At 43.7% G+C, this 69,121-nt stretch overlaps 3 protein-coding genes and 2 non-coding genes across 6 annotated transcripts in view; all 5 read left to right on the top strand.

Annotated features, from left to right (window-relative positions):
* The window catches only part of SLC25A38 (solute carrier family 25 member 38), a 12,297-nt gene extending 6,929 nt beyond the window's left edge, over positions 1-5,368 (top strand). The window contains exons 4-7 of the mRNA XM_046645119.1: positions 299-478; positions 744-912; positions 3,004-3,170; positions 4,519-5,368. Of these exons, the coding sequence (XP_046501075.1) occupies positions 299-478; positions 744-912; positions 3,004-3,170; positions 4,519-4,641 (639 nt within the window). The 3' untranslated portion in view covers positions 4,642-5,368. The remainder of the gene's footprint in view (positions 1-298; positions 479-743; positions 913-3,003; positions 3,171-4,518) is intronic.
* A 3,782-nt stretch (positions 5,369-9,150) lies between these two features.
* Positions 9,151-32,244, top strand: LOC124247149 (caspase-14-like). The gene is made up of 7 exons (XM_046676213.1): positions 9,151-9,590; positions 11,013-11,065; positions 12,718-12,867; positions 16,382-16,607; positions 17,074-17,190; positions 29,332-29,441; positions 31,332-32,244. The coding sequence occupies exons 1-7, from the start codon at positions 9,227-9,229 to the stop codon at positions 31,431-31,433; spliced, it is 1,122 nt and encodes a 373-aa protein (XP_046532169.1). The 5' UTR covers positions 9,151-9,226; the 3' UTR covers positions 31,434-32,244.
* Positions 32,245-37,139: 4,895 nt separating this feature from the next.
* RPSA (ribosomal protein SA) lies at positions 37,140-42,353 on the top strand. Of its 2 annotated transcripts, none has more exons than XM_046643809.1 (7): positions 37,140-37,214; positions 38,088-38,254; positions 39,154-39,272; positions 40,535-40,780; positions 41,513-41,641; positions 41,750-41,915; positions 42,195-42,353. In XM_046643809.1, exons 2-7 carry the CDS (start codon positions 38,122-38,124, stop codon positions 42,287-42,289), a joined length of 888 nt encoding a protein of 295 aa, XP_046499765.1. In that variant the 5' UTR covers positions 37,140-37,214; positions 38,088-38,121; the 3' UTR covers positions 42,290-42,353. The 2 variants fall into 2 exon arrangements, with proteins under 2 accessions (XP_046499765.1, XP_046499773.1); XM_046643817.1 differs by having other exon boundaries at positions 37,206-37,280.
* LOC124231650 (small nucleolar RNA SNORA62/SNORA6 family) lies at positions 38,931-39,081 on the top strand. Its single transcript, XR_006886634.1, has one exon. It is a non-coding gene; the product is annotated as a small nucleolar RNA SNORA62/SNORA6 family (small nucleolar RNA).
* LOC124231648 (small nucleolar RNA SNORA62/SNORA6 family) lies at positions 40,847-41,000 on the top strand. The gene has a single exon (XR_006886633.1). It is a non-coding gene; the product is annotated as a small nucleolar RNA SNORA62/SNORA6 family (small nucleolar RNA).
* Positions 42,354-69,121: the final 26,768 nt, after the last annotated feature.

Genomic DNA, 69,121 nt, shown 5'->3' with positions numbered 1-69,121 from the left:
TGGGTCTTCTTTTGGGAAAACCCAGCTAAGACAGTACTTACAGTGTTGGTCTTTTTTTGTTTTTCCTGCGGGGGAGAAAGATTGTCGCTGAGCTAACATCTGTGCCAGTCTTCCTCCATTTTGTATGTGGGATGCCACCACAGCATGGCTTGATGAGCAGTGTGTAGGTCTGCGTCCAGGATCCAAACCTGTGAACCCCAGGCCACTAAACTGGAGCGCTTGAACTTAACCACTACACCACCGGGCCAGCCCCAGTGTCAGTCTTTGATTTCTTTCCTTCCTCCAACTTTTTCTGCAGTCCATTGTGAGGTGTGTCCCTGGCGTTGGAATCTACTTTGGCACTCTCTACTCTTTGAAGCAGTATTTCCTGCGAGGCCATCCCCCCACTGCCCTGGAGTCGGTCATACTGGGGGTGGGCTCTCGCTCAGTTGCAGGGGTCTGCATGTCACCCATCACTGTGATCAAGACACGTTACGAGGTGAGTTTGACTGCTTTAGGCCCTCAGGGTGGGTAAACAGAGGCACTGGGCCCTTGAGTCAAGTGACCACTGGTGTCAACTCCTGATTTATAACCTAACGTAGAGGTGGATGTGGTCAGAGAACCCATTTGTGTAGGCAGGCCAAGCCACATGTGAACCAGAGCTCGCAGTGCCCTGGTAATGCCACATACCCTGAAGTTTGCTTGGTTCATTGCTCAAACCCAGGGCCGCTGTGCCAGTCACTGGTTCTATGCTTCCTTTGCAGAGTGGGAGGTACGGCTATGAGAGCATCTATGCAGCCCTGAGGAGCATCTATCGCAACGAGGGACACCGGGGCCTCTTCAGTGGCCTGACAGCAACACTCCTTCGTGACGCACCCTTTTCTGGAATCTACCTGATGTTTTACAACCAGACCAAAAACATCATGCTCCATGGTATGGATAAAGGAAGGTGTGGTGGGGAAGAGATATCCCTAAGACATCACCTCCTCACCACTTTCTTTTGATATGAGACTATTTGTTGTTCTTAGCAGCGCCAGATTCTTAGCAGAGTTAAGGAGCTGAGTCATATCAGCTTTATGTCAGGATGGGGCTGGGTGCAACGGTTGACATGACAGACGTGGTCCCTGGCCTTTCGAGTTGATAGCCTGTTGAGGCAGAGTACTGATAGTACTGTAATTCTTGAGTGGGGAGGGGGTGGAATAAAGCACGTTTTGCATAGGTCTTGCAACCATACTTCCCCAATTTGCCTGATCTTAAGATTGCTGGGTCCCACCCAAGGACTCCTCAATCAGATGCTTTAGGGTAAGACCTAGGAGTCTGTATTTTTGAGGAAGCACTTGAAGGTATTCTTATCAGACGAGTTTGGGAAACTGCAATGGGTTAGGAGCTGGAAGAAAAATATTATTTTCACCTCCCTTGCTGTGTTCCCAGTTAATGTGGTTTTGAGCCCTTCATTTGGCTGAAGAGAAAGGTGCCAAACCTCAGGCATTCTGGCAGGCCCACTACCTGTAAGATCATGTTGGGCAAGACATGGGCAGAGTCAGTGGGCAGTAAACATCCACCCAAGCAGAGCCAGGTATTGATAGAAACACATCCTGTAAAATGAATCTTTGTTCAATAAGGTTCCTATGGATAATTTGAGCAAAGAATTGCAACCAAGGTCATTTAATTGGGGAAGCTAGAATGCCACCATCAGGTGATCAGTGATGATCAGCTGCAATTGGGGTGTTTGGGAGATTTGCTGCTTCTCCCTAGGCACCAGGAGGTATGACGCTGTAGATCACAGCCTTATTTTGCAGTAGAAAATTAAGGCACTATCAGAGCTTGGATGTACCTTTTTAACTGCTCAATCCGTCTTAAAATTTTTTTTATTTGGTATTTAGAAATCATTTTAAACTTACAAAAAAGCCACGAGAATAGTACAAATAACTCCATAGCCCTTATTATTCTCTTTTTATATGTATAATTGCTTTTTCCAAACCATTTAAAAGTAAGTTACAGGGGCCGGCCCAGTGGCGCAGCAGTTAAGTTCTCATGTTCCCCTTCGAGGGCTGGGGGTTCGCTGGTTGGGATCCCGGGTGTGGACATGCACTGCTTGTCAAGCCATGCTGTGGTAGGCATCCCACATATAAACTAGAGGAAGTTGGGCATGGATGTTAGCTGAGGGCCAGTCTTTCTCAGCAAAAAGAGGAGGATTGGCGGCAGATGTTAGCTCGGGGCTAATCTTCCTCAAAATAAAAAAATTAAAATTAAAATTAAAAAAAAGTGAGTTGCAGACATGATGCCCCTTTCTCGTGAAATACCTCAGTGTGTATTTCCTGAGAACAAAAACATTCTCATATAACCATCCTACCAAATTCAGGAAATTTAACATAGTTATAATTCTTTAATCTATAGTCTGATCTATAGTCTTAATTTCACCAATTGTCCCAATAATATACTTTGTAGCAATTTTTATTTTTTATTTTTAAGAGTATAGGCCAGTTACATAACTTCAGCATGGGTTTATCTGATGTTTCCACGTGACTAGATTCAGTTATACATTTTTAGCAAGAGGACCACATATGTGATGTTGTGTCCCCCAGTGCCTTATGTCAGGAAACTCATGGCATCAGTTTGGCCCATTGTGGGGAATATTAACTTTTTATCACTTGCATAAGATAGTGTGTCCACTGAAAACTCAATTATTTTTTCTTTTGTAATTTGTAAGTATCTCTGTGGGGAAAGACTTTGAATCTATATAAATCTATATAAAACATCCTGTTCCTTTCATCCATATATTTTGGCATCAGTCAATGATTCTTGCCTGAATCGATTATTATTATGATGGTTGTAAAAAGGTGAATTTTTAACTTCATTATTCCATCCACAATTAGTTACACCTTTAAATTTTTAATTCTTAACCTCATTGGAATCCAACCCCTTCTGGCTTTTGGAAAGAATTAGTGGGCAACTTGGCCTTGATATTTATCTGATGAATGTGAGATTTGTTTATAACTGAATGTTGCCTTTGTCCTATTTCAGACCAGTTGGATGTGGCCTTTCTTCCCGTGGTAAATTTCAGCTGTGGGATATTTGCTGGTATTCTGGCCTCACTGGTAACTCAACCTGCAGATGTTATCAAAACTCATATGCAGCTCTCCCCAGTGAAATTTCGGTGGATTGGCCAGGCAGTGACACTCATATTCAAAGTAAGGATATAGAAAAAATACTGGTTCTTATTGTGGTTAAGGCCCTCTCTCTCTAGAGCAGTAGCTCTCATCCTTTACACATTAGAATCACCTGTGGAACTTTGAAAAATCCCCATTCCCAGGGTACAACCTGGGCTGATTATATCAGAATCTCTTGGGGAGTGAAATGCTGACATCAGTATTTTAAGTTTCTCAGTGATTCCAATGTGTTGCCAAGGTTGAGAATCACTGCTAAAAACCTATGGGTTTTTTTGGGTGGGGGGGGGGGGGGGGGCGTACATTAGGACAACCTGTGCCATTTGTTAAACATGCGGATTGCTGGGCTCCACCTCAGACCTACTGAATCAGGTGATCTGGGAGGACTAGTAATCTCATCTAGGACCTAGGAAGAAATACAGTCAGGAAAAACCCACAAACACATTGTTTGTTTCTAGGCGCTTGCTCTAATACAAATGGACAAATGGTATTATTGAAGACAAAAAGTACAGTAGATGTAAAGTGTACTAAAGTGCTATTTAAAAGCCACTGAGTTGGCCCTTTGGAAACAAGTTCTTTTATCACACATCAAATATCCTTGTTCAAGGTAAATTTGTCACTTACATCTTTAGATTTTTCTGTACTTCTCAATTTTTCTGTGTAGCAGGGGAAACACAAGAGCATATGCATCGAGTATCTGTCTCACCCTGGATCTATGCAGACATTTGTGAATCTGATCAGATTCCTCACACTGCTTAGGTTGCCTGCTTTCTTATTCTCTACACCTAAAATCATAAAGTTTGAAAATATATTCTCAGTATATATGAAAATGGCAGGAATGATAACAATAGGAATGAAGAAATCAATCCAGATTATGAGGGAGGAGTAAGAGGTGTTTTGTCTTTGATTCTTATATAGGGCCACCAAGAACATACAGTCAGTTACAAAAAGATGTCCCTCCAGGCAGGCAAATTGCCAAAAGGGCACCTTGTCCTTCAGCCTGGAGCCTGGGCCCAGGGCTTGGCAAGCAGACCTTGGTCTGTATTTCAGCTGCCACCTGGGGCTGGGTACTTCCATGCACTGTACAAGCTGTACAACTGCACACAGCAACCCCACAAAAAGATTTTCAGCTAAGAGATAAATTCCCCAGGATAGAGCAAGCCTAAAAAGATAGAGCTTAGTGACTATGCAAAAATATATAGTTTTTAAGTTCATTGTCCCCTTGGACCCTAGCTTCGGCATTATTTATAAAAGTCTAAAAAACTAAGACTTAAAAATAGGGTAACACAGAGAAAGTCTCCTACTCTTGTGCCAGGTGTATAACTGCATTGTTACTTTGCTTCCAGAGTTTTGACGTTCGTTTTCCTCCTAGGACTATGGGCTGCGTGGCTTCTTCCAAGGAGGTGTCCCCCGGGCCCTCCGCAGAACTCTGATGGCAGCCATGGCGTGGACAGTCTACGAAGAGATGATGGCCAAGATGGGCCTGAAGTCCTGACTGAGAGGGGACTGCGAAAAGATGGGATCTGTTGCCCTGCCTGCTTTCTGCCATGGGCTGCCTCCTCTCACCATCCTGGAGTCAGATGAAGTCCTCTCTGGAAAGCTAGGCAGATACGTCACCTTCGGCTACCCAACTCAAGTAGAGAATAGATGGGCCTGACTCAAGCCCTCGGAATCTCCCCAAAGAGGAGTCACTGATACACGCAGCCCTTTGGGGAGTCAGGAGAAGGCTTTGCGTACCCTGCAAGGCTACTTGAAAAGGCATTTCCGGAGAGAGCTCTGCCAGGTGGCTCCATCTCAGCCACCCGTCTACACCACGGTGCCTCTTTGGATGTGTTCTTGGGCAAGGCATCACAAAGCCAGAAAGGCAGTGTGCCTCGTGCTGTGGCCGAGGAGCTCCAGCAGGGGAGGCGGGGTCTTCAGAGAGAGGAGTCACTGTCACCAGGCTGAAGTCTGCGTCTGAGGGGATGTTAGGATGAGGAAGAAAAGGTTCCTAATCACCTTCCCAGAGACTCTGGAGAAGGGGGGACAGTGGCTTCCTAGCCTCTTAAGTGTCCAAATTAAACTTTTTCATCTTGGCTCCTGTACTGTTTCAACTCTAAGTTGTTCTGGCATTTTTGTGCAGCTGAAGTTCAGATAAATAAAATGAAGCATTTTATCACTGAAGACTTTGGCATACCTAGCGTCATCACTCTGTCCTGAAATAATAAAATAGTCTTAAGTTGGCTGGTTCTTGACCTATGTGGATTCTAAAACCTAAAAATTTTTTAAACAGCTTTATTTTATATATCATACAATTCACCAATTTCAAATATATGATTCAGTGATTTTCAGAAACTTTACACAGTGGTACAACCGTCACTCTAAATCAGTTTAGAACACATTCATCCCCAAGCAGGTCTCTTATTCACAATTAATCCTTGTTCTGAGCCCCAGCCAGCCACTGATCTGCTTTCTGACTCTATAGATTGGCCTTTTCTGTACATTTCATATAAATGGAATCATAAAATATGTAGTCTCTTGTTCTGGTTTCTTTGGCATAAAGTTTTTGAGGTTCATCCATGATGTGGCATGTTCAACACTTTGCCCTTTTTATTTTATGGTTGAATAATATTCCATTGTATGCCTATACCATATTTTATTTACCCATTCATCAATTGATGAATATTTGAATTGTTTTCACTTTTTAAAATTATTTTTTAAAATTCTTATTTTTTTTTTTGAGGAAGATTAGCCCTGAGCTAACTGCTACCAATCCTTCTCTTTTTGCTGAGGAAGACTGGCCCTGAGCTCACATCCATGCCCATCTTCCTCTGCTTTCTATGTGGGCCGCCCACCACAGCATGGTGTGGCAAGCAGTGCCACATGCACACCCGGGATCTGAACCGGCGAACCCCAGGCCGCCGAAGTGGAACGTGCACACTTAACCGCTGCACCACTGGGCCGGCCCGTATTATTATTTTTGAATAATGCCACTATGAACCTTCACAAGTGTTTTGGGGACATATATTTTCATTTCTTTTGCATATATGTCTAGAGTGGAGTTCCTGGATCACGTGGTGACTATGTTTAACCACTCAAGAAACTACCAGACTATTTTCCAAAGTGGCTCCACCATTTACATTCCCACCAGCAGTATATGAGGGTTCCGATTTGCCCACATCTTCCTCAACACTTGTTATTGTCTGTTTTATTTACTATAGGCATTCTAGTGGGAACCCAAGTTTTTCTATCAATTTTCATACTTAGGAGAGGGCTGTTAGTTCATCCAAACAGCAGAAGGGGCAAGTCTGGCCTCCTGGTTAAGAACATGGGCTGTGACCCAGGGGGCCCAGGTTGAAAGCCTGGCTCTCTCCACTTCCTCAGACACTTTTGAAACTGGGCTTGGGAAATGAGGTTAGTAACATTTCCTCCCTCCTGGGGGTGGGTGGTAGGGTTAAATGAGCAAATGTTTCTGGCACATTTTCTTGGTGTCCTAGGGCTGCCACAGCAAACTCCCACACACTGACAACAGAAGCTTATTCTCTCACTGTTCTGGAGCCTACAAGTCTGAAATGAAGGTGTCGGCAGGGCCACGCTCTCTTCTCAGTCTCTACGGGAAGATGTTCCCTGTCTCTTCCAGCTTCTGGTGCTTGCTGGCGATTCTTGGCAGTCATCACTCCAGTCTCTGCTTCTGCCTTCACAATGCCTTCTCCCCCGTGTGTCTGTCTCTCTGTGTCCAAATTTTTGTCTTCTGTTAAGGACACCAGTCATTGGTTTAGGGCCCATCTTACTCCAGAATGACCTCGTCTTAACATGATTACATCTGCAAAGATCTCTGTTTCCAAATAAGGTCCCATTCATAGCAACTGGGGTTAGGAATCCAACATACCTTTTTGGGGGACACAAGTCAACCTATAACATACATATTAAGTTTAATGATTTATAAGTTTGAGTTAAGTTTATACTTTAGGTTTTAGGTTAAAATGCCCTATTCAAGATGATATGGGGAGGAGTATGGGAGAAGACAAAGGATCCTAATCTCATAGTGGCACCTAAGCCACTGGTGCTTGGTGACCTGTGCGTGAGGCCTTGTGCTGGAAAAGCAGGAAAGTGCTGAGCACTGGGAATGGTGCTGGGCCAGGAATGAGGGAAGGCAGTTTACACAGACAATGGATGGAGTGGCTGCATCCTAAGAACTTAGACTCTGAGGCAGGGTGTCAGGTCCTTTCCCACCACCTCTTCAGTCTCCTTTGACCCTCATTTTGGGCAGTGGGAGCCTAGCGCTGGTGAGGGCCCTGCAAGGGGGCAGAGATGAGGCCCAGAAGCATAGGCTTCATCCCAATGCAGATCTGCTCACCTTATACTTGGCTGGTGAATTTAGGCCACTTAGAGACCCCTTCTGTGCTCCTCATTTGTTGTTCTGGGGGCAAATAATCACAAGATTTGGAGAAATAGCTAATTTTCTCTAAACATAGGGTAAAATTGAAATTTGCCTTTGTGAATCCTGACTGCAGAGGCAAGTGACCCCGGGGTCTGCATATGCCAGGTCCCCAGGCCCTGTTTCTTCCTCTCCTGCGTCTCCCACGAGTATTATTACAGTTCAGAAGGAAGTGGCTAGTGAGCTGCAGCTGGCTTTGGGAATATTGCCCAGTGTCCTTTTTTTTGATTGATTTGTTTTGGCTGCCTCAGACTTAAAGCAAATTATTCAGAGGCTGGGCTTTGTGGGAGGAAACAGTCATCTGGGGACTAGAGATAAGGCTCAGGAAAGCAGGAACCAAAGGAGGACAGAAGCAAAGCTTTGAAGCTGCTATCACAGTCAATTTCCAAAAATACATCATGAAGCTTTTCAAACAATCATGAGAGTACAGCAAATGGTGCACTGGCCCTTCATTCACATCCTCCAGGTGAAACAATTATCAGGATTTTGTCACTCTTGCTTGTCTTTCCTCTCCCCTGCCCCTCCTTTTTTCTTTCCTTTACGAAGCTTTTGAAAGCAGATCCCAGACATCACACCATTTCACCCTTCTAGACTTCAATATGCATCTCCAAAAATTATGGACATTTCTCTTACATAACTACAGTGTTATCCCACCAGGAAAAAGTTAAATTTTTTGCATATCATCCAATACGGAGCCCATAGTCACATTTACCTGATTGTCTCAAAAAAGATTTTTTACAGTCGGTTTATTTGAATCAGGATTCCAACGAGGTCCTGAGATTCTTTCATCAGCTGTTCGAAAGGGTAAGTCTGAGGCAAACCACGATTGGAGTGAGTCAGTTCCTGAGGGCCCAATCAACTCGGGGAACCCAGCAATAATGACTGCGGGGTTGGGGGGTTGAAAAGCTGAGGTCTGCTCACTAAGGCAATGTCCCTTCCACGGCGCCCCAGGCTGAGTCGTGTGCATTTCTAACTTCTTGCTGACTTCAAATTCTCAAATCTTAGCCTTTGTCACTACGCCCTCTCCAAAAAAAGCTGGCTCAATGCAACAGCCTCCAGGTGTTACTTCAGCGTCCAAGTTCTTCCCGCTCCTTGGGAACCACCGGCTTGGGTAGCTAATAAACACTCTGGAGTCTAAGATCAGTGGTTCTGAAACTTGGGTGCACACCGTTATCATCTGGAGAGCTTTAAAAACTACTAATGCCTGGGTCTGCCGCCCAGAGATTCTAATCAGCCTAGATTGCGGCCCGGGCACTAAGAGTTTTTAAAGATCCCCAGGTGATGCTAACACGCAGGCAAGGCAGAGAACCACGGAGGAGCCCTCCAGAGCCACTTTCACCCCTCAGCTCTCCCAAGCCGGCCTCCCACGGTTAAGCAGGAGCTCTTTCTGCGGGCGGGGAGAGCACAAGCCCCGGGCTGCGGCGGGGGCGGGACCGCGAGCGCGGAGGCTCGGATACGGGGCGTGGCTCCGCGGCGGGGGCGGGGCCCGCGGGGACGAAAGGCGGGAGCAGCCTGGCGCGGCAGCTCGCCGGCCCCAGACCAGCGGAAACGCCTCCGTTTTTCAAAACAAAGAGGAGAGGCGGGAGGCGTGTGCGGTGCGCAGGGCTGAGACTTCCTCGGGTTGGTCCCTCAGGCACGAGCGCTTCAGCATCTTTGGGTGACAATGGAGGGAAGCATGGGGGGCGGCCGGCGCTCGGGGTCCGATGGCCTCCGGTGGCCTTCGAAGACCATGCCGGCCATGGAGGAGCTGCAGAGCCGCTTGCAGGAGACCCTGGACGTACTGTCCCCGCAAGAGCTGCGCAGCTTCCGTCGCATCCTCAAGACGGTGGACGAGGAGCCGCGCGTGAGCCCGCTGCAGCTGGAGCTGGAGGGCGGCAGCGCGTCGGGGCTGGCCAGCCTGCTCGCCAAGCACTACTACCTGACGGCCGCGCCGCGCGTCCTCGCCAAGGTGCTGCAGCAGCTGCGCCGCGCCGACCTGCTGGCCCGCTGGCAGAATGCCGCCGCCGCCGCGGACGACTACGGCCCGGGTGAGCGCGGGGACTGCCCTCCCGCCCGGGGATTCCCGGCCTTGGGGGGGGGGGGGCATGGGGGGGGTTGGGTGAGCGCGGGGTTCGGCCCTTCCTCCCCGGGCATCCAGGACAGCCCCGCGCCCAGGTTAGCGGCGGGGGACCGGCCTTGGATGGGGGAGGGGTAGAGGAGCAAAGAGGGTGCGGGCGTCCGGGGATCGAGAAAACGCGCTGCGGGAGGTGGGAGCCCAGGGGTAAGTGGGCAGGAGAGTCACCTTCCCAGGCACGGAATCCCAGTGACCAGTTAAAGAGTAGCCATCAGGGTCTACCAATTCATTTTGGGGTCGGCTCGGAAATCAGACTGACTTAGCAGGCCTGGGATACATTTTTAACGAGTAGCTCCAAGTGATTGTGATGTGGGAGGTTTTTAGACGAGGCAGAGAGAAACGGAGTGTTAGAATCCCCACGGCCACATCTTCAGTGGGTGTGTTTATGGGGCGGGGGTCCCTCTTCTTGCACGCCTTTAGACCATTTGCCATAAATCTGGGAAGCTGTGGTTTATGATAAAGAAATGTAGTATGTAACAGGATGGGGGAGGTTGGGGCTTTCCCCGCGAAATTTAACGTGTGTGTGTGAGAGAGAGAGCGCGCGAGAGCGAGCAGCCCTTGTATGCAAGGCGTTGAGGTGGACGCTAAAAGGTGCCATCGCTGCTCTCTGACCTCAGCATGCTTATGATCTGGTTGAGTTTTGAGGTCTGTTGCTGATTTTTCTTAAGATTTGTAATGGATGACAACTGTAGTCGCCCACAGAACATGACCTGTAGGCAGAACACGGCCCCATGGAGACTGCACTTGTGCAACACTGATCACCTTGTCCCTCGGGACTTCCTTGTTTATGGATCACTCTTTTAATCACCCCTTTAGATTGAGTCTCTTGCTGTTGGCAAAGTGGTTTTCTTTCCCAGAATCATCCAAACTACACAATATGGTTGCACAGTGTAGGTACCCAGTAAGTACTTGCATTGAATGCTGAGAGACAAGGTTAAATGAAATAAGATAGGGTGTGGTCTTTTACTCCGCCTTTCCCTTTATTGTCGTCTTGGTCTCCTCTTCAGGAAGTGCAGGTGCAGTAATGTTAATTAGCCCTGGTCTTTTTCCTCCCTGGCCTGGGTCTTTCTGCCCTTGAACCTGACTGGGATCTAAGGGAGTTCTGTTTCAAGTTTCCAGCCTCATGAGTTTGAGAGAGGGTGTTCATAATCCGAGAAACCTGGTCTAAAAGGAGATTGAAGCCTGCCGGATCCAAAAACATAAGAGACAACTGAATTCCTTAGGAGGAGCTTCCTGTTAACAGGAACAACAGCAGATCTTGATTAGAAAGAAAAAAATGAAAAAAAAAATAATGTTCTTTTTCTGTTTTATTCTCTTTTCGTGAAAATTCATCCAGTGATTCCAAGAAAGGTTCCCAAGAGAAGCTATGATTGTGTGGATGGTGAATTGGTAAATATTTTCACTGTTTCTCCCACACTGTACACTGGTTAGTAAAGAGAACGTTTAGCCACCGTTTGAACTTTTTTTGTGCTGCTCCTCTTCCGGTTAAGGGGGACTATCTGTGTGGTTGTCTCCAGTGGTCAGATCGTTATAATAGGAAAAGGTAACAATCACCAGTTAAAACCACTGCATGCATTAACCAAACTGAGGTGTGCAGTGGTATCATCTCCAATTTACAAGTCAAAGGAGGTGAGGCACCGGAGGTTAAATGAAGATTCTATGGCCTTGGGCAACTACATAAATTGCTGGCTGCAGGGTACTTTTGGTTTTTTTAAAGTTTTAATTATGGAAATTTTAAACAAATACTAAAGTAGAATAGAAAAATGAATGTCTCAAACTCCAGCCCAGCTCTTATCACCCTGCTTCAACAATTAGCAACATGTGATCAGTCTTGTTTTCTCTGCTTTCCCCTCCCAGTTACTTTAAAGGACATCCACTTTCATCTACAAATATATTTTTTTTTTTTTGGAGGAAGATTAGCCCTCAGCTAACTACTGCCAGTCCTCCTCTTTTTGCTGAGGAAGCCTGGCTCTGAGCTAACATCCGTGCCCATCTTCCTCTAGTTTATACGTGGGACGCCTACCACAGCATGGCTGCCAAGCAGTGCCATGTCCGCACCTGGGATCCGAACCAGCGAACCCCGGGCCGCCGAGAAGCAGAACGTGCGAACTTAACCGCTGCGCCACCGGGCCGGCCCCTCATCTACAAATATTTTAGTATATATCTCTGAGACCTTTTTCAAAATAGGACCACAAAAAGAAGTTCCTTAACCTTGGCAAAGATGCACTTAGTATTCAGATTTTCTTGGCTGGTTCCTTTGTCTTTTACAGTTGGTTTGTTTGAATCAGGATTCTGATTCAAACAAGGTCTACACAATGACATTTGATTAGTTCGTCTCTTAAGACTGAATTTATGGTACTTCTCCCTTCTTTAAACTTTTTCTTCTTTATTTGTTGAAGAAACCAGGTTATTTGTCCTGTAGAATGTCCCACAGTCTGGATTTTGTTGACTGCAGCCTGTGTTGTCATTTACCATTTTCTTATCTCTCCGTATTTCCTTAAACCAGTAGTTATGGCTGCATATAGGAATTTAAAAACAGATTGGCCTAGGGGCCGGCCTGGTGGTGCAGCGGTAAAGTTCACACGTTCCACTTTGGTGGCCTGGGGTTCGCTGGTTCGGATCCCAGGTGTGGACATGGCACTGCTTGGCAAGCTGTGCTGTGGCAGGTGTCCCACATATAAAATAGAGGAAGATGGGTGTGGATGTTAGCTCAGGGCCAGTCTTCCTCAGCAAAAAGAGGAGGATTGGCAGCAGATGTTAGCTAATCTTCCTCAAAAAAAAAAAAGAGATTGGCCTATTAGTCCTAGTCTGAGAAAGATATGTGAAAGGATGATAAATCAAGTCATGCCTCCCCTCACCCCACCTCCAGAACTGACTCAGAGAAGCAATCAGTGTGCCTCTGATCTGAACTGGAAAGCCTTTCCATTAATCCTAGAAAAAACTTGTCTTATATATATAGGTTTGGATTTATATGTATATATATTTGGATTTCTGAGCCTGGTTTGGTTTAAATACTGTTTCTTGGCTTTCCTGGAAAACAGGACCGTTATGACCTGAGTGGCAGGCGGAAGGCCTTCCTCATGTGTGTGAAGAGGAACAGGCCCGGGGCTCAGCACGACGTCATGCTGATGAAGGAATGGCTTGGCCAGTGCCAGTTCGAACATACATCCTGCATCGATCCTGACAAAATGGTAACAAATTAAAAACAAAAATGAAAAATTGTAACTTGGATTTTATAACCTTCCTTCATCTTTTTTTTTTTAAAAAAAATGGGGTTTTGGTCCCTGGCGAGAACCAGGACCTGCTGAGTAATGATATGTGTGTCCTGATGAAATTCTTGATGCTTTTGTAATCTTATGTGTGTGGTACCCCAGCTCCCCTTCCAGTCAAGCAGGGGCCTCTTGGGGTCCAGTCTTGGCTGGGGCTGTGTAGTTGAAGAGGGAAGGAAACCCAAGATGGGATCCTCAGCAAGATGCGCAAGGAGGCCCAAGGAAAAGCTGTGAGTCCGGAGTGGGCTAGGTCCAGAGCATTTGGGAGCAGGGGAGACCAAGGAAGCAGCTTTGAGAGGTCAGTAGGAGGCCAGGCCAGAGGGATTCCAGCAACTTCAGAGCCCAAGGATTTTGAGTCCTTGTGGGACTCGCTTGGAACTGTGGGAGGGGGTGGGGCTGAGAGCCCTGGTAGAACTGCATTGTGACTTAAGGAGATGACACAGAAAAAAATACGGTGAAAGAGTGGTGGCGGTTGGGTGGGAACTCCTTTTTGACCTCTTTGACCCTAGCTGAGCTGCAGCCCAGACCTGCTCTTATTTGGGGACAATAACATAGGAAAGCCCTTCATAGATCCTTTGAGTCACTGCTAAGGAGGATCAAGGAAGGGCATAGCAGGACTTATGAATGCAGCATGGACTGCCAGAGTTGGAATCCTGTCTCTAACTGTTGTTACCTTAAATCTGGTTCTCAACCTAGGGTAATTTTGTCCCCCAGAGGACATTTGGCAATGTCTGGAGACGTTTTTGGTTGTCACAGCTGGAGGGTACTGCTGGCACCTAGTGCATAGAAGCCAGGGATGCTGCTAAACATCCTAGAATGCCCAGGACAGCCCCTGCAGCAAAGAATTATCTCACCGCAAATGTCAGCAGTTCAATAGTTGTAGAAACCCTGCCTTAAATTGACTACTTATCTCTGAAATGGCTGTGATGATAGTAACGGATCTTGCAGGGCTGTTGTGAGGATGAAATGAGCTGCTATGTGTAAAAGATCTCAGAATATTGGCTGACTTATAGTAAGTGCTCAGTAAAGTTAGATGTTATTAATATTTCAAAGCTAAAAATAGACTCCTTCATTTTTCCCAAGGATTGTACCAGAATCTCTTCCACATTACGTGATTTTTAATCCAGTCTTTTCTGTTCAGGTGGAAGATATTGCCAGTGTTCTTTTGGTTTATTCTCCCAAAGGTCCGGAAGTCACCTTTTTCTGTACATCTTGTCCACGTTTATTTGTATATATTTAGCGATCTTACTGGCAAAAGTATTTTGCTGTTTAAGTTTCATTTTGCAGATTATCGTCATGCTCTACGTAATGACATGTTGGTCAATGACAGACCGCATATGTAACAGTGGTCCTATAAGATTAGTACCATATAACCCAGGTGTGTCCTAGGCTGTACCATCTAGGTTTGTGTAAGTACACTCTGTGATGTTTGCACAACGATGAAATCACCTGATAATGCATTTCTCAGAATGCATCCTTGTCATTAAGCGATGCACGGCTATTAGTTTGGTTAAACATCTTTTGGTTATTTTTTTCCTTCTGTATAAATTACCCATTTGTATCCTTTGCCCTTTTTCCTACTGGATTTTCTTTTCCTTGTTCTTATTCTTTAGTTATGCTCCTGGACATTATTATTATTTTTTAAGATTGGCCCTGAGCTAACATCTGTTGCCAATCTTTTTTTTTTTTCCTCTTCTCCCCAAAGCCTCCTAGTACATAGTTGTATATTCTAGTTACAGGTCCTTCTAGTTCTGCTATGTGGGACATGGCTTGACAAGTGGTGCCACGTCTGTGCCCAGGATCCGAACTGGTGAAACCCTGGGCCGCCGAAGCGGAGCTCATGAACTTAACCACTTGGCCACGGGGCTGGCCCCCCTAGACATTATTTATTTACAAAATATACTGCAGATATTTTTTGTCTACCCTGTTACTTGCCTTTTGATTTTTTGTCGTCTTAAGTCATATCTAAGTCTTTTAATTTTTGCAGTAAACTTGTCAGTCTTTATATTGTCGTCTTGGTTTTTGTGTCTTGATTGAACCCCATGCCTTCCAAACTTTAAAATTTTTAAATTATTTTTCTGTAATATTGTTAGAGTTTAAGGTTTACTTTCTACTCTCTGTAATTTTTATTTTTGCAACAGTGTGAGATAGGAGGTCTGACTTTCTTTCCAAATGGACAGTCAGTCACCTCAACATTTATTGAGTGATGCATCCTTCCTCCCCGTATATGAAATTTCACCTTTATCATGAATGAAATTCTTGTATATACTTGGATCAATTTCTGGCTTCTAAAATATTCCATTCATCTATTTGTTTGTACTTAGGCCCGTATATCACTGTTGTATTCATCATGATTTTGTAGTACATTTTGATGTCTAATAGGACCTATTCCTCCTCATTGAGTTTGTTTTTGTTTTTTGCTTCTGAATTTCTTGGTTGTTCTTGAGCATTATCTGTTCCCTATGACCTTGAGAATAATCTAGTTAAGCTCCACAGAAATCTTTTGGGATTTTGATTGACATGACATTGAATTGAGATTAATAGGAGGTGAATTGACAAATTAATAGCATTGAGTCATCTCAGTCAGAAGCATCAGTATGTCATGGTTTGTTTACATTGCCTCTTCACTAAAGTTTTTTTTTATCGTTTTCTTCCTCTAGGTAATGTGCATTTCTTCTTAGGTTTATTTCTAGGGATTGGTTTAACTTTGGTGTGACCATGTATGAGATTTCTTTTTCCATTATGTAATTTGAATGATTATTGCTGGGTTATTGGGAGCTCTAGATCATTGTATCTGGTCAAGTTGCTGATCTGTAGTTCTGTGGTTTTTAGTTGATTATTTTATATTTCTAGATAGTTGTGTTATCTGTAAATAATGAGCTTTGGCTCTTTGTTTCCAGTATTTGAACTTCGTTTAATTTTTACTTATTGAAATGGTTAGGATCTTTGTTACAGCTGTATAGGAGCAGTGATAGCAGCCATCATGCCTTGCTCCTCTTTTTAGTGGGCTAGGTTCTGATGACATCTCCTGATAGATTCTGGCAGGTATATATTATTCAGTAGACTCCTCCATTCCTTTTCATTTCTAGCTTACTTATAAAATAATAATTTTTGTATATAAAATAAGTTAATACAAAATTTAAATACATTAACCATTTGGGGAGCTATAATTCTCTTGTATTTGTGGTAGAGAATCAGAGATCCCATAATTTTGTCAAACAAGAACCAGTGGCACAAGAAGAAATCATGAATTCTGAGAGCAAGCAAAAGAGAAGTGAAAGTTAGAAACTAGTGTTTACCTCATACTTCCTCTGTTAGAGATGTAGGTATTTCCGTATTTGTCATCTCATTGGATCACCTTGTAAAGGGGCCATCTCTAGCATTTCTGGGTTTTCCTACCTCCAGTTCTGTTTTCATATGTTATCCTATTTTACAGGAGTTACTTGGAAAAATAACATCATTTCGTGATGGACTAAATGAAATTAAAGATGAAATTGGCTGCTGTCTTGTTACTCTGATGTCCCATGGAGAAAATGGCTTTATTAAAATGAAAGATGATGAAAGAGTCAGCCTGGAAGACATTTTTGAAATGTTTAACAATAAAAATTGTCCAGCACTTCAAGAGAAACCAAAAATCTTTATAATCCAGGCCTGCAGAGGAGGTAGGTGGAGACTTCTTTGTAATAGTCCTGTTTCTAGGAAATTCTCATATTGATGATTGAGGAAAGAAATGCAAATTAAAAAAAATTACTTATTTTAAATTAAGGGGCCCTGAGCTGATGTAACTTTAGTTGTGTAGTATACTAGGGACTTTGAGCTGGGAGGAAGGGATGGAAGAAAAACATAGGTGAGATAGAATAGTTAACTTAGGCTGAGGAAGGGTCCAAGTCACTAACTTCGTGAGGTGGGTCAGGGAACCTCAAATTCTGAGAGAGATGTGTGCAGTTTCCAGGGACATCCCACCATCATGTGATTCCAGGTGCCTTGTGGGACTAACGTCTGACTTATAAAGCTTTTGTGGCTATTTCTCTCTCTCATTGAGATACAAGCTTGTTGTGACTTTTATTAAGGGTTACTGGTGTCAATGGTGTACTATTGTAATTTGTATTTTCATTCCTCAAAAAATAGAGAAAAGAGATAGTGGTGTCGAAACGGATGATGAACCAATGGACTCTGACGACATATCAGAGAAGAGGAGGCTGCCTACATTCAGTGATTATTTCATCATCTATCCCACCCAGGCAGGTAGGACAGTGAGGGTAGATGACAGTGAGATACACATTCTTCCAGAGGGGTTAGGTTATTCCTGATGGTTTTCTAAATCTTTAAAAAAAATTACCTGTGCTTTACGAATTGACGTATTTAAGGAGAAATGTTTATTAACCCATCCATCTCCCTTCAAAAAATGTTTCACTTTCAGAGATGGTAGGTTGGCATCTTACTATTCATGTCTTCCAGGAAGGCACCAACCTCTTAGCAAAGTATCACATGGTAAATAAGATTGTTGACTCTCATGTGAAAAAGATCCTGGACCAAAAGATCTGCCACTTGCTATCTTTGAGACCTTCAGTATTTCTTAACCTCTAGATGTGTCAGTTTAGTCATGTAAAACAAGAATGATAAAACTCACTCATGTCATTGGGATGTTATGTAAATTAAACTATGTAATGCAGATGTTGTGCTTATCTTAATAACTGGCGTAATAAAACCAAAAAAAGAAATTAGCTACTCTTATTGCTAATATGCTAATAACATTATTATCATTATTATTACTAATACTATTACTACTAATAAGTTAAAGTCCAAAAGAATCTTGTGTACTGAAAAGGTGGACTTGATTCACTGGTGTGAAGGGAAACAGAAAAATGTAGAGAAAGTAGAAGTAAGTGGTCAAGGATGTTTATTCAGCTGTTTTTATCTTGACTTTATTTAAAAAAGATTATGATAGTTTACATAGATGTATATACAATTCAAGATGAAATGTTAGTGAAGAAATGGAAGCAAAGGAAAATAAGGGCAGTAATGTAAAATGAAATATACTTAATGGTGAGACATTAAAAATGTCTCTATTGAAGTTAGATATAACATTCCACTCCTTGGTTATTTACCCAAGAGTGAGGAAAGCATGTGGCCTCATAGAGACTTGCACACGAATGTTCACAGCAGCTTTATCTGCAATAGTCAAGACTGGAAACAACCCAAATGACCATCAACAGGTGAATGAATAAAAACAGATTGTGATATATCGTACATGGAATACGACTCAGCAATAAAGAAGTGAGCTCCTGATACATAATACAACGTAGATGAAGCTCAGAATAATTATGCTGACTGAAAGAAACCAGACAAAACAAAGTACATACTGTACGACTCCACAAAGGAAATTCTAGAAAATGCAAACTAATCTATAGTAACAGAAGGCAAATCAATGGTGCTTGGGGATGGGGTGGAAGGGAAGGATTACAAAGGGGCATGAGGACATTGCGGGGAATTGATTGGTATGTTCATAATCTTGATTATGGTGATGGTTTCATGGAAGTATACATATGTGAAAACTTATTAAATTGTCTACTTAAAGTATGTACAGATGATTATCGATTATAAATTATACTTTAATAAAACTGTAAAAATGTTTAAAAGTTAGGTGTAAGACAAGCTTGCTCACTATCACCCCTACTATTTAACATGGCGTGGGTGGTCCTAGCTAATACATTAAGGTAAGAAAAAGAGATAGAAGGATAAATATTCTAGAAATTATTAGTGTTGAATATAGTAGCAATAATCACTTAAAACGTATAATAGAAAATAAAAAGATACCATGTTATTTTTCTTGCTTTAGTGAATGATGTCTAGAAATGACTAAAAAAAGATGAGTAAGAATTTTATTAGAGAAAATTACAAAACATTCCTAAAAGACATAAAGGAAGACTTGAATAAATGATTAGAAATACCATGTTCATGGATAGAAATTTTAATACCATAGAAATGACAGGGTTTTTTCCAAGTTAATTTATAAATTCAATTCCAAAGTGTTTTTTCATGGAATTTGACAAACTAATAATAAAAGTATTGTGGAACAGGTAAGGATCAGGACAAGGAGCCTTGTGCTGCAGTTTTGTTGAATGAATGAATTTTACGAGTATGTGCTGGACTCTATGTTTGAGGGCTAGAGATTCAGTATTGAACAAAAGAGCTAAAAATCTGTCTCCACGGAGCTTATGTTCTGGTTGGGGAGACAGACAGTAAACACGGAGAGAAAATAGATATTGTGTGACTTTGTGATTCCATTTGTATAAAGTTCAAAAGCAAACAAAACTAATCTGTGGTGTTAGAAGTCAGGATACTGCTTGCCCTTGGAGCTGCAGAGTGTTTGGAGTGGTGATGACCAAAGTGGGCAAGATGGAGTGCTGGTACCATCTTGTTTATTGATGAGGGTGCCAGTTATGTGAGTGTGTTCATTTTATGAAAATTTACTGAGCTATTATATGCCCTTATGCTTTGCATCCTTTTCCCTGTGATGGTTACTCTTCAATGAAAAGTTTACCAAAAATGAAACAATATGTTAGATGGCGATGAGTGCTATGGAGAAAAATCACGCCAGAAGAGGGAGTTGTTGAGGGGTAGGGAGTGGAGACTGTAGTTTTTAAAAACAGATGTATAGAGATGTCCCCACTGAGAAGGTGATCATTGGGTAGAGATTTGAAGGACATAAGAGAGTGAGCTATGCAGTATTTGAGAGAATTTGTCTTGTAAGATATGAGTGCTTAGGGTAAAGAAATAACAAAAGCTCTGTGTCAGCCCACGTAGAGACAAATAGACCATTGGGGTTGAACCTAGAGGTAGAACCAAATATGTAGGGAAACCAGATATGTGACTTAAGAAGCCATTACAAATCAATGGTGGAAGAATGGGCCATTCTATAAATAGTGCTAGGAAAACTGGCTTCTCCATGGGAAAAAAATAAAAATTTATTTTCAGATTTCTTGGCATAGAGTTCATTTTATCTTTAATCACCTGAAATCTCTAACCTATCTACAGTTACGTTCTCTTCTTTATCTCTAGAGTTTGTGGCTTCCTTTTATTCTTGATCAATCTTTCCTGTGGTGTATTTAATTAAGAACCCATTTTTACTTTTGTTAATTCTCTCTAGTATATGTATGTTTTTGATTTCATTGATTTTGGCTCTTATTTCAATTTTTCTTCATTTTGGAGGGTTTATTCTACTCTGCGTTTCCTGACTATTTCAGTGCGGTACTTGGCTCCTTATTTTCTACCTTTTTAAAAAATAAGCATTTTAAAGCTCTCGTTCCCCTCTAAGTATTGCTTTCGCTGTAACCCTTACATTTTAATGTGTCACAACCTTATCCTTCAGTTCTAAGAATTCATAAATTTCCATTATTTTATGCATTAGTTATTGACAAATGTCTCTAAATTTCTGGTGTTGGGATTTTAAAATTTCTGCTTTTGTTATTGATGTCTGGTTTATTTGTGCTGTGAACTGAGAAAGAATATCAACTGTGATACCAATTTGAAATCAGTTGAAACTTGGTTTATGTCTTGGCCTACGGTAAATTTTTAATGGCTATCGGACTATCATATTCTGTACGAGCTTAAGACTATGTGCTCTCCACTTCTCGAGTGCTGGCTTCTATAGAATTCTATTAATTAAGCTTAACTGTGTTGTTCAGATGTTTTATGTCTGTATTAAATTTGTCTGTTTGACCTGCCAACAATTGCAATAGTGTTACTGTGTCACGTTATCATGGTGGGTTTGTCAGTTTCTTCTGTAGTTCTAATGTGTATTTTTATTTTCTTTATATATTTTGAGGCAACTGTAGTAGAGGCATATGATTTTAGAACTGTTACAACTTGTGGTGAAATAAATATTTTAACCGTTGTTTGTGGACGTACTATCCCAAATAGTGGTTTTTTTGTGTTAGTTTGTTTTGTCTGATTTTAATATAGATACTCTAGTATTCTTTTGGCCCATATTTGCCTGGTATCTATTCTTTAGACCTTTTTCTTTTTACCTTTCTGGGCCCTATGTTTTAGGTGATCTCTTTTAAACAGAATATAGTGGGGCCGGCCCCGTGGCTGAGTGGTTAAGTTTGCACACTCTGCTTTGGTGGCCCAGGGTTTCGCCAGTTCGGATCCTGGGTGCGGACATGGCACCACTCATCAGGCCATGCTGAGGTGGCATCCCACAGGCCACAGCTAGAGGGACCCACAACTAAAATATGCAACTATGTACTGGGGGCTTTGGGGAGAGAAGAAGAAAAAAAAAGATTGGCAACAGATGTTAGCGCAGGTGCCAATCTTTAAAAAAAAAAAAAAGAATATAGCTGGATTTTGTTTTTTAACCCAGCTTGACATTATCTTTCTTTTTACTGGTGAGTTGGGACAATTTATCTTTATTGTGACTATTGATATATTTTCATTTTTACCACTTTGTGCTATTTGTCCTATTTTTCTTTGCCTTTTCCCTCTCCTTTACGCTCTTACTTTTCATTGATTGTGAGTTCAGTTTGTCATTCTTCCATTTTCTCCCCTGCTCACTGGGAAGGTGTACATTCTGCATCTCTTCTTCTCATGGTTGCCCGTGAAATTTCATTCATGTGTACGTGGTCTGAAGTTAATAGAAAAGCTTATTCCTCCTCCCTGATGACATGAGGAACCTTAGACACACTGTCTCATCTTCTTCCACACTTAGGCACTGCTTTAGTTTAACATTTATTTCTACCCTTTATTTTTTGTATCTTGGTTAACATTCTTTATTTATATGAAAGTATTTATGTATTCTTAAACTCCTTCACCTTCCGCCTGATTTTCTTCTGAATTAAAACATTAATCCAACATGTTTTTATCAGATATGTTGGCAAGTACCAGGGTGGCAAGCACTATTCTAGGTAATGCCTATCCCTTTTTTAAAACTCCACAAATTAGAATGTTATTGTAATATTTTATACAGTCCATGTTTGTTTATGTTTACCCACGTAGTTAACATTTTCTTTGTTCTCTATTCCTTTCTGAATCTTAGACCATTTTTCTGGGTTCATTTCCATATATCCTTTAGAAATTCACTTAAGGAAGATTGAGGTGGTAAATTCATTTTAAACCCAAATCTGGCTGATTGTTTGACAGTATCTTTGCTTGTTCCTTCTTGTGATTCTTTTATTGAAACATTTCATGCTTGGTTATTTTATATTTTGTACCTACTATTTCCAATATCGAAAGTCTTTGGGAGTCACTCATTTGGTTGTTTCTGTTGACTGTCACTCATGGCGATGTTTCTTTGTGTGTTTCAACTCTTAGCTCACCTGTGGAATCCAAATTGGTGGTCTTCCTGGGGGCATAAATAGGGAATACTTCCTTTAGAGAGGACTATCACCCACCTGGATCCCTGTAGCTCCCTTTCAGGGTCCAGGGTTAATGCAGGAGTCCTGGGTTCTTCTCCCTCCCTCCCAGGCTTGCCGTCAAAGCTTTTCCTTTCTAGACGTGCCGGGACAGACATCTTCCTGTAGGCACCGTGCAGCTCTGTTTTTCCTCTTTGCTTTCTGCTCCCAGTTCAGGTTTCAACTTCCTCATTTGGAGGGATGTGGTGCCTTGGAGATTTCTATGAATTCCTATCAGCCCAGAATAGCATTAAAATTTTATTTTAATCAAGAATCAAATTTTAAAGCTGGAAGGGTATTTAAAGTTATCTAGTATCCAAAGCAGGAAACTTGGAATATATAAATCTTTTAGGGTCACCCATTTTCACTTCATCAGATGATGCATACATACATGGTCTGGCGGTACCAAATACGTATGGGGATCTGGGCAACAGGCACTCCATATACCATTGATGAGAGTGAGTGAGTACCACCTCTTTGGAGAGCAATGTGTGATATCTAGTAAAGTTAAAAATCTGTTTACTCCCTGACCCAGCGATTTCGCTTCTGGGTGTGTGCCCTAGTGCTGTGGTGCCCAAACCAGTGGGCACATGAACTCACACAGCGATACTTAACTCTGTGAACCACTAGCTCAGGTAGTTGAAGGTTTGGAAAGTTAGATCATGCAGCATTCTTTTCTGTGATATCATTGGTTAGCTAGGTTTTGGAAGCTTGCTGAGATAAAAAGCGAGTACCATGGTGGAACCCTCGGTTGATAAGTTGTGCAGCGCCCAACAGGTGCACACATCCCATTAATCAGTAATGGTGGTTATTTAAGAACAAAATAAAAATAGTTTTCTTTCCATTTGTGTGGGGTTTTTTCCCCCAAGTGCCAATCAGTTATTAGGATATAAATACTAAATGTAAACCTAACTACTTTAATAAATGGAACTCAGTTATTTCTTTTAGTCTAGGAGCACTGTGAAAAAATTACCGAGACACTAAGGGTACTGTGAACTGAGAAAGTTTGGGCACCTCTGCCCTAAAGAGTCCTCTGCCCCTGTATATGTGGAATACAGTGACCAACTGTCCCAGTTTGCCAGACTGAAGGGTTTTCTGGGATGCTGGATTTTTCACTGCTGCAACCGGGAAAGGGGCAAATGAGGACGAGTTGGTCACTCTAACATGGGTGCTTCTTTGAAATTGTTTACAATAGGGATAATTGAAGTGGAGAGAAAGCTAAAGTCATTGGGAGTGGATATTCATACAGTAGAATATTGTGCAACAATTGAAAAGAATCGTGGAGGAGTTTTAAATGTAGCAGTGCATGAAGATTACATAATACAAATAGTATACCTTGAATATAAAGATTTTAAAACACAAAATAACATATTATCACTGTATCTATAGCTTGTAAAAGTATAAAAATATGGGCAAAAAGAAGAGCCAAAAGCTTTGTGATAGGGACTGCCTCTGGTAGAGGCAGAGAGTGTAGAGAAGGAGGGAACAGAAAGTAATCAAGGAGGAAATTCAAATGAGGCTTCAACTATTTCTCGTCTGAAAGGAAGAGTTGGAACAAATATGCAAAATGTTAGGATTTGTTAGATCTGGGTGGTGGATAGGCAGGTGGGTGTTCTTTACATTATTCTGTGTTCTTTTTGTATATTTAAAGATTTTTGAGAGATGGCAAATATAGGGATTGGCAAAAAAGGGATTGGAAGCAAAAATGTAGGCAACACTGATGCAGATTTGCTGTAAAGGGAGTTGAGAAATGGGGACATTGTCTGGATGGCGATGAGGGATAAAAAGAGTTTTGTTTTTAAGGTGGGCAGTACTGCTGCACAGATGCTGATGGGATGAGCCGGGAGAGAGGGGAAATTTTCAGGAGAGAATACAGATCAGACAGCTAGGAAGCTGAGATTTTGAGCCTAGGCGGTATATATCCTTCAGGCAACATAGGCTGATTTTTCAAATGGAAGAAAGAAGTTACCATTTTCCTCTATTGGGAGGACTCCAGAAAGAGTAGATTTGAGGGGGAGGGGAAATCAAGAGTTCGAAATGGTGATTAGCCATCGCAGTGGACATGCTAAGGAGGTAGTTGATTATTTAAGTCTAGGATCAGGTGACTGGTGTGCATTGGAGAGAGAAATGTGAGAGTCGTCAGCTCATAATGTTCTTTAAGGCTGTAGGCCTGGATGCGGTCACAGGCCTTATTGCAATATGAATAGAATGCCAAGATGAAGAATCAGCAGTGGATGCTAAGAAGGAGCAGCCACTGCTGTGGAAGCCACGTGAAGGAAGTGTTTTAAGGAGGAGGAGGTGACTGACTACATCAGACGCTGCTCACAGGTCAAGTAGGATGTGGACAGAGAATTCACCTTTGGATTTAGAAAAGTGGAGGTCACTGCGAACCTTGACAAGAATAGTTTGGGATATGGACAAAATTGTGGACTCAGGAGTAGAAATACAGCTACATGCAAGAGAAAGGATTGGCCTTAGAAATATAGCATTGAGTGAGAAAAGTCACAGTAGACTTTTGTGTTTTTTTAAAAATTTAAAACAAAACCACACATTGCAGTGTTTAAGGATACATATATATATGTGGTAAAACTATGACTTTTTTTTAAAAAAAGGTGAATGGTAAATACAAAATTAAGATCAGTGGTTTCTGTATGGGGAGGGAGGGAATGGGATCTGGAAGGAGCACACAGGTACGTGCTAATTTCCTAATATGTGAATCAATCAGCAGAAGACCAATACCCCAATAGATCAATGCATATCGGCAGCTAACTGAGAATTCCCAGGGAGCACAGTTAGCATGGAGAAGATGCTCAACCTTACTTATAAGAAGAAAGTTAAACAAGATTGAAGTACCATTTTTCATCTATCAGATTGGCAGAGATCGGAAAGTTTGAATGTGTCCTCTTGGTGAAGAGATAGGAAATTTACTTATTAATTACTGGTGGGACTGTGCATTGGTATCACTTCTTTGGAGGACCATTTGGCATCATCTAGCAGAATTACAAATGCACACGTACTTCCTGTCTAGGAATTCATCTTCCAGGTATCTAGTAGATGTCTGAATGACATGTGCTCAATGTTATTCACTGACACTTTTTTATAGCAAAGTATTAGGAACCATTTAAATGTCCATCCATAGGGGACTAGTTAAATAAATTATGGTAAATCATCGAGTAGAATACTATGTAATGGAGGAAGAAGCCCTTTACTTATTGAAGATGAACAACCTTCAAGGTGACTTGGTGAAAAAAAGTCAGATCATAGAACAGCATGTATAATATGCTGCTGGGGTTGGGAGGAGAGTGGTTACACACTCGAACAGGTATAAACTTCTTCATACATGGAACAGATCTGGAAGGATGCACAGGAAACTGATACCGTTAATTTTCTTGGGCATGGGACAAAGAGGGAGGGAGACTTCACTAGATTTCTTTTGTAATTTGAATTTTGAACCAGTTAAATGTATTATCTATTCAAAAAATGAATTTTAAACATTTTAAAATGGAGTTATCTGCTTTTAAAAATTGGGAGACTTCACATAAAAACTCAGATTTCTCGCATCTGGCTCACCAGAGACATATCAGCTACGTGACCCCTGCAGGTCCCAGAGCTTGTCACTCCTGGTCTGTGCCAGAGCCATGTCTCCTGCATGCAAGAGAAACAGCAACATGCTTTCATCAGTTTCTTGGCTATTTGTGCTGAGTCTTGTGAGTGGGTCCTGCTCATGTTCCCTGGCCAGAGTTGTCTACCCCATTTTACAGTGCAAGTTGGGGGATCCCAGTCCTGGTGATCTTTTGACCTTGTTTGGTAGATCTCTGGACACTCACTGGCTTTCAGCCAGAGTCTAAAGTTCTCCACTTTCACTCATCTGACTCTTTTTTTTTTGTGGTTTAGAATCTGTCCTGATGATTGAACTCATGGCCACAGACTTACCATTGCTGATAATTTTCAAAGCAATGAAAAATGTATGATCTTTCATTTGGGAAGATTCTTGGTAGCTACTCTTGATCTTTTATTTTGTTCACTGGCACATGATTCTTCAGAGGCTGCAGGCTGCATTAGGGCGGAGGCTTTCAATGTCATTTACCATAGCCCACAGTAAGAAATCGCTATTGTATTTCATCAAATCTAATCCCTTGATTGTAAGACATAGCATTATTTTGTGTCATCAAGAAGCTACTAATTAGGGGCCGACCTCGTGGCACAGTGGTTAAGTGCGCACGTTCCACTTCGGCGGCCCAGCGTTCGCTGGTTCAGATCCTGGGTGTAGACATGGCACCACTTGGCAAGCCATGCTGTGGCAGGCGTCCCACATATAAAGTAGAAGAAGATGGGCACAGCTGTTAGCTCAGGGCCAGTCTTCCTCGGCAAAAAGAGGAGGATTGGCAGCAGATGTTAGCTCAGGGCTGATCTTCCTCAAAAAAAAAAAAAGAAGCTACTAATTAATCTATGATACAGCAGAGATTATACAGCACATCCAGGTTGTAGAGATACTAAAGTAAAAAGAAATCTTAGAATTGATAAAATATGTAGCTCATTATAATGTTATATACACTTACATAAAAGTATAAATATATATGTGACAAATACTAGTTTTAAAAATAGTACTTGCCCTTACTATGTTTGAGATACTTTAATATTTTCTGTTATATCCTATGCTATCCCATTATAAAAAAATGTTGGTTTCAATCTACTAAATTGATTTCTTGACTGATTATTGGGCCACAACTTGCAGTTTGAAGAACACTGGACTAGATGGACTAGTGAGCTTTGTGATGTGGTGTTTCTAACTCAGATTTACTCTAAGACGGGCAATACTGAAATTCCCATATGGTTCCCACACTAAACAGATATGTTCTCTGGATTCTTTTACAACTTGACTGAGGTATAGTTGAAGTATAAATTGTACGTATTTCACGTATACAATTAAAACAGGTATGAGTATATACTCATGACAATATCACCATGATCAAGATGAGCAAATATTTCCATCACCCCAGTTTCCTCATGTCATAATCCCTGCCTGGCTCCATCCCATCCCTAGGTCACCACGGATCCGCTCTCTGTTACCACAGGTTAGACTACCTTGTCTGGAATTTTATAGAACTAGAATTGCACAGTACGTATGATGTTTTCTTCCACGCAGCACAATGGTTTTGTGATTCATGCATGCTGTTTTGTATATCAGTATTCATTCCCTTTAATTTCTGAGTAATATTCAATTGTGTGGATATAACAATTTGTTTATCCATTCCCTTGAACATTTGGATTGTTTCTAGTTTTTGATGATTACAAATAAAGCTGCTGTGAACGTTTGTGTGCAAGTCTTTGGGCGTGTTTTTGTTTTCCTTGGGTAAATACTAAGAAATGGAATGACTGGTTCATAAAATAGGTAATGTTTAACTTTTTTTTTTTTTTTTTTGGTGAGGAAGATTGTCCCTGAGCTAACATCTGTTGCCAGTCTTCCTCTTTTTATGTGAGGAAGATTGTCCCTGAGCTAACATCTGTGCCAATCTTCTATTTTGTATGTGGGATGCCACCACAGCATGGCTTGATGAACGGTGTGTAGGTCTGAGCCAGGGATCCAAACCTGTGAACCCCAGGACACTGAAGCAGAGCGTGTGAACCTAACCACTACACCACTGGGCGAGCCCCTGTTTAACTTTTAAAGAAACTGCCAAATTCTTTTCCAAAGTGGTTGTATCATTTTTCATTCCCACCGGCAGTGTGGGAGAATTCCAGTTGCTCCACATTCTCATTAGCGCTTGGTATGATCTGTTTTGAAATTTTAGACAATGTAATGTGGATACAATAGTAGCACCTTGTGGTTTTAATTTGCGTTTCCTGGAAGGCTAATAATGCTGGTTTTCTCTTCATGTGCCTGTTGGTTATTCATGTATCTTCCTTTGCCCAACTTTGTGTTGGGGTGTTTGTTTTCTTAAGTTGTAAGAGTTCTTTATATATTCTGGTTACAAGTCCTTTCTCTGGTATGTGTTACAAATATTTTCTCCCAATCTGTGGCTTGCTTTTGATTTTCTTAACTAATGTCTTTCAAAAAGCAAAAGTTTTTCATTTTAAGTCCAATTTATCAATTTTTTTCTTTTATGATTTATGCTTTTTGTGTTCTAAGAAACCTTTGCCTACCCTGAGGTTGCAAAGATGTCTCATATTTTTTCTGTTCCAATCCAGATTCCTTATGTGAGGGTGCAATTTTGATATTCCCATTGAATTTCCACACTAGATAGACGTGTTTCCTGTTTTTTAACCTAACTAATAATAAAAATAATTTCAGTAGTTAAACTTTTGGGAACCCCCAAATAAATTCCCTATGGGTGTATGTAGGGGTTATTTAAATGTTTAAATGCTACAGCAAAAGTTTAAAATGCTATAGCAAAAGTCAGCAAGAAAAATAAAAGGGATAAATGAAGCAAATATGGCAAAATGATGATAACTATTGAATCCTAGATATAAGTACATGGAGGTTTGTTAAACTTTAATTTCTACTTCTGTGTATATTTGAAAACTTTTATTTAAAAAAATGCATATAAAAAGAATGCCCTCGAGGGGCTGGCCTGGTTGCATAGTAGTGAAATTCATGTGCTCTGCTTTGGCGGCCCAGGGTTTGCAGGGTCGGATCTGGGGCACAGACCTAGCACTGCTCATCAAGCCATGTTGTGGTGGCATCCTACATAAAAGAGAGGGAGATTGGCAACAGATGTTAGCTCAGGGCCACTCTTCCTCACAAAAAAAAGAAAAGAAAGAATGCCCTTGAGAAGTTACGTGTATTGGTCACACGAGGTCCCTGGGAGGCTCAGGTGCTTCCTTTGTTTGTGCCTGTTTCTGTTGTGGCCCAAGACACAATCCTGATAACTGGAGAGTGTTTCTGTATTCGCACTTCAGAGCCATTTTCTCGGCTTTAACTATGAGTCACAGAGCAAGTTAGCTGCCAGTAGAGGAGGAAAATGGACAAAATGTTTCTCTCTTTCCTTTGCAGACCATGTCGCTTTACGGCATCCCCGCACTGGCTCCGTGATGATCGAAGCAATGGCTGAAGTCTTTAAACAGCATGGAAATAGGTGGCACATTGCTGACTTTTTCACCAGAGTAAGTAAATTCCTAGTGAACATGTGCTCCATTCACTCTGAAGCTAATGCACTTGATGAGAACGTTTTCCTGAGAAGATTGACTTTAGCCGTGAAAACATGAGAAATACTGGAAAGTTGCTTGAAAACAGTGGCTGGTGGTGAGTTTCGAGGACTTGGCAGCACTGTTGAGAAGACCTGGCTGAGCCAGATGCTGAGGAGAACTGATAGGGACACTTTCTAATCATTGGTAATACGAGTGAGTGGGATATTAGGTGAGCTTGGAATTTCCCGCCTGCCCTGTGGTCCTGCCCTGCGGTCCTGCCCTTGCAGTCGGCTTCAGCCTGACTCGGGTCCCCCGGGAGAGGGGACCACAGAGGCCTTCTTTAAGGACTAACACTAGCTCTCGTTTGTCCTCCCAGCTCGTAGCCCATAGTAGATGTTCACGGAATGAATGAGTAGCCAAGAATTGCAGCAGATTTATACATAAACAGTAGTTTGGTGGATGGCCCAATTACAGTCATCTGTCATATCAGGATTGAAGAGTAATTTTCTTCTTAATCTGGGAGTTTTATACCCAAAGAGGGCTAAATTTAGAAAAGATGGTACATGAGCACAGTACCATCCATACTAACATTTATTGCGTTGCTCACTCTGTGCCAGTTCTGTTGTCTGCGCTTCACAGATGTTTATCCGTTTATCCATGTAAGCCTTCCAACAACCTCAGGGAGGTCCTGGGATTCACATCCACTCTTACACATGGAGAGCTAGTTAGTGACAGAGTTGGCATTCTAGCCCAGGCAGAGGGCTTCTAGAGTTTGTCCTTAACCACAGTTATATATTAATTACTCCTCACCTCCTCCAGGTATGGTAACTATTTTTATTTCTTTCAAAAAAACATTTAATGTTAAGACTTTACATATGATGCTTAACAGCTTTCAAAACTCATTTGAGATAAGCTCGTGGGGGAAAGGTTGAGGGACTACAGACTGTTTTGACAGTTGTCCCAACCACATTCCCAAATATATTGCTCAATTTCTCTTTTTAAGAAAATAGTTTCTTGTTAGCCTCTCAGGAATACGTAATAGCAAAGATTTAACCAACTGTAAATAGAAATCCATTTTAGTTAACGCTAACTGAAAAATTGGTTTGCTTACCAATGTTCAGTAAGTCTTTATTGAACATCTTTCTTTTTCTTTCTTTTTTTTCTTTTTTGGTGAGGAAGATTGGCCCTGAGCTAATATCTGTTGCCCATCTTCCTCTTTTTGCCTGAGGAAGATTGACCTTGAGCTAACATCTGTGCTAGTCGTCCTCTATTTTGTATGTGGGATGCCACCACAGCATGGCCTGATCAGCCGTGTGTAGGTCCGAGCCTAGGATCCAAACCCATGAACCCCAGGCCACCGAAGAGCAGTGTGTGAACTTAACCACTACACCACTGGGCCAGCCCCTGGTTCACTTCATTTTTAAAGCGCTAGCTGAGTAGATGCTGGCAAGAAAGCCCAAAAATGAGCATTGTGTGGCCTTTGCATTAAAGGCACTTACAACACAGTGATGAACTTACAACCAACCCTGGAATTGTAGAGCTGTTGGATACTTTGACATAACATCCATCCCCTTCATTTTACCAGGAGTTACCACGGCTCAGGAGAGGTTAATATCTTGCCTGATATTACCCAGGGGCAAGTTGAGCCTGAACCCAGGTCTGTGGACTCCTGAGTCCAGTGCTCTTTCCATCCCATGGCACTGCGTTCCAAGCACTTGGTGGGATGTGGACGGTGTTGGCGTGGTTTTCCTGATGCCGTCGTGTAATTCTGCAATCTCGTTCTGTGGGGTTAACTAGAAGGCTGTCGCTCAGGGCCTCACATTATCTTTTCACACTTTTTCAACAGTTTGTGCTTTTATCTTTCAGGTGAATAACAGAGTGGTGCACACTGAATTTCATCTACGTGAGGAACCAATAAAAGTATCACTTGTAATGGAATCAACTTTAACTAAATCGGTGTACTTTTGACATCAGGAAGATTTCGAAAATGACTGCATTATAACAGACTGTAAAGAGCCGTGAGCGTTTGACCTCTAGTACGAATGGTTATCGTTTTGAATTATGACTGTCACCAGTACTTCTCCAGTTTGTTTTTTATATATATGTTACTTTTGTAAGGTTTAACTGTGCTTATTTGATACTTGTAAATAATTTGACTTTTTTTTTTTAAAAGATCACTGTTTTCTGACAAATGTTTTTCCTGAACTGTTACCCAAACATGGAAGTCCAGGTCTCTGTGTACTGTTTTTATCATGTGCTTCTCTTGCCTATTACACCCACCTTCTCCATGCTCAATCTAGTGCTGGTGGGAAGCCTCATTTTCTGGGCTTAGTGGTCAAGACCTGCCCTTATGTGGTCTTGTCATCTTATTTCCCCCACACTGTCTTCTGCAGCCAGACTGATCCCCTTTTTGACCCCGTAAGCCGTTCTCAAGTGTGACCTGGGTGTCTCTGCCTGCACTTTGTGCCCTTGATGCCTTCCACCAGTTCCCCTGCTTCCTTCCTGCTGCCTCAGACCTTTGAACTGCTGTTTTCTCTGCCTGGAACATGGTTCCATCCCATGTAGGTGAGTCCTTTCCATCCTTCAGAGTTTGGTTCAAACATCATTCGCACAGGATAGCTTTCCATAACCCCTCACGCTAGGTCAGCTCTTTCTAAGTGCTCAGAGACCCTATGCTTTTCTTATGTAGCATTTAAATGTGTCGTGGCTGGTTTTGTTTTTGTTGTTTTTTGTGTGTGTGAGGAAGATTGACCCTGAGCTAATGTCCGCTGCCAATCTTTCCTCTCCTTTTCTTGCTTGAGGAAGATTGTTGCTGAGTTAACATCTGTGCCAGTCTTCCTCTGTTTTACGTGGGATGCCACCAGTGTGGCTTGACGAGCGGTGCTAGGTCTGCACGCAGGATCCGAATCTGCAAACCTCGGCCCGCTAAAGCAGAGGGTGTGAACTTAACCACTACACCCCCAGGCTGGCCCCAAGTGTCGTGGCTGTTTAATATCTCTCTCCAGTTCAGTCGTAAGCTTCAAGAGGCAGAGGCCACGTGTCTCGTTTATTGCCGTATCCGAGCTTCTGTCTGTCCCTTAAGACACAGAGAAGCCGTGCAATGAATGTCTAGTGAATGACTGATCCCTGTCTTTTAAGTATTTTATCCATTCCTCAGACCTCGCCTCATTACCTCTGTGCATGTCTAGCCAACTGCTGGTCATCCCCACCTACTTGGATGTCCCATGGCTGCTTTAACGCAACAAGTTGGAAGTTAACCTACGTTTCCCCTGTATCTCTTTGTAAAACCCATCCCATTATTAATGTTCCTTTGACTGCCCACTGCCTGCAAAATATACCCAAAATTCCCTTAGGATATTCCAAGTCCTCCTCTCAGGCCTTAACCTACACTATCTGTGCATTGCCTGTTTGTCCTCCGTCTGGGCCACACCAGGCAATTCCCCCTTCCTTCAATAACCTTTTCTCCCAGAATCGGGCTTGTGGATGAATGAATGTTGAATGAACACTCTTGGATATGTTATCATTTCATGTTCACTCTCTCCTTTTCTGCCTGAAATGCCCTTTTTTCTCACTGTGTGCTTCCTCTATGCCATGCATTGTTCAGGGCACCACTTGGGTCCCATCCCACTGTCAAGAAAGCCTGTCTGTAGACCACTGTGTTTAGAGAAGCAGACTGTGGACTGAGCATGAGTTTTAACTGTAACCGTGTTCTGACTTTCTGTGTAACTCTGAACTGGGTTTGGACCTCACTTTCCCCATCTATATACAAGGAGATTTGGCTCAGCTGACTCTCAGACCTCGTCCTGCTGGACTTCAGTGAACTTCTTGGTGAACTTGCTCATGAACATCCTGCGGATGGGGCTGTTCCTGAGCCCAGCGGTTCAAGCTGGCAGTCGCTTAAGACCGTTGGGCAGGGGTTGGGTGAGAACGCTCTGAAGATTGAGGGCCAAATTGACTGAAGCAACCCAGACTCTCCAGGCCTGTCTCCATTTCAGGGATAATTGTGTCCTTTTTAGTTAATGTGATTTTTTAAGTATATATACATGTGATTTAATTTTTAAACCTTTGACGTCAGATATTTGACATGTCACTTTTTTTTTTATAAAGTATTAAAATGTCTCCTTGGTTTATAAAATATGAACACCGGGTGAGCCTTTCTCTATTCCCTCGCATCCTAGGATTTCCAGGTACAGGGGCTCGTTTCAGGGGAGCAGCAGCAGCTGAAATATCAATAGCGCCTATTTCCTGGGAGAGGTCAAGTGACTTAACTCAGAGACACAGTCAGCGTGTGGTGAAGCTGGGATTCCAGTACATGAACTAATACGAGACACAAAGGCCCAAGCGATGGAGAAAAGCTGTAGGATGGAATGCTTTCAGTGGACAGAAGGGACCAGAGTATTTAACTGAGAGAATGAGAGCTTTGGGACAAAGGAGGGAAAAGTGATTTGGGAACATTGTTCAGACCACTACAGGTATGGTTGGTGGACGGTCCTCTAAGACAACCAGATCCCAGACAAACAGGTGAAGATGAGCAAAGAGGAGGCCTTAGAAAGGGACGGGGGAAGGGACCCGAGATGAACTTGATGCCTGGGGCCAGCTCGGTGCCCATATTTTCTTAGCTTCAAATCAGGATAGGGGCGCTGCTAGCCACCAATGCCGTGTGAAGTATAGCCCAAAAAAATCTGCAGTCCCTAGCACAGTTTTATACTTGAAAACAATTTTTTTCTTTCATAATTGAGATTTTATTGGTTTTTTTTTGAGGATCAATAGACATTTCAATCTGAAATGTACACAATTCTGAACATATACCAAACATCTAAAAAATCATGTGATTCTTTTCTAAATGGTTATTCCAGTGACTTTCCAGTTTAAAGGTGGGAGGCAAATTTCCCTTAACAGGATATCAAATACCATTATCTTCAAATGTTGATGCCTGTTACATCATAAGTCCTACTAATTCACAATTTAATATATACACCACATACTGAAATTTTCAGTCTTTCACAGCACATTAACAAAGCTACTAGGAAAACTGGACTTCCGCAACCAAAGATGTTATAGAGGGCACAAAATCCTGACAGGGAGAGTCAAGATCAAGGACTGGTTTTCTTTAGGAAACACTTCTACCAAAAATAACATGGGAATGGAAGTAATTTAAAACGTTCAAGACATATTAAATGCACAACTGACTCCAAATTGCCATTTAGTATGCTTTGTATCATAGGCTGTAAAAACTGCCCCTATCTGTGGAATGTTAAGCTGAGCCCAAGAAGACTAAAGTCTCCCTATTCAGTATCCTCGCTATTTTCTGGTTGTACCAAAAAACCAAGTGATTTCACTTCTTAAAAGAAGCGTTTACACTTAAAAAATGGGATGAGGCACGGTTCCCTCCTTAAAAATGTTTCTAGAGCTACTAAAACACTTGGCGTTTACAAAATAGTTGATAAGAATACAAGGGAGACGGCATCACTGATAAGACATGGTGCGTGATATTGGTCAGAATTGGCTTCTTTCCTGCCCGTCAGAGTCTCGGTTTTCTGCAGGGAAGTCTTCTTTAGGCTCTGGTTAGTCACTCCGGCCTGTTTTCCTTTTGCCCCCCTTTTTCCCTTTGGTTTGCACATTTTTGTCTGAAGATTTATCCTTCCCCACGGCCTTTTTCGGGCTCCTTTTTGGGTTTCGTTTTCACTTTTGCAGGAGCAGGTTTAGCTGACAACCTTGCCATCTCCTGGGTTCCTCCTCCGTGCCCTCCACGGAGCTGACCCTCCTCTTGGGCATCTTGGTGGTGGGGCGGGCGCCTGCCGGGTGCCTTCGCGAAGCTAGGCTGCTGCCCCTTCCACCGCCCCGAGCTGCTGGGACCCGCCAAAAAAAATTTTTTTTAAGGCCAGTTTTTATTTTTTAAATACAAATCCCAAAAACCAAAGTTGGCAAAAGGAAGGCTCTGAGATGTTTATCAAAAATGGGCATGAGTAAAAAATGGTGGAGAAATTTCTTGTGCAGAGGACCCAGAGGCTGAGAGGTGGGGAGGAGGACACCTGGCTGGGCAGCCAACACCTTTCTTTGACAAGTGCCTCTTAGGCCAAGGACTTCTCACTGTGGTTTACTACCACTACTGTATTTTCATCTTTGGACTTAACTCATTTCCTCACCAAAAATTTTCATCATGCAGATCAGTTCTCAAGGACAAAGTTATTTTGTGGAGAAACAAATACCTAAGAATAATTACAATTTCCTAGTTTTTTTAGTGGACACATTCTTGAGACTCTCTTGTGCATAGGGGAGGGAGCTGCTGAGATGGTGTGGGAGTGTCCTAGAAGGCCCACCAGACAAGTCCTGCAGTGACAGAAAAGCCAGCCATTCAGTTTTCATATAGTGTGCTTTTTTTTTGGTGAGGAAGATTGGCCCTGAGCTAACATCTGTGCCAGTCTTCCTCTATTTTGTATGTGGGATGCTGCCACAGCATGGCTTGATGAACGGCGTGTAGGTCTGCACCTGGGATCTGAAGTCAACCCCAGGCCAGCAAGGCAGAAGCTCCAACTTAACCATTATGCCACTGGCCCCTCATATAGCCATATAGCTATTTTTAAGTCTTCTTTTTTCTGTTTTTTTTTTAAGAGCCAAAATGTCTCCAGATATTTTCAGCAGTTTCTAAGGATGCTGAAAGCCATGGCTAAGTTTACTCCTTCCCTTCTATGTCAGCTCTTCCTTTAAACACAGTGGGGTTTTGTTTCAATTTAAAAACAACCTGTGTTCCTCAGAACATTTACGAACAAATGAGGAAGAAAACCCCATCCAGTTTCTCTCTGTGTATATCAGTGCTTCTCACCCTTCGCTGCACATTAAAACTATCTAGAGAGCTATTCTTAAAAATCAGATGTGTTTTGGTTTGGGGTTGGGCAAGTTTAAAAGCTCTCCAAATGATTCTAAGTGTAGCCAGGGTTGAAACCTACCGTACAAGTAATCATTTGGCTATTTCTTTACAATCATTTTTTAACGGATAGGGCTTCAACTTTTTTAAAAATAACCACCCTCATCCTGCAACTCCGTTTTGTACCATAGATTATATTGTAATTACTTTTTAATGGTTGCATAGTATTGTACTGGACGGAATAAGTCTTTATTAACTAATCTATCAATTGATAGGCAATTTTTCTTCTACCAGAAAAAAAACCCCGCGTGCATACCATCTGTGCATTCTTTTTAATTTTTTCAGGAACACTTCCTGTAAGTGAACCTTTTAAAACCTTTCATTATGTGCTGCTAAACTGTCCTCCAAAAAATGAGAATTTCTCCAGCTTTTGTTTACTAGACACCGGCTTGTGCTCAACACTCTTTCCCACATAGGAAACCGCAGCTTAGCTGTGGGACCCGCTCAGGCTCATAGATACAAAAGGCTGGGTAAGAACTCGAATCCCGATTGGCTGGCAGGCCTCAGGCCCGCGTCCTCGACTGGAATTGCAGCAGGAGCGGCCGAGACACCCGGAACATCGCTGGGGCGGAGTAAGCCGCCAACTTGCCAGCTGCCCTGCCCAAACCAACCGGAACCAGCCCCCACCTAGGCGCCCTTTCCTGGCTCCCCGCGCCAGCGCCGCAAGCCCGCCTTCCGGAAAGAGAAGGCCCGCCCCCTCAGACTCCGCCCTTCCGCTAGACTCTCGTTGTCATTGGCTGGCGGCGGAGTACATAAGGACGTCATTTCCGCCCGCTTGTCCTTTCCGCGCTGCCCGGCGAGGGGTCCATACGGCGTTGTTCTGGGTGAGCGTTCTGTAGGGTCCCGGTCGTCCCTCCGGGCCACCAGAACAAGCTTCCTTCTCAGCTGAGGTGTGCGAGGACTGGGGATGAAAGCCGGCAGACGCAGCGTGTCCGTCTCCGGCTCGGCGCGCTCCCCTCGGGTGCGGCGGCCGCACGTGGACGGGCTCGGGCGCGCGGGTTCCCACAAGGCCCTGGGGGTGGGGGTGGCGGACCGTGGATGGCGGGGCGCAGAAAGCAGGCCCGGCGCAGTGCGCTGCGATCGCGCCGGCCCTCGATCCTGAGCCCAGAGGCCCAGGCGCCAGTTTGTAGCAGCTCTTTGGGCTGGTCGGGTTTTCCCGTTGGCGTTGTTGCACTTGTTGCGTTCAGGAGTTAAGGTTCTTGGCAGGGTTTTGAGGAGAATTAATGACTGCAGGGAGAAGTAATGCAGAAGCGCCCACCTACAATCTGCTGGAAAATAAACCTGTTCCCATCTCCGCTATCTCTGCTCAACCCTTGCGTATTCTCGAGCATGGCTGCTCTTTCACAGCTGGTTGTTAATTTCGGTCATCGATAACTTATACTTAACTCCTGGGTAACTTGAAAAGGGTTAAGTCTCAATTTACTGTTTTTGATTAGTTTCATTATCTGAGTGTTCCACCCACCTCCACACCCACTCTTCGCTCAACAAGATTCGCTGTGGTGTGTGGCATAGGTCTGTCAGTGGGTTTCTGCCCACTAAACTGGAAGCTCAGTGCCTGACACCGTAGGAAGTGTAGTCCACGGTTGCATTTAAATATGAAGTTGCTTGGCTCTCAAGAGTGGTTAGAATGCACCTGTTCCCCTGCCCGACTTAGTCACTGGAATGAAAAGGACCAGATTTGTAACAATCGTTTTCAGGTTCCCGTCGTAACTTAAAAGGGAAGCTTTCACAATGTCCGGAGCCCTTGACGTCCTGCAAATGAAGGAGGAGGATGTCCTCAAATTCCTTGCAGCAGGAACCCACTTAGGTGGCACCAACCTTGACTTCCAGATGGAACAGTACATCTACAAAAGGAAAAGTGATGGTCAGTCATTGCTATATTTTTTTTTTTTTTACATGCCAACTTTATAAGTTTGATCCTGCTATTCTGATGGGTACTGCTGCATGAAGTAATTTTCTAACATCTGCCTTGAAGGACTCTCTACTAAGTAACAAATGAAACCAGATCTCTAGATTGGACACAAGCTTTAAAACTAAATAAAAGTGTTCTGGTTGTTTTTGGAAGGAGTTTTCTGGGCTCCAGTGGAAGAGTATGGCAGTTGCTAGGTTGAGTCCTGAAGGAGGTGTGAGATGTGAAGATGATGAGGAAGCTCATTAGCTGAGTTCTAGTAACTTATCCCCCACAGTGTCTGTCTCATAGGTTCTGATACTGGTGGTTCAACTGAATTCTGAGAGGAAAGTCTAGAGCAGTAGTGGGAATTCACAGTTTGGCTCGGGGGGTAGGTTGTGACAAGGCACTAAGTTGGGTAAGGCAGTTTTTCAGCTTAGAGATCGAGCTGCTGTGGAGGATTTCAGCCTGGGGGAGGCAAGCTGTAAAGGAGTTTGGGGGGTGAATCTCATCTCAAAACAGAAGGTAAGAGCTTGAAAGAGCAGTAAGAGACCAGGAAGTGGGTAAGAAGTTGTAGGAATCCAAATGGGGGCCTGACCAGGGTTAGCACAGGGGGAGAGAAAGGAGAAGATGCACTTTGCCTACTGAATCAGCTGCACACTATTAAAGCTCAGGGTGGAGGCCAGTCTTGGCCAGTGAACTTCTGAGTGTCGGAAGTGTGCTATATTAAGGGCAGGATTTTCGCTAACACCAGTAGAGCTTGCCTCTATGACTGGAGTTTGATAGTACTCGCTGCCACATACATTCGACTTTCTAGGTAGTTTTCCATTTGCAAAGCTTGGTCGGGTGATAAAAAGCCTTGTGCTCTCATCTAGGCATCTACATCATAAATTTGAAGAGAACCTGGGAGAAGCTGCTGCTGGCAGCTCGTGCCATTGTTGCCATTGAAAACCCAGCTGACGTCAGTGTCATATCCTCCAGGAATACTGGCCAGGTTTGTGGAACAATATGCTTGGTTTTTATTTTAAGAACGATAAAGGTTATAGATGTTTTGGGATGTGTATAAAACCATAAGAAAATAGAAACCCATAGTTTTGCTGTTCAGACATCATTTTAAATTGACCCGAGCTGTAGGAGTTGCCAGTGTTTGACATTTCAACATACGTACCACTTGGCATTTGGCAGTATGTTAAAGTTTATGTTTTCATGTCATCGTGTATTTTCTTGTGCCACTAAATATTGAGAGATGACCCTACTAAAGTGGCTCATCACATCTTTCTGTAGTCAAATTTTGTATGTTTAAAATGATGAAATGGTAAAATAAAAAATTTTGATGTTAACTGCAGCATTTTTTAGAAAGCTTTTCTAAGTAGGGTACCAGTGCTTGTCTCATAAGCAAGAGTGAGAATTTTTGCCTGCTTAAAGAAAGGAAAAACAGCTTAATTTTTTTTAATGGCCAATGAGGTAAAATTTTAGTAGTGTTTTTACCCTGTTTCTATTTTGATAATTCTTTTCCTTTGTTCATTTTTCTATTGAGAAAGCGAATAGATTTCTTGCAAGTTGATTTTGTAAGAGCTCTAACAATGACTTCACCCCATTTCTAATTTTTAAAAAGGTTTGGCTTGGATTTTGACAGATTTAACAGTAAGAGCCTTTTTGAAGGGATGCAGGAAATACTGAGCTCTATAGAGAAAGAAAGTGGCAGGGTAAAGAAAGCTGGATGTATTCCTGCTTTGTAATAGGGTGGCTGTGATGAAATTTGGCCAGAAGCTGGAAGTGCTTCCTGGGTGCCAAGCACTGTTGTGTGTTCTGTTGATTCATTTAATATTCATAACCTTCTGAGGAACTTGGAGACATGTAACTTGCCCAAGTCACTCACAAAGTGGCCTAGATGGTACTTGAAATCAGGCAGATTGGCTCTGGAGCCTCCAGAAGTGAGGAAGCCAGTGAGCCACAACATTTGAGGGGAGTGGGAGTGGAGAGAGCATTCCACGCAGAGGGCCTGCGGCTTGGGGGCGTGCTTAGCATGTTTCCTAGCCCTGGTGTTGTAGGTACTTTGCAGGTACCATGAAGTATTGAAGAATTACTGGATGTTTTAAGTGTTTGATGTTTTCCTTTCTGAGGAGGGGGGTGTTTGGGCATCCAACTAGATAGGCTGCCTCGTGTGGTCACAGAACTGGGTGTTGGCACATGTACACTTGGACAGTTCCTATGACTCTCTGGAGTACTGCTAACTCTTAATGTTAATTCTTCAAGCGAGCTGTGCTGAAGTTTGCTGCTGCCACTGGAGCCACTCCTATTGCTGGCCGCTTCACTCCTGGAACGTTCACTAACCAGATCCAGGCAGCCTTCCGGGAACCAAGACTTCTGGTGGTAACTGATCCCAGGGCTGACCACCAGCCTCTCACAGAGGCGTCTTATGTTAACCTGCCTACCATTGCTCTGTGTAACACAGACTCTCCCCTGCGCTATGTGGACATCGCCATCCCATGCAACAATAAGGTAACAACTTTACCATCGAATTCTAGACGTTGAGAATGCGTACTCTAGAAATAAGTGGACACTTATTCTGCACATTGTTAGAGCTTGGAGTTGAGGCTTCTGGCTGGCCGATGAACTCACAAGTGTAGGTAGTGTGCTACATGAGGGGCAAGTTTTTCGCTAACACCACAAGGGTCTCTGGCCCAATGAGTGGAGTTTGATAGTAATTCTTGCTACAAGTATAATTTTAATGTATAAGAGCTTTAAGGAGAGGGAAAAACATTTGAAAAATGGCCTGTTTTTTGCTTTTCTCCATAATTGTTCTACTTGGGCCTCTCGGGCTTTATGCACTTGGACTTTCTGTTTTCAGACCAACTTGACGAATCCTGCTATAAGATCCTAAAAAGGTGGGTTGCATGTGGTTCATTTTGGTCTGGTTTATCACTCATCTCAAAACCCTGGTTCTCCATAAGAATCGCCCAGAGAGGTTTTTTTTGGGCCAGGCACTGATCCCAGGGATTTCATTTCGTTGCCTGGATGGAGTCTTGACAGTAATATTTTGTTAAGTCCCCATGATTCCAATGTGTAATCAAGACTGAAGACCACTGATTTATGGAATAGTCTTTGTTATAAACAGTTTCAAACTAAGAAATGTGTCTATTCTTCCTAGTACCAACAGCTTAGACGATGTAGGGGGAGGAGCTTGCTACTTGGGGTGGACTATCACTTTTTAATAACCTGGCACTCTTGCAGGGAGCTCACTCTGTGGGTCTGATGTGGTGGATGCTTGCCCGGGAAGTTCTGCGCATGCGGGGTACCATCTCCCGTGAACACCCATGGGAGGTCATGCCTGATCTCTACTTCTACAGAGATCCTGAAGAGGTAAGCCTCCTCTATGAATGCTTGTCCCATAAACACGTTGGACACCTTGATCTGTGCTTCTTGGAGGTAAAGTTTGTCCCTATGTATTTTTTCCTTTTTCCTAACCAGATTGAAAAGGAAGAGCAGGCTGCTGCTGAAAAGGCTGTGACCAAGGAGGAATTTCAGGGTGAATGGACTGCTCCTGCTCCTGAGTTCACTGCTACTCAACCTGAGGTTGCAGACTGGTCTGAAGGCGTGCAGGTGCCCTCTGTGCCTATTCAGCAGTTCCCTACTGGTATGTACCATGATGCTGGTGCATCGAGCTGGCGGCTTGGCATTTGGATGTTTCAAATCTAATGTTAATTCTCCATGGCTATATATACTAGCATTAGAAAGTTTCATCCCAGTGTGCTGTCGTTGTGGTAATAGCTTTTGACAGGCTGAATTCAGGTGCTTTTGAAATGGTCTGCCCTTTGAAATGTGTGTCTGATGAGTGCAAGGCAGATTGCTTGTGGGCGTGGGGTGACAAGTACTTTGGGAATGGAGCTGATGGTTTTTTGTATTTTCTTAACAGAAGACTGGAGTGCTCAGCCTGCCACTGAAGACTGGTCTGCAGCTCCCACTGCTCAGGCCACTGAGTGGGTAGGAACAACCACTGAGTGGTCTTAAGCTGTTCTTCCACAAACTCAGAAAATGGAAATAAGGTTGACGGAAAATAAACAAGTTTCTAAAAGTTGTGTCCATTTATTTCAGTTTTTTAATTCCAGATCAAGATGCCTAAGCTCACTTTAGGTCTCTTGACATCAGTTTTACTTCTGAAGCCCACTGTGGATAAAGTATATTGCATTTTACTTGGGAGTTTTCCTGAGCTTTTTTGGGGACCATCTGTGTTTTGAAAATAGATGTAAACAATTGCACGTACATAGGGTAACCTTGGAATGTTTTTCCAAGGTCCTGATAATCTTTTATTGTCATCTGCATTGACAGCGAATTCTATAGAGCCCAGATTTTAAAGTAAATTGGCATTGAGTGACAGCCCTACTGTTTGCCACTTGTGTGGCCAATGCATTGAGTAATATCTGGCATTTGCAGACCCACCTTGGGCAAAAGAGGGGTGAAGTCTTATTCTGGAACCCCGGAGGGGCCACGGCCTTCTCTAGCCTTAAGAGACACCTATTGCTGGGTCAGCTTGCCCATAGGTTCTGGGAGTAGGTTGAAGGAGTGTATAAAAATTTCATGTAAAAGTACATAATGCTGTCCATTCTGCCATTTTCTGTGCGTTTCAGTTCTATTGAAAATGCTAATGGCTCCCTCCTTAACTGATTGCACAGTAACCTAATGCTTTTTTTAATGTAATGTACAGTAATGCTTTTTGGAAAACATTCTTAGATGAATAAGAGAATGGAGAAATTAAACAGGGTGGATCCAGGTTTTGAGGATCCTGAGTGATTTACATTGTTTCATGCATTGTCCCCTTGGAGAATTGACAAAATATGTGACCACATTTCCCCCTGGTGTTGAGGCAGTGAGGGGACCCCACAGCTCAAGCTCACAGGTAAGTCTGCCACTGGCTCTGCAGGAGCAAGTTTGGGCGAGTCTACCACCCCCTGTGAATCCAGTGTGCAGGAGACGAACCCACGGCGTTACCCCGTGCTGCAAGTGGTGACACCTGCAGTAATTCCTGGAGTCAGGATGGCTGTGAGCAGGGAGAGGGAGCCTGGGTGGCATTGGAGGTTGTGGGCTGGAGTGTAGGGACTGAGGGGTAAAGCTCATTTGTTAGCAAATTCTAGGGTGGAGGAGACAGAACAGGAAAACGTATTTCCACCCATGTTGTAGAAAGTATATCCTGTCAGATTGACTTCATCTGGCAACTGCTGACCCCTCCAGGACTGCCCAACCCACCTTGTTCCCACACCTCAAATCTGCTCCCTGTCCCCAAGTCCGGTGTTCTAGCGCCCAGTGTTTCCAACCTAGAGACCTACGTTCCTCTTGCTCCTTGTTCTGGCACCTGCTGCCTTGTGTTACCACAACAGTTTCACAATTTTTTCTTCTTTCTAGAATCTAAGTTCCTAACTTTAGGAGTTAAAGAGACATGTCCTCTGGCAGGGTTGGTTTATGCTTACCATAGTGGAAGCCAGGAGTATCCTAGATGGAATTTCTTGCAGATCCACTCTCTGCTCACCTGGGGTTTAACTTGCCTCATACCTTCTTCACACCCTCCCTGAGAATTAGATCTTGTTCCTCGTGTCAACAGCTGCTGAAATTCTGCCCCAACCTAGGACCACACACTGGCCCAGACCTGAGGTCACCCTACTCTGGTCCCCAGTAGCTGCCCCATGGCTGCAGCTGGTGTTCTGAGCTAGCATGAACCAGAATAGGCATCTTACCCTAGCTCATCCAAACCTAGTTTTCTCATGGGCCTTGTGGTGCCTACCTGATGAGGGGTCCATAAGCACTGCTGAATCTGAGTGATAAATTAATCCCCACCTCTAGCTGTGTTCACCCAGCAACCTGCCACTGGAGACTTACCCCTTTCGGTGTCAGCAGCCTTGAGTCTTCCCCAGCACTGCTGTGGGCTGTTCCCTGGCATGAGGCCACTGCTAAAGGGAGAGAGTAGCCCGCTGTCGCTCCCTCCCTGGCGCTGCACTGAATTTGCCTGAGTGAGCCTCCTCCCTTCTTTTCCCCAGCACCTCTCTGTCCACACCGGGGCAGTTTTACTGGAAATAGTAACTTGTTCAGTTCCCGTGTCCTGCCTGATCTCGGAAACGGCTTGCTGTAAATAATACAAGGCTTAAGGTTTTGTTTTTCTTTATTGTGGAAAGAACACTTAACCTGAGATCTACCCTCTAGCTTAAGATTTTACATGTTCCTATCACAGCTTTGAACTCCTGATGCACTTCTTGGGGCTTTGTCTCCTAAGCTTAGAGAAAATCCCATACAGAACTTTGTAGAGTACTCTGTTTCTTCTGTTTCTTAAGTACCTCAGGGGCTTCTCCTTCTGCAGGACTCTGGACAACAAGCACACATTTTCCTAATACATCCTAAATACAAGGACAAATCAGTATCCCCAGTGAATTCAGCCTAACACAGTACCTGGTAGACAACAGTAAGTACTTTTCTAAGTGAACAGAGAAAGTGGTTAAGAATAAATCTTAGAGACTTAAGCATTTAAGAAAGAGCTAGACAGGTAAATCCCATTTGGCATGCCTGAGGCTCCCAATGAGACTCAAGGTACACACTCTTGCACGTTGCTCATGGGCACATAACTCGCTACACGGGGAGCTGTGTCACCTGCTTTAAACCTCACCTGGGTGTTATCTCATCCCCTACTTCAAAGCCGCAGGCTCACTCGGTGTTTAGAGAATGTGCTGCACTTCCTGAGGTCAGCTTGGGTTGTGGTCTCCTGGGGAGTGGGTGGGTGAGACTGGGTCTGGTCTGGGCCATGATTCAGCACCAAGGACGCCCTCACATACCCAAGTATCCGTGAGGGGACCCTGGCCATTGTATTACCATCAACATCATGTGCTGCGTAGTGAGGCAGATAGGAGTGTGGGCTTTGGAATCAGGACATGCCTGGAATGATGAAAGCTCTGCTGAGCCGAGTCCTAGTGTGTGGTTCTGGGCAAGAAACGATGATTCTGGGCCTGAGTGACCTCACCATCAAATGGGGATAATCATGGGGTTGTGATTCAGAGATTGTGCACAGTAACTAGTCTGAGTCTGGGCATGTAGCAAACGCTCATTCTATCTATCACATTGTCCTTCTGTAAGTATATAATTTAAAAAAATTTTTAATTGTAAAATGTATCATGCATGCAGATTATTATAAAAGACATATCTGTATATTCTGGAATAAGAGTGTGTAACCATTATGTGGGTTATGAAATAGGGGCCAGGACCTGAGAACATCTCCACGTGCGCCTCCTTGTGCCTTCCTCCCTGAAGTCACAGAGCTCCTGTTCCTGCCAGCCCTTGGGTGACTTGATCGTTTTATCTAATTATGCCCTTTTCAATCAAGAATTGTTTGGTTTTCCTGTTTGTTTTTGAGCTTCCTATAAGTGGATCATAGCATATCTTCCTGTGTGACTTGCTTCTTTCCTTCAGTGTTGTTTTTGTGCTTTTCATCCTTGGTCGCCATGCCCCTGTAGAGTCGGCCGTGACATCAGGGTATTGCAGTGGCCATTTGAGTTGTTTCCACATTCTGGCCATTATCAACAGAGCTACTTTGAACATTTTTGTGAGATCGTGATGCACAGGAATTTCCCCACTGACTTCACCAGATAACATCAGATGGTTTCACTATCATATATAAAATCCTGTGAAAACACAGCCACAAACCTTAGCATTTTCTATTGAAAACACTGTCCTTTCTTCACTGCACAGAACTGTTGCCTCTCAAAAACCCAGGGTCCATCCATGCAGGGTCTGATTCTGGCCTCTATTCTCCCCCACTCTATGACTCTGTCCCTGGGCCAATGCCACACTGTCCTTCCTCTTTACTAGAATTCAATAATCTACTGCGGCAACAGGTAAGGGCAATCCTCTTGCCTTCCTTCTTTTCTCCAAGAGAGTCTTGGCTATTATTGATCCTTCTGAGTTGTCATATACATTTTTTAACCAGCTAGTACAGATCCAGCATAAAGCTAGTTGGGATTGCATTGTTTCTATAATTTAAAGCAATATTGACTGATTTACAATATTAAGTTTTCAATCCATGAACGATCTATATATCTTGTCAGTTTCTCATGTTTATGTCCCTCCCTCAATAAAATGTTACAATCTTTTATAAAGATCATAATCTTTTAGTAAGTTTATGCCTAGATACTCAAGATATTTTAAATTGTACCCTTTTAAGAAACTACTCTTAGGAATCCTGTTGGAACAGCTCAACCCATATTCTAGATAACACAGATATCCACTGGTAAATGTCACTATTGCCATGGGGTTTCTGACCCTGCCCGAGCAGTCCAGACCTTCTGTGCAAGGCAGAGATGAGATTACTGAATTCCATCCATGAAAAGCCTGCTCCGAACATCCTTGCCAAACATTGTACTCATTTAGTAGAGCAGAACCTGCTGCACTTCTGCATATGCTCATTTCAGTGGGTTTTACTTAGGAATGATCCAAAAATTACCCAATTCTACCTTTGCAAAGTATCTCAAGTAAAATAAGAATTCAACAGTCAGAAAATATTTATAAAGCACTTACTCTGGACCATACATTATTCTAAGTACTGGGGATACAGCAGTGAATGAAGACCAAGCTTGTAAACTTAGGGTAGTTACATTTTGAATGGGAAGCCAGGTAACTAAGAAGTTAACAAGTAAACCATTTTCTATAGGAACAGAAGTAAGGATTATGGGAACCCAAAAAAGGTCTAAAGCAAGAATCACAGGCATTAGGCTACAGAAAAGACAGACAGATGGAGAGAATCATTGGAGAGAATCAAAAGAGAGCAAAGAAATGCCTCTGGAAGGAGGAGTCTCAGCCCAGCCTCATCAAGTGGAGCAAAGAGAGGTTCTACCCTCATGGGGACCTGGAAGCTTTTACCAGAAGCCATGGAGTCTCTTGGAGCCCATGCTGTGTGAAAGGTGTAGACCTCTACCGCTCAATCCATGGAAAACACACCTAAGTTTTTCCTCTTTTCTCCTTTAGATATTTCTGGAAATGAGGAACAAGAGTAAAAGCTCTAACTGCACAGACATCTAACCCAGTTCTGTCCCCTGCTGTCCCCTCACTGAAAGACAATGGTCCAAGGAGTGCCCCGCCTCAGTTCGCACTGGTGTAAAGAGCACCCAATGTTGCGAGAAGTGTCCATCATCATGTCCCCACTGGAAAGCCCACCACCACCTCCATAGCCACTAACCTCTGCATTTCCTTCTATCCGATACCCTATCCCAACCCAAGGGTGTCTTCCATTTATGATTTGCAAGAGAAAGTTACCACCTTCCTCATGGGAAGATACTCTTCCAGACCATTATGGCCGTACACAGGACTGCACAGGGCCCTCACAGGCTTTCAAGCCTGAAGGAATGAATGGGTGGATTTGATGTTTGTTTTAAAATCCCTTATAGAGGATTCTTATTATATTAGTGTATATCATTTCACATAGATATAATTCTGTTAATTAAATTGTTTTTTAAAACACAATGTCTAATTATTAATACTTTTCGCAATTTAGAAATGAAAAATATCACAATTTAAAATACAATGGGAAGATTAAACAATAAGATAGTATTGGAGACGAGTTTGGTGAACTAGAAAAATATATGAAGAAATTACAAGGAGAATAGAGACAGAGGAATAAACAAGAGGAAAGAGAAATTAAGATATACAGAGGGTAAAATGAGAAAGTCAAACATCCAGTTGGAGTTCCAAAGAGAGAGAAGAGAGAAAATGGGGAAAGTCAGCATGAAAGAGAAAAGGCCGAGAATTTTCTGAAATTCTCATCAATCTACAAATTCAGGAATCCCAATGTGTACCAAGTAGGACCAATTTATAATAACTTACTTCTTGGTTACATTGTTGAGGAATCATGGAAATGCCAAATACAAAAGTGTTCTTGAAAGGAGCTAGGAGAAAAAGAAGGACACCCAACTGTTCCCCATTAACAGTGACAGCTAGAAGACAGTAGAATGAGAAAAAAGAATAGTCAACCCAGCTCTGTTATCCAAGAATTAGGACAATATAAAGACTTTTCCAGAAAACAAGTTAACAAGGACAAAAAAAGTGATGCCAGAAGGAAGCTGTGGCCAAGATTGTTGGTGGTCCACCGATGTCCATCTTCCCTTTTTCCATAGTAATAGATCCCCTGAATTTCAGCTGGGCCCAGGTTGAAAAGCTGGCGCCTCACATTACATGGTGGTAAAATCTTCGGTTAGGTTTTGAGGCTTGCATTACTTTGGAGGGTAGACCACAATTTGACAAAATCTGTGGCATTAAGGAAATGGTAGGAAAGATCCAGAATGATGGCTTATGTAGACAATTTTTTTTTGACTGCTCTAAGTCCTATAAGAGACAGGAACACTAGCTAAATCTAGCCAGCCTGCAAGCAGAAATGGAAGGATGCAGAGTTTTGCTAATACAGGCATGTTCTCTCTCTGCTCTGCCATATCCTCAGCAGAACACTTCTGTACAACCAAGTCAGGCAGCTATGAGCTATGCATCAGGAGGAGATAACACTCTGGTTCTTTGGGAAGATAGCATGCAGTCAGCAGAGATTAAGGTAAGATTAAAGGTAGTGTTTTCCATTACAAACTTACCATAAACAAGAAAAAAAATCTGGCAAAATCAGATTATAGCAACAGGGCTTTGGAACAGGAATTCTCATACTAGCCAGTGGGAGTAGAAATTGGTACAGTTTGGTATTATGTAGTAATAGAAGCATCTGCAATATCCCTCTTGGGGGTACACATCAAAGAAACTCATGCACATTTGCACTAGGATATGTGAATGCTAATCAACAAACCTGGAAATGGCCCAGAGTCCATCTACAGCGCAGCTGGTAAACTGTCATCTGTTATAGCACAGAGAGGCAGGCAACAATGAAAACGAACAAGGCACAGCTACATGCAGTGACATGCATAAATCTTAGACACACTTTGAGCAAAAGAGGCGTGAACAAAAATCATTCCTAACATGTGATTCCATTTGTAAAAAGTTCAAAAACAAGCAAAAGTAAGCTATCTTCTTTAGAGATGTATTCGTTGGTGGCAAACATTATAGAAATCAAAATGTCTAATTTATGGGGTAAAACCAAGCAAAATAAAAGCATTCAACTAAATATATACAAAGAGCATAGGGGACATGTGGAAGACAATGTGTTTCAAGGTCTTTGTTAATGAAAGAGGTAAATACTGACTTTAGAATATAAGAACCTCTCTCATCCCACATGCTCATCTTACAACATGACCGTGCCACTACCCCATGGGTGCAATCTATGTCCCCTTCCTTTTAACCTGGGTGGAACTTTGTGACCCCCTCAACTAACAAGGTGCAATGGAATTGTATGCTATGTGATTCCAAGGATAGAGCATAAAAGCACCACCCCCTTTTGTCTGGATCTCTTGGGACATTTGCTCTGGGACCTCAGCCATCCTCCAGTGAGGAAACCCAAGCAGCTGAGGAGAAGCCCACCGGAGAGGAAGCAAGGCCCCTCACTCCCAGGCCCCAGGCCAGCTGAGCAGCCAGCCAGCAGCCAGCAGTAACCTGCCAGCCATGTGGGTGATCTGTATTGAAAGTGGATTGTCCAGTCTTGATTGGAGCCATCTCAGCTGATGCCATGTGGACCAGATGTGAGTGATTCCTGTCAGGCTCTGTCAAAATTGCATATTTGTGAGCAAAAGAAATGATTGTTGTTGTTTTAACCAACTTAGCTTTAGGAAAGTTTATAGGCAGAAAGTGATGTAAAATGAGAAAATTCTAGAGGCATTTTCACTAATGTCAGAAACAAGACATGGATGCCCACTATCACTCCTCCTTTACTATGTCATAGCAATGAACTTATCAGACAACGCTCCTAGGCAAGCGTAACTAATTGTATACACACCATACAGCCAATTGACTTTTCCCTGTAGAATTTATAATAAGCAGTTCTCTATATTACAGTTTTTGTACCTATTGCATATATTAGCTATATAATAAACTATTGACTGCAAAATAGTTTACTGTCTATTTTCCTATTTTTAATATTTTACAAAATTTCTACTTCTATAAACATAGCTGTCATGAACATCCTTGTGGTTAACTGAATCAAATGGCAAGGACATTTTAAGGATTTAAGATAAAATCATTAAATTTTGCCAAATTGCATTTTTAGTAGCAACAAAATAGATTCCAGGTTTCAATTTATCATCACCCAAAACAATTAATTTTTCTTCATCTGATTAATGAAAAATTGCATTTCGGTGGTATTGTTTTTGCATTTCAGTTAGATAAAGAGCAACTGCTGACCTGCTCTGGTTTGAATATCAAGGAAGAGGCTGCAAGGCTTGACTCCTCTGAAAGCATTCCCGTGCAATGGGAGTGGGTCTAGGCGGCATTAAGGTCCCCTCTGCCAGCAGTAATCTATGCATAAGATGATCAAATTAAAGAGGCAGAAAAATAAACTCTTACACATTGTATTTTACTATTCAACAATATTTGAAGAAAGCCACGTGCCCTGCACTCAGCTAGGAATAGGGGATCTGACAGAACTAAAAACATTCCCCTCCTCCAGGAACTTACTCTGTAATTTGGAGAGAAGACAAGTCAAAAGGCATCCAAGGGCAGGGATATCTATGCCACTTTTTTTTTTTCCTGTAAAACCAGCAGCTTTATAAGTTAAAAAAGAAAAAAAGATACAGTCCTTGAGAAAAAACCTCCTATTTTATATTTCAAAGAATTTATGTATTTCACCTTACCCGTGCCCATAATAGAGACTTCTCTCTAAAATAAACTGGGAAAATAGAGGAATGTATGGCTTGACTATATCTAAATTCATAGACCTAAGCAGGGCACCGGGCAGGTCACTGTCGGTCATTCTGTTAACCACAGGAGGGCAGAGGCACTCTGCATGTCAAATGCTTCCTCACTAGCACTTTTCCAAACCCTGGTGAAGATTAGGGGTCAGGGTGGCACCTGTGCCTTCTCCACCGTCTGATGTCTGGTGCTCAGGGACCAGAACAGGAGAAGGTGCTTAAAACATGGTTTCTCACCTATTAACCTTTCACAAGGGCTGCACCAGGAGAAAGGTCAAAGGCTAGAGGAGGATGTGTCCTCATCCCTTTTTGTGACGAAGGATTCACAAAGAATTCCTTGGAGGCCCTTGCGTCTTAGTGATCAGCAGCCTGAGGGGCTGGGTATCGCAGAGGGCTGCTTCCGACTCCGACGGGCACTCACACGGAGAAGGCGCCGGTGGGAGACAATGGTCCTTGCTGGAGCTCTTTCCCCGAGGCTGGGAGGACCGCTGTCATCACCAGCGCAGGCCCTGAATACTCTACCCTTAGTGTGAAAAATCTCTGTGTTCTTGTCTTTTGCCTTAGACGCTTTCATTTTTCTCTAACTTTTTAGAACCCAAGCTACTACATTATTTACCATTGCACAAACCCCAAATACTTGCTACTGTATAAAATATCTACCATTGTTCAGGAAACCAGAAGCTTAAATTCAAGACTTAAAAATTTCAACAAGAATACCCAATTAAATTCTGTGCAAGGAACCTGGGGCATAATGTACACCTACCAGATGAAGGGCTGCTTTTGCGAAACAACCTTGACAAATCTGATTGAGTTCTTGCTCTTGCCTTCTAAAGGCTCCCCTTGGGCAGCAGCCTGGCCACTCCACCTGGGAGGTCAGGGCTTAGTACTGCTCTGGAACGCCTCTTGGGAACCCCCCAAAGCCCATAGCACAAAGGGCTTTGAAATATTTTCCAAGATGGGAGATCTTTATAAGAACGTGAACTGAATTTTTGATCATGCTGAAAGAAGTCTGGAATCAATGATGTGAAGAAAAGGGCAAAGTGCGTAACAGCATTTGAGGTGGAAAATGGAAACTGACTCTATAGGAATGAGACCAAGTTCTCATATGACTTCTAAGCTGGCTCCAAAGGAAATTTCCAGTGAGGGGTCCATGTTGTGATCACCTAAAGGGCAATATTCCTAAGTTCGGTTTCTAGTTTAAGGGCCAGTCATGAAATTTTACCCATATTTCCTACAAATTTGTTAACAGATTGGACCTACTCTTGAAATGGCCAAGCAGCTCCTATCGGACATAATCTCCCAGAGATAACCACTAAAAACTCTGGGGAAAATACAAAAACTATTGCTGGAAGATAGTGAAGAAACAAAAAAAGCAAGTAGGTTCTGGAGAGGAATTGACCCCTTTAAGAAGAAAGTCACTAGGTGGGTTTCCCACCTTTTGCAGCTTTTTTTCTTTGGTTAACCTCAGTCCACCCCAAGCATGACAGCTAAAACCTGAATAGAATCCAGTGGTCCCCTAGCTTGAAGAATCATAACTAGTTTGAGGCAACTGAATTAAAATCACCTGTAACCTCACAGGTACTCATTGGCAATTATCTCGAACGAAAGAAATGCATTTCCTATCCATGCCCTTATGCGTACAAGGATGGTAATATGTACCTGAGATTGTTCAAGGACAAAGGACATCTTTGGGAAATGACTAAGCACAGGGTGCAGCATGTGGCAGGCGTACAATCAATGTTTTCTTCCTTCTCAAGAAACAGGAATAACGCTCCCAGAGTTCAGATTTCACATCCCCAAATTCATCTTTCAGTCTCTTCTCTAAATTTGGATCGTCTAATAAAACTTAAAAGAAGGGCGTCTGTCCATGAATGACAGTCCCACAAATATTACTGAGCAGAGAATCTTCAAACGCCAAAGAACTCTTAAGTCTAACTCATTGCTAGAAAAGACAACATAGAGGGGTTAAGCAGAACAGAATCCCTTGTGAGGATACTTAACATTTGAAGGAAAAAGGAACTCGTAACCACTGAAGGAATAGACAGCAAAGGCTTCTTGCATCCAGAAACAGGCCTGGGATTGGCAGGACTAAGGCATTTTAGCCTTGGGCCACCCATGGAGGATTTAGGGCGGTCCCCAGTCCTGGCCACTTCACAATGAGGCCTTCATAATTCTATCTTCTTTGCTTACTTTTATGCATTAGTCTATTTTCACAGTGTGAGTTTAAGAAACTGCCTGGTCCCATCTCCGTGGTGGCTAAATCTGAGTGGTGAAGGGCACAGCCCAACCGTGTCTGTCAAGGCCTTTATCAGAAAAGCTTTTGGTAAAAGCAGACAAGACTGACAGATCCAAGCCTCACATGGGGAAACCCTACTCAGGATTTGGGTTTTGGGGGTCAGGACATCTCAGGACCCTCCCAGGCTCACATAATCCCTTTGTTCCAAGTCACTGAGGTCAGTCCTTGGTCCACAGTGTTCCAGCCATAAGCACACAGCCTGGGTGAGAACCTGGCTGGGCAGCTGGCAAGGCCTTTTGAGCACTCATCCTTAACTAGCACTAGGGAGAGCCCGTGTTAGGTACAAGCAGAGGCAGCAGCCTGGGCTGAGATCTCTCCTAGGCACTCACTTTCTGGAGGAGGGAGATGGCAAAGTAGAGGGTGGTAAGAAGGTTGACTTTATTCTCTTTAGGGCACAAATCCTGGGCTCTTTTTCTTGGAAAAGTGAGCTCAGGAGCACTGCAGAAAGGGAATTAATTGTAAAATTTATTTCCCCTTAGTTAACTCCTGAATGCAAAGTCAAACGTGGGAAGACCACTTTCCAAGACCCCACCTTGATTCCTCCTGCAGCTTCATTTTCAGTGCTCAGAAGTCCTTGGGCTGAGACGATCAACCCGAGAGAAGGCTGACCCTGTGAGTCAGCCCTGGAGTGGCTCGAAGCAGGGCAGTGACCCAAGGAGGGGAGGAGATGGGGAAACTGGGCTCCCCCAGCTCTCATCAGCACACTTTGTACTGATGGCTTCCAAATTCCTCAAGGTTATCTTCTTAGATCAACATCTGGATGGTGCCCAGGGACTGGGGCAAGTTAGGACACTGCAACAAGTGTGGATGAGGAAGGAGACACGTGTTAAAATCCGTCCAGGGCCAGCCCTGTGGCCGAGTGTTTAAGTTCGTGTGCTCTGCTTCAGTGGCCCAGGGTTTTGCTGGTTCAAATCCTAGGTGCCGACACAGCACCGCTCATCAGGCCATGTTGAGGTGGCATCCCACATGCCACAACTAGAAGGACTCACAACTAAAATATACAACTATGTACTGGCGGGATTTTGGAGAAAAAGCAGAAAAAAAAAAAGAAGATTGGCAACAGTTGTTAGCTCAGGGGCCAATCTTTAAAAAAAACAAAACAAAAAAACGTGTCCATGAGACAGAGGGACTTGTCAAATTGAAGATTCTCATCCTGTACTCCCAAAGATTCCTGGCAGTATCCCAAAGATTCCAGGACTCAGTATTTCTAAAAGGTTCTCCAGGTGATTCTGACGCAGGGGGAAAAACGTGGGGGAATCACTTCTTTAGAAACTCTAACAGGGCTCCTCCAGGTTTGGTGTCCAGAGCGACAAGGTCAGGATAGAGAGATGGGAAAGGGAGGGGGGAGAACAAAGGAATTTGATCTAACGGCTTGAGTAGTATATAAGTCATCTATCGGTATAAACCCATCTACATCAAATCAACAACTCTTATTTAGCTCAAGATTCCACTGGGTGATTCTTCTGGTCTGGGCCAGGCTCAGGTAACCTGGGATGGGTTTACTTACTTGTCTGGGGCCAGGTGGTAGGTGCGCTGGGAGATGGGCTGGAGGATCCCAGATGGCCTCTCTCTCAGCTGGGATCTCAGCTCAGTCTTTGGGGGTGCTGGGCCATGTCATCTGTCAGAATAGCCAGGGTTTGCTTATATGGAGGGAGGTTTCCAGGAGCAGCAAGCAATTTTCGAGTTTCCTTTTGCATCGCCTTTCCTATGTCCCATCGGCCAAAAGAAGTCACCAGTCCCAGCCCAGGCTCAGGGTGGGAGGGTTCCCCAAGAGTGTGAATACAGGAAGGCATGAGCAAATGCAGGGGCCTCAGTACACCCCATGGAGGAACGAGGAGACCAAAGGCAACTAATCATAAAATAAAAGTAAAAAGGAGGTTCCTGAGGTTGAGCAGGGCAGCCGGTCCAGGCCCTGACTTCAGGAGGAAAGAGGAGAACCGACAAAGGCCACCTGGCCCCCAGCTCCCTGGATGAGTGTTTGGAGAAAGCAGAGCTGTCAGACCCTGAAGTCGGAGCCGAGCCCTGCCCCAGTCCTCCACAGCCTCTGAAACTGGAGCCTGTGCTCCAACAGGTCGGGAAACAGCCACAGGGAGGCGGGAAACTGTGTCCAGTCCAGGAGCCCGCGCTTGTCCCGCGGCTGCCGCGGGGAGGCGGCGGGCGCCTCCGGCCTCTGAGCAGACGCGGCCCCGGACTTGGGGGCGAGCCGAGCCCCCTGTGGGCCGGACTCTCCCGAGGACAGTCCAGCGGGCTCGGCCTCCTCCTGCACCCAGACGCACTCCTTGCCGCGCGGGCGGCCCGAGGCAGGAGGGGTCCCTGGGGCGCCCCGGGTCTCGCTCATCAGCCCGGGCCTCGGCCTCGCGCGGCTGCGGGCTCCGGGCTGGATTCCTCGCCCCTCAGGGTCCAGGGCGCTGGTGGGCCGATGTGCCCACGGCACCTACTCCTGGGCGCCCACCTTCTGGTCCCCTTTGTTTCAGTCGACCCACCCTGGGTGCAGGCTTGGCCTCCCTCAGCGCTCCCGGCAGCTGTCTGCAGCTCCAACGGCCCCAGCCAGCCCCCAATGGCCCCAGCCGGCCCCCGAGCGGCCCCCACCAATCCCCAGCGTCCTCCCACCAATCCCCAGCGGCCCCAGCCAGCCCCCAACGGTCCCCTCCAATCACCAGCAGCCCTCCACCAAGTCCCAATGGCCCCAGCCAGTCCCCAAAGGCCCTGGACGACCCTGGATTGGGTCTTAACTTCCTCCCATCCTGGGGTGGGACGGCTCCCTAGAGGGAGCAGAGGTTAGGGGGACCTGAAGGATGACTAGGCGCTGACAAGTGAAGAGTGTCTGCAGGGTGTTGTGGGCTGAGGGTAAGGAGGGTGCCATATCCTGCAGAGGCGCCTGGAGAAGGCAGTAACTTTGGGAGCTTCTCAGGTTATCCAGTGCGCGCTGGAGCTTAGAGCTGGAGGAGAGGATGGAGAGAGACAGTGCTGGGGAGGAAGACAGGAAGACTGGGGGAAGATCATGAGGCCTCCAGGACCAGAAGAAGAGGGTTTAAGGGTGCGATCAGATGTGTGCTGTAGAAGGAAGCTCTGGGGACAGTGGGGACAATGGAAAAAGTTCCCAGTCAAGCCTGGTGCAGAAAGCTGGCCAGGAGATTACATGTGTGACCTAGATAGGAGGGAAGATGACCTGGGCTAGGGGATGGCCCTTAGGGTGAAGAAATGTAGACTTTATTTTAAAGCTACAAACAAGAACATGAGTCACAGACCAGTCATAGTGATGGGAGCAGGGCTGCGAAGAGAGTGGGTGAGGGATGAAGGAGGCAGAATTTAGTAGCTGGCTGGTGCCCCTGCCCTTGACTGAGACAGGGAGGCAGGAGCAAAGGAAGTCAGAGTTATGGCACGGAGAGGCAGATGCCCGGTCCAATTTGGGAAATGTTTAGTTTGAAAATGGAGATACTCTGGGCCCATCCAAGATTCACAGGGAAGAGGGGTCCAGTGTGTGGACCTGGGGATCAGAGATGGGCTGGAATTATCAACATAAATGTGAAGCCACAGGACTGGATAAGATCAGAGGGAGCTGTGGACAGCCCCATGCAAGGGACAGGTAGAGGGAGAGAAACTTCCTAGCCGTCTGAGGAGGACGAGTGAAAGAAGATGAAAAAGATAAAAAGCAAAGGTATCTCACATGCTGATGAAAAAGTCAAGTTTGGAATGGAGTTTGGAATAAACATTTGGCAGCACTCGTGGAAATTAAAATGTAATTCCACTTTTCGGTATCTATCTACCAGGAAGGAGTAGGCACATAACAGCAGAGGGGGAGGTGAGGGGAGCACCCTACCCCTGCAGGCCATATGAGGTGCATTGCGCAGAATTTCACAACAGTCATCTGACTAAAAGCCTGCCTGCTGCTAGTTATCACCAGGCAAAAGAAATCCTAAAAATCATTGATAAGCTGCTCCTCCCCACTGTAGCAGACTGCTGCCGTACACCCCGCCAGCTCGGCATGGCACTAGGTACTAGCATTATTGCAGCATTGTTTATAATAGGGGAACTTCGGGAAAAACCTCAATGTCCAGCCACAGGGGAAAGGCCAAAATCAAGGATGATACGTGCTGATGAGCAAACAGGACATACAACAGTTAAAAGGAATTCACACACCTGTATGTCTGAATAGATCCTAAAAACACTGCTGAAAAAGCAAAAAGTACATGAATATCTTCATATTGACACCTCTGCAGAGACAATGCCTCACGTGCCTTGAGGAATATAGATACAAATATAAACGCATAATTAAAGGAGTGGAGATAGGCCCCAGGAGCAGTTACTGCTAAGGACCAAGGGTACTGAGGTTGGGAGTGGTACTGAAGAGGACTTAATTCACGATTTAAAAAAAAAGAAACAAGGCAAATGTAAAGTTACTGGTGTAATTAAAAGTGACACAACTGAAAATAAGTTTTTTGAAAAGTACCCATGATGGAAAAAGGCACGAGCCTCTTCATTGTCCAGAAGGTGCACTATTCGAGTTCCCACCTTGTTTCCCTTTGCCTCAGCCTCACTTTGGGGACATAAAGGGGACACAGGAATCTCATGGGCACACCTCACTGACATATGGTCCCACCTGCACATGTGAACTCTCCACTGCCTTGCCCCAGCCTCCCCCAAACCCTACTGTTTCTGGGAGCCCTAAGCAGAGAGCGTACTAAGTGTGAGCTGGAAACTGCTATTTGGGCAGGCTTCTGCTCCAGGCCGCTGCTTCCCGGGAGAGTGGAGGGTCTCTAAGTCAACCCATCAGATGGACCTGGTACATGGGTGGGAAGGAGAGGGAAGACTCAAGGACTAGACCACCCTTCAGGGGGCGTGGCCAGCTTTTCCTCCTATGTCCTGGGTTCTGTAAGAATGCATTGCCCCACCCCGCCCAGGTAACCCCCTCTCCAGGTCACCTGCCCAGCCCCCAGGCCCTGATTGTCAGGCTTTCAGGCAGGCTGAGGGAGGGCCCACAGGGAGCGGGGAGCTTTGAGCCTTTCTGCTCTGTTTGAATCTATTTGGCTGTTAAAGAGATATGAATATTGTGCTTTTAAAATTCATTTAAGTTTTCTTTCTGTCAATGATTTACTAGCGATATGGGTCAGCTTCCTTAAGGTCTGTTTCTACTTTCTGGAATTAAACTGAATCAGAAAGTTGGCAACAGTACCATCCCTCCAGTCCAATCCCTGCAGTGGGATGTGGGTCTCTTTGATTACAGCCCCTCTGTCCACACTGAAACCCCCAATGACCATTGCAGAAGGCTGAGTTTTGTACTCTCTATACTAAAGGGAAAAAAAGAAGAGGAGGGATTTTCTCCACTATAAAATGTCCTAGAACCTCCCTCCTGTCCTTCCACAAACTGGCCTGCATCCCCGCTCATTCTTTCCTTTGCCCAGTTCTCCAGCTGCCCTCCCAAATGAAGAAAGCAGAAAGCCCAGGCTTGAGAATGGATGCCCGCCCTGTGGAAGAGGCATCTTCTGTCCTCTCGTTGCCATCTGCTCACCTACAGGCCTTGGGAGGCAGTGTGTGTGTTTGTGTGTTGGTTGCTGTGGCTGCCCTGGTGGGTCCAGTGTGTTTATCAGAAAAAAAGGGAGAGGGCCTCGAATTAGTTGAGGGGGAGAGGATCCCAGATGTGGACGTAGGAGGAACCCCAGGTGGGGACCTCTGGTGGGAGTGGAGGAGAAGGAGATGCTGCTGCCTTCTCTTTCTGTTTCTGGGTCCTTCTCAAGACCGAGCTCATGGTGCTGCCCACATGGCTCCTGGAGAGAGGGCACATTGGCCAACAGGCCCCAGGATGCTTTCTTAGGCCTCAAAAAGGTTTTCACAGGGAAGAGGCCCCCCTCCCACCACCCACTGCCACAGTGCCCCAGAAAGCTGAGACTTTCTGTTCTCCTCCTTCATGGGATCCATTCCACAGTGCTAGTCTGAGGTTGAGTGGGTGGGGGAGGCACAGAGGAGGTGTTTAGCCCTATGGGGTGGGAGGTAGGGGTACTTATAAAGCCTGGAGCCCCACATGCAAGGTAGGAAGGGTGGAGTCTGAACCAGATTGATGGGTACTGACTTCCCCTCCTGCCCCTTGCCCTGATGCCGGAGGCCACGGGGAAGGGCTCTGACCTCAGACAAGGGCACGGCTGGACTGGAAGGGAGCTGGAGCCCTGAGGTTTTGGTGGGGAGGAGGGCTTCAAACCAAAGCCCTTCCAAGCCTGCTGGGCCCCATGGAATGGGAAGGTTTCTCTTGGGGTAGTGACAGCAGGCCAGTTGCTGGTCACCTCTCTCCACCTCCTGTATCTGCCCTGTGCCCCCTCCCCCCACTTTGCTTCTTTAGGCTTCTCCCCCTCCCCCAAGCCCCTGTCTTCTGTGTGGCTTGCTAGCTTGTTCCCATCCCACCCAAGAGCGACTCCTTCTGGCCCTGGCTGGGAAGTAAATGTGTGTGCTTTTGTCACCAATGTATCAGGGTAGAAAGTGAAGTAAAGGAAGTTCTGGAAAAGGTCAAATGTCACAATCAGGTCCAGGGAGCAGGATAAGAACCCTGAACCCTGCAGAGAGCCCTGCATGCTGCTGTGAGGCAGGTGGGAAGCTGGAGGGTTTGAGGGGGAGAGGTGAGTGACCACAAGAGGGGGCTCAAAGGACAACTGTTTTTAAATGTGGTGAGGAAGGCCCAGCCCTAGGGACTGGAGGCTGAGAAGCTGGTCCAATGGCACTGAGGAGTGGTGGCAAAGATTTCTGAGAAGGATGGGGCGCTCGGCTCCAGCTCCTGCCAGGCCAGCTGTCTGTGCGAGGGAAGGGAGCTTCCTGAGCCAGTGTTGAAGTGGGCGGAGGTGCAGATGTCTGTCCAGTGTGCCAGACAGCCCTGGGACCAGGAGAGGCCGCCTCTGCCCTCCCACACTGCGCCCTGGGCCTGTCTCTGTGCTTCACAGCAGAAGGAAGCAGGAGGTATGTAGTGGGCCTGTCTTCCGGGAAGGCTGGAGTTATTTCTTTAGTGATCTCGTTTGCCCACAGTAGTGCGTGTAGAGGCCTCTTTCCTGCTGCAACCAAACTCTAAACCTGCCTATAAGAGAGAAAATTGAGAAAACAGATGCATCTTCCATCACTCTATCGGTGAGTTAGGGGATAGATGGATGAATGGATGGATGGATGGATAGATAGATGGTTTCCTAAAAGAACACCGTGTGAGCTGTTCTCTGGTATTTCCTTCCTCCTGAGGTCACAGAGCAGCTGCTGTTGTGATGCCTTGATTGACTTTATTATTTTACCCCTAAATATGCCCCTTTGATTCATAAATTGTTTAGTTTTCATGTTTGGTTTTTGAAAATCAACTTTGTTGAGATATAATTCACATACCATGCAATTTAGCCAGAGTGTACAATTTCAGTGATTTTTAACATACTCAAGGAGTTGTGCAACTATCTCCACAATCAATTTTAGAACACTTTCCTCATCCACAAAAGAACCCCACACCCATCAGCAGGTATTCCCTATTTCCACCATCCCCACCTCCAGCGCTAGGCAACTCCTAATCCGCTTTTGGTCTCTAGAGAGATTTCTGTTCTGGACATTTCATATAAATGGAATCATACAACATACGGTCCTTGGTGACTGGTTTCTTTCGGGTAGCATAATGTTTTCAAGGTTCATCCATACTGTAGCACGTATCAGTACTTTATTTCTCCTTATTGATGAATAATATTCCACTGTATGGATATACCACATTTTTAGAATCTGTTCATCAGTTTATGGACATTTGGGTTGTTTCTATTTTTTGGCAGTCATGAATAGTGCTGCTATGAACATTCATGTACAAGTGTTTGTGTGGATATATGTTTTCATTTCTCTTGCATATCTGCCTAGGAGTGGAATTGCTGGATCATGCAGTAACTGTTGAAAACCTTGAGGAACCCAGACTGTTTTCTAAATTGGCAGCACCATGTTACATTCCCACTAGCAGTGTATGAGGGTTCCAGTTTCTCCACAGCCCCGCCAATACTTATTATTTGCCTTTTTAATTGTGGTTTTGATGTGCATTTCCCTGATAACTATGTGCTTATTGGCCATTTGTATATCTTCTTTCAGAGAACTGTCTATTCCAATCCTTTGCCCATTTTTTAGTTGGCCTGTTTGTTTTTGAGCCTCTTATAAATGGCATCATAGCATATCTTCTTGTGTGATCTACTTCTTTCCCTCAATGCTATTTTTGTGCTTTTCATTCCTGGTTGCCACGCTCCTGTAGAGTCATCCATGACTTCAGTGGGCTGCTGTCTTTGTTTGGTCTGCTATAACAGAATACCACAGACTAAAATGTATTGCTCACAGTTCTGGAGGCTGCAAGTCAGAGATCAGAGTGCCAGCATGGTCAGGTGAGGGCCCTCTTCTGGGTCGTGGATCAAAGGGGCTAGGGAGCTCTGTGGGGTCTCATTTATAACAGCACAAATCCCATTTATGAGGCCTCTACCCTCATGATCTAATCACCTCCCGAAGGCCCCATCTCCTAATACCATCAGGTTTGGGGGTTAGGATTCCAACATACGAATTTGGTGGGGGACACAAACACTCAGACCATGGTAACCGCAATGGCCATTTGGGTTGTTTCCATGTTCTGGCCGTTACCAACAGGGCTGTTTTGAACACTTTTTTTTTTTTTAAGGATTGGCACCTGGCCTAACAACTGTTGCCAATCTTTTGTTTTTTTCTGCTTTATCTCCCCAAACCCGCCCTGTACACAGTTGTATATCTTAGTTGCAGGTCCTTCTAGTTGTGGGATGTGGGACGCCACCTCAAAGTGGCCTGACGAGTGGTGCCATGTCCGCGCCCAGGATCCGAACCCTGGGCTGCTGCAGCGGAGTGCGTGAACTTAACCACTTGGCCACGGAGCCGGCCCCTGTTTTGAACATTTTTGATAAGTCCTGGTGCACAGAAATTTCTCCCCTGTGGGTTTTAAACTTTAATTTTATCAGATAATGTCAAACGGTGTGACAGTCATATATAAAATCCTATGAAAATACAGCCTCAATCCCTAGCACTTTCTCTTGAAAACACCGTCACTGCTGAGGGCTGCTGCCTCTCAGAAATCTAGTCCATCCATGCAGGGTCTGATTCCAGCCTCTCTGTACTCCCGCCGCTCTATGGCTCTGTCTCTAAGCCGGGGCTACATTCTCCTAATTATTAAAGCTGCATAGTTTATCTGGACTTCTGGTAGGGCAGATTTTTTACCTATGAATTTTGGTCAGAGAAAATCAGGTCCTATTTGGCATGGTGTGTGTCAGGATTTACCAAAGGCACTGATTGGAACAAGGGAAGGCTGGTCTGAGGGGACTTAAGCCAAGAGCCCTTCAGGATCCACTGCCACCAGGTCAAGTTATAGCTGCGATTGGAAGGGGCGCTTGATGCAGTATTGACCAGAGGGCTGGAGGTACAGAGCAAAAGGGGTAAGGTCTTGGGGTGAAAACAAGACTGTCCATGATCGTTTGCCCCTCCTTCTTGTGGTCGTTCCCTTTTTAGCCTCCCAGAAGCCACAGAATTGTCCCAGATACTTCCCCCTTCTCCGTGACCTGTCCCATCTTCTCTATCCCAGCATCAGGGGGTTGAGAGACTGCTCACATCTTGAAAAGTAATCATTAAAACAGAAGGAAAGGCCTTTCAGATTTCACCAAGGAGGGTTAGCACTTTATCCACATAAAGAAACGGGACTTAAAAACTTGAAGCAAAACTACGTGATCTGGATCATAGAGATGCCTCGGGATTTCTCCACTTTCCTGTTAGTGTAAGAAAGTGGTGTTCAAACTACAACGAGTGATCTCTTAATCTTTGTTTAAATTAAACATTCCAGCTGGCATCTTTATAATGAAACAATACCATTGTGGACAATATCATAAAATAGAAAACACCAGAAAATCACTACTAATGTGGTTGAGCAGAGTTTGGCGAAATTGCATTTCAGTTATTTACAGCACGAATGAACAAATTCAAGATGCCAAATGCATTTCTTAATGCAGGTCTTATCAAAGTTGGATTGTTAAATACAGAGTGTTCATAATAGATCTAGGCGTCAAGCTGGAGAAACTTCTGAAGTGCCTGTGTAGGATTCTATTCTGTGAGGGTCATGGGCAGGATTTTTTTGGCCTTTGAAGTCCACTCTGAGTGAGAGGTGGGCCTTCCACTGTGAAGTCTTACGTTGGTTTTCTTTCTCTCTTCTCCGTTAGATATTTCTAGAAGTCTGATATGTCTAGAAGTGGACCAGGAAGATGCTTCTAGCTACATTTAAGTGGGTAAATGAGGTTAACAGTAAAATTTTCTTACTCTTCTGTGGCATAATAAAAAATATATTTGGTCTTTGTCCCCAGTTTCTGGTACAGAGCTCCTAAAACCCTTGAATTTCCTGAGTGTTAAGAAGAGTGTCTCTTGTATGCTAGTAAGATGACTCAAGATGGGGGCACCTAGATAATTTCAGGATGGCAGCTGGTCCCTCTGACCTCCAGGAAGGCAAGAGGGGCCAGAGATTAAGTTTAGTAACCAATGGTCAATGATTTAATTAGTCCTGCCTATTTAATGAAATCTTGATAAGAAACTTGTAAACAACAGCATTTATAGGGCTTCTGGGTTGGTGAGTACATCAATGTGCCAGGAGTATGGCAGTCCCGGAAGCTCTGGGCAAGCCCTCTACCCCTTCTCTCCCCTATGCTTTTCTTCCACTTGACTGCTCCTGAGTTATATCTTTTATAATAAATCAGCAATCATAAGTAAAGCACATCTTGAGTTTTGTGAGTCATTCTTGCAAATTCTTAAACCTCGGGGGGAGGGTAATGGAAGCCCCTGAATTGGTGGTTGATTGGGCAGAAATGAGGGTAGCTGGGGACCCCATTTGTGGCTGGTATCTGAAGTGGGGACAGACTTGTGGGACTGGATCCTTACTTGTGAGATCTGCGCTAACTCTGGGTAGTTGGTGTCAAAACTGAATTGTTAGACACCCAGTTGGTGTCAGAGAATTGAAGAATTAGATAGGGGGCCAGCCCGGTGGCACAGCCGTTAAGTGGGCACGTTTCACTTCAGCGGCCCACGGTTGGCTGGTTCTGATCCTGGGTGCGCACATGGCACCGCTTGGCAAGCCATGCTGTGGTAGGCATCCCACATATAAAGAAGAGGAAGATGGGCATGGATGTTAACTCATGGCCAGTCTTCTTCAGCAAAAAGAGGAAGATTGGCGGCAGATGTTAGCTCAGAGCTAATCTTCCGCCAAAAAAAAAAAGAATTAGATAGTATGGAATGACATATTTGGTTGCTGTTTAGGGAACACCCTCATCTCTCCTCCCTCTCCACCCCATGGAAGTTTCATCCACCTGCAGCATATCCTGCTTCTACTCTGAGTCTTTGATTTGGATATGTATCTCTGTGCAGGGCTGGGAATGGGGCTTCCATTTATTTATTTGTTTACCTATTTATTTATTTGTTTTGAGGAAAAATAGCCATGAGCTAGCATCTGTGCCCATCTCCCTCTATTTTATACGTGGGACGCCTGCCACAGCATGGCTTGACAAGCGGTACTGGGTCCGCACCTGGGATCTGAACCAGTGAACCCTGGGCTGCTGAAGCAGAGGCACAAACTTAACCACTGTGCCACTCTGCATACATTTATTTTTATGTATAATAATTTCTCAAATGAGTCACTCCTGCATGTCAAATAAGGCTCACTAAAGGGATCCCTTTCAGAACCAGAAAAGCTCTACACAGAAGACAAATTCCAATTCCACACTTATTGTCAAAAATGGCAGTTTTAGAAAGCTTACTTTGTCCTGCCTTCCAGTGATCAAAGCTGTAGAATATTAAAATCACCTTTCTAGCCAGTTTTTTTTAAACTTTAAAAACATAAAAGCAGGATTACTTTACTGACTTATTGTATTTTTAAAATTATCCTTTAATCAGCAAGGACACCAAGAGGAAGGAAGGAAGAAAGAGAAAGAGAGAGAGACAGGAAGGGAGGGAGGGAAGGAGGAGGGGAGGGAGGAAGAAAGAAAGAAAAGGAAGGGAGAAAGCAAGCCCTGGTCAGGTTCAATTCCAGACAGCGGTAAGGCTGTATTTATAAATGTTGTGTATTTTGACAGAATTTAAAATAAGCAATAGGCCTCTGAGAGTTTTACTTTATTTACAAATAAGGGATTTCTTTAAGTGATCTGTAAGTCACTTTTTCTCCCAAGTAGTCTGTGGTGGACCAGGCATCAACGTTTTCCAAGTGATCCAATAAAACTAAGCATGAGAATGGACAAACAAAGAAGTGAAGATGCCTTCTGGGGTCACTCAGCTGCTTGGTGGCAGGATGGAGACTGGTACCTGCACCCCTGAACAGAAGTACAAAGCTCCTTCTGTGCATCACACCCCCAGGCATGGCTCAGGCTGATGGAGCCTGACTCATCTCTCCCCAGGCTGTAGCCTCAGACAGTAGCTGATAGATGATGGGAAGAGGTCTCTAAGAAGTTGCTTCATATGGCGTCAGGCTGCAGGGGTAGAGCAGAGGTTGTCAAGGTCTGACCACGCTTGCTTCCTACCCTGCTCAGCTGAGCCCACCTGCCCGGAAGCTCTCTCAGGTGAGAACACATCAGGTCAGCGCTGGTCCTTCATTTATCCTTGGACTGTGCATGCTCCCCATTGCCTGCTAATGTCGTCTGGGCTCCTGCAGACAATAACTATAAAGAGGGGATGAGTAATGTGGTGATTGCAAAAATGTAAGGCCTACAGCTTATGAATTACATAGTACACAATTATTGGTTCAATCATTTATTTACCCCAAAATTGTGCACTTGGAAACCATGATGATCCAATTTTTTTGGTGGTTACTTGGACAATAATGGCCAGAATTCAGTAATTTCAAATAACAAACCACCTTTGCTTACTTTAGGGACTAAACTCTCCATATAACCAGTAGAAAATGCTGTAATTTTTCGCTGCCTCAGGTCTCCAGGCCCATTTCACTTCTTCTTCTAAAAACTCTACCCTCCAAGTCATACAGCTCACCGTGAGGAACCTTATCTCTCTCCCTTCCAGGACTTCATAGGCACCATTCTCTTTCCTTCTGCAACTTGTTGCTTTGTTTTTGCATATGACAGCTTTCACAGTTTTCTTGGGAGACAGGGAGAACATATTTTTATTTTATTATTCAAAAATATGTTTCAGGAACAATGAAATACCACATGCTGATAACTCTAATAAAAAGAAAAAATATATAATAGTGTTTGCTTTAAAGATGTTCCTGAAAAATTCATAATCACAGCTGTTTATGTGTGCTGCCAGCTCTCAATTATCTATGCTCAAATTATTTATTTTATGGAATATCTGTGGAAAAAAATTTGAATCCTAGATTGCTCCTGGCTTACTTTCTAGACTCAACATCTGGAACTCTTTATTCTTAAGTTAGTATATTCTCAGAGGATGAAAACTAATTTGAATGGCTGTATAAGGTTGCATAAATCCATGTTAAAAACTATGTTTTCCACAGCTAAAGAGCACTTTGCAACCACAGTTTTCTCCAATATTCACAAAAAAACTAGAACTGGCTGAATTGAAGATAAAGATATTATAATCAATAAGTTACACTTGTAATACAAAGAGTAAAAAATACCTTCAACATCTCAATTCTTTAAAATCTCAAGCCAGGGGAATATGTCTAAAGCACTGAATACTTGAAGAGTCTTTTCCATCTTCAAAATTCTAGAAAAACAAATATTACAGAAGACTTCTGTCATATTCCACAAAGTCCCTATGGGCTTGAAGTAAAAGGAAATCAGATCACTAAAAAAGTCAAGAATAAGTCTTAAATACCATAAAATATTTATAAAGAAAAGCATTATAATTTGCAGGGAAAAAAGTGGAAGCAGGGGTTGAATGCTCACCTTGAAAACCATAGCATGCAACATAGCCCTAAGCGTTTCTCAGCATGAATCTCTGTTTACTGCACCCTGCACGACCTCTCTGACAGTGTGCGTCAGAGACCTTCTGTCTATAGATCTGTCTTGTGGATAAGCGCAAATTCATACTGATCAGCTATTGCGAACAGCAAGCAGAAATGGTAAGTTCTGAAATATTTGAAAGTTGGAACTCATTGCATCAAAAAGAAATTCATAAAAGTACTTTTTAAGCTTATTGAATGCAGGTGGGTGTATTTTCAACAGTCTGCTAATTTCTGGACTGTTGGATTTTGTAATTACTTATTTTGGTCAACATAATAAAGACTTCAGTTCTGGCGTGATAAATGCACTAGTTAGGATTTTGCCTGAGTTTTGCACGCTGGAATATGCATTGTATAATCATAGGCAGGTTTTTCATCTGAAAACACATTGAAATGCATTGGCTAGTAAAGCTATCCCTCAATACCATGGCTTGTGTTTTATCTATCCTTTAACTCAACGTTCATGCTGGCCCTGTGGCTGAGTGGTTATGTTCGTATGCTCTGCTTCAGGGGCCCAGGGTTTAGTGGGTTCAGTGGTATCACTCATCAGGCCACGCTGAGGTGGTGTCCCACATAGCACAAGCAGAAAGACCTACAGCTAGAATATACAACGATGTACTGGGGGGCTTTGGGGAGAAGAAGGGGAAGAAAAAGAAGGCTGGAAACAGATGCTAGCTCAGGTGCCAGTCTTTAATAACTCAATGTTCTTTGCAAGCTTCTCCAGCAAAGAAGGCCCTCCCCTTTAGCGGAGGAGGAAGACATAAGACAACTCAAATCTCATAGGGTCTGGGAAAGCAGTGCACATAAGGAAGAATGGTATTTCTTTAAAAGCTCTTGTTTTTGTTTAAAAATATGAGATTTTACTCCATAATACATGTGAGCAATGCATCGTTTTATTCCTGAAGCCTCAACTACCCCTGGGATCGTCTTACTCTCCACTTCAATAAGTAAAGCAAGAACATATTTTCAAAACTGTGTGCAGAGTCCAAATACTGTTTGGGAATTCAAAAAACAGAGCATAAAGATTTTATTTAAAATCAGGGATAGGGGCCAGCCCAGTGGCGTAGCTGTTAAGTTTGCGTGCTCAGCTCTGGCCACTGGGGTTTGCTGGTTTGGATCCTGTGGGTGGTCCTACACAGCATTCATCAAGCCATGCTGTGGCAGCATCCCACATACAAAATAGAGGAAGATTGGCACAGATGTTAGCTCAGCGACAATCTTCCTTGAGCAAAAAATAATAATAAAAAAAAATTAGAGATAGGAGAAACTTTATCTTTATATAACACCTCAAGCACTTCTAAATAGAGGAGCAGCTCCATGTTTTTCTAAAATTCACTGACTATGCAGAAAAAATTAAAAAGTGCATTTGAAACAGAAGCAAGATCCTGTGACAATTTGTATTTCTGCGCTAGCAAATAAACTACTGAGTTCTTTCCTGTAATCCCAATTTGAATTACTGAATACCAACAATAATTACTAATTACCATGTTAACTATGGAATTGTTGTTAAATTCTTAGGTATGGTCACTTAATAAGTCATGATTTGTTAGAGCTACATACAGTAAATAGTGTAGATTTGTGGGTGAAATAATATGACGGCTGAGATTTGATTTTCAAACTTCTGACCCGCCCCCTGCCCCCACCAAAAAAAGTGTATGCAAGTCGAGTGGAGGGTAAGTGAAAATGAGGGATTAGTAAAACAAGAAAGGGAAATGTTGATGTTTACTGAAACTAGGTAAAAAAAAAAGAGCATTTCCCCTCCTAATTTTGTATATATTTAAAATTTTTCATAATAAAAACAAACAAGTTAT

This window comes from Equus quagga, chromosome 1, assembly GCF_021613505.1.
Source record: "Equus quagga isolate Etosha38 chromosome 1, UCLA_HA_Equagga_1.0, whole genome shotgun sequence".
Lineage (NCBI taxonomy): Eukaryota > Metazoa > Chordata > Mammalia > Perissodactyla > Equidae > Equus > Equus quagga.
The sequence above is the reverse complement of the archived record's forward strand: the minus strand, read 5'-3'. Positions and strand labels throughout refer to the sequence as shown.

Excerpts from the sequence above, each read along its gene's own strand:
- LOC124247149 (XM_046676213.1), top strand. The coding sequence starts at position 9,227 with ATGGAGGGAAGCATGGGGGGCGGCCGGCGCTCGGGGTCCGATGGCCTC. Across the intron at positions 16,608-17,073 it reads AATCCAGGCCTGCAGAGGAG|AGAAAAGAGATAGTGGTGTC; the intron begins GTAGGTGGAGAC and ends CTCAAAAAATAG. Across the intron at positions 29,442-31,331 it reads TTGCTGACTTTTTCACCAGA|GTGAATAACAGAGTGGTGCA; the intron begins GTAAGTAAATTC and ends TTTATCTTTCAG.
- RPSA (XM_046643809.1), top strand. The coding sequence starts at position 38,122 with ATGTCCGGAGCCCTTGACGTCCTGCAAATGAAGGAGGAGGATGTCCTC. Across the intron at positions 38,255-39,153 it reads CTACAAAAGGAAAAGTGATG|GCATCTACATCATAAATTTG; the intron begins GTCAGTCATTGC and ends GCTCTCATCTAG. Across the intron at positions 41,916-42,194 it reads TATTCAGCAGTTCCCTACTG|AAGACTGGAGTGCTCAGCCT; the intron begins GTATGTACCATG and ends TTTTCTTAACAG.